Source organism: Quercus lobata, chromosome 7 (assembly GCF_001633185.2).
Source record: "Quercus lobata isolate SW786 chromosome 7, ValleyOak3.0 Primary Assembly, whole genome shotgun sequence".
Taxonomy (NCBI): domain Eukaryota; kingdom Viridiplantae; phylum Streptophyta; class Magnoliopsida; order Fagales; family Fagaceae; genus Quercus; species Quercus lobata.
Window position 1 is genome coordinate 2,270,071 of NC_044910.1, and position 72,089 is coordinate 2,342,159.

Consider the following 72,089-nt stretch of genomic DNA (forward strand, 5'->3'; position numbering starts at 1 on the left):
CATATACAACTTCACAGATTGATTCTGTCTCTCTCATTCTCTCCTTCTTTCAAATTCCTAAATCTTCATTGTTGAAAGCTCGAGCTTTTGTCAATCTCAACACCTCATACGATCCATGGGCGATTAATCAAAAGTCTACAGTCATAACTTGCTCAAATTAAAGAATTTGCACAAGTGCCTCTGTTGTTCTAACTTGTTAATAAGGATTTGTTCATTATTTCAAGACAAATTAGTTAAGAAGTTCCTATTTCGCTCAGTACTAAAATCAAAAATAAACTAAAAGAATAAAATAAAAGAAAATTAAATATCTACATATATAATTGTAGGGATAAAGGCCCAGAATGACACGTTAGGCCTTGGGCCTTTGTCCGGAACAGTTGAATTGTCCGGGGAGAAGCAAGTCGTTATCAAGATTTCCCACTAAGAGACATATAAGTGAGGGGCGAACGGAATGAAATCCGAGGAGAGGCTCCTCCTCGGATATGAAAAAGGCCACTCGAGCAAATACTCCAGCTACTAAGGCCATCCTCCAAGAAGCTCCTGCAATAAGAACGTGTTTCGTGAACGTGTAAGAAGAAGGTAAACTCAAAAATATCTAAGGGAAAGTTACCACCACCACATTAAATGTATTACAGCTGCTTTTATGGTCGCGTTTATGTGGAGAAGACCTCTGAACAGTGTTACCTCAGCGAACGCAACTCACAGAAAGCCAAAAATGGTGTCTGATGGGACAGGTACTTAAGTGAGGGCTCAGGTAAACGACAAGTGTAGGATCAAGATGGTCCAGAAGGGCTATATAACGTGAAAGACCCGCCAAGAAAAGGGGGAGGGAAAAATTGTAAACAAATATGTATTAGAGCTTTAAAACAGAAAGTATTCAAGAATCAACGTCCTCGACCCAATCCAAGAGCATTATTCCTTAACAAACTTCTGTTATCTTTCCCATTTTAGCACTAAAATCTGTTCTTCTGTTACCTGATTCTCGCTAGCCCAGTTTCCCTACCCGTTATCTACAAATTTATTATTTTGGGCTGTTTTGGGCTTAAGTTCATACATCCGTTGGACTAGAACCCAAAAGTTGGTCCTTACAGTAACTATGCCCACATTTAATTTAATTTATAAATATGATTATTATATTTATGGGAATGTGAATTATGTTTTATTTATTCATAAAAATCTTAATGAGTTACTATTTATTCTTTCCAAAATATTATTATGTTTATAAACACAATGTCAATCATATTACCCATCGACTCAACCTTTTAGGCTTGAAGGCCTAGATTATTGCAAATTGTATTAGTCACCACCTTTATACAATTTCCTACAAATTAGAATCACAATTGTAGGGGTGAAAGGCCAGGGAGCCCATATCTATGTATATGATGGGCCAGAGGCCCGGTCCGAGGACGTTAAACACTTCCAGAGGGGTCTGTGCAAATAAGGGAATAAATGGAATCCAATCAGGGCCACCCCGGGGAAAAATGAGGAAGAATCCCTCCTCGGCTGGGCAAGGCCGAGGAGGGAGGGCATAGTCTGCCATCAAAAGCAACATTTCGAACAATTTCAAGGAAGAGGATAAGTATTAAGAAGGAACAGGACAAAAGAGAGCTATAAAATATCTAAGATAAGGCTGCTACCATGGCATTGAATGCTCTACAACTGGTCAAACCATACTTTTTAGCCTTATAGTTACTCCCAAAGACTTTAGAGAGAGGGGCTGATGGGACAAGTATTAGAGTTATCAATCTAAATCTACACGTGGAAGGTGGAAATAAGAGGAGGAGGATAGTATAAAATAAGGGGGAGACCTTGATAGAAAAGATCCAAAAAAAGGGAAAAAGGAAGGACGACAGCAAGAAAGATCGAACTAATAGCCTAATCCGAAAGACATACAAGAATTGATCTCCTCGAACCGTGCCAAGGGCAACTTTCTTTAAGTATAACCTGTCTGTTCTTATTTTATTGTCATTTCAATCTACCATAACAACCATCCAACTCATTAGAACCTAGATTCCCAACCCACTCTCTACAAATTTATTGTTTTCGGGCTTTTTGGGTTCAGGTCCAGATATCTTTTGGGTGGGGGAACCAAATTGTGTCCTTACAATAATAATTATAAAGTCTTAATGCAATGAAGTTTCAACTTATCTACTGATCATCAGCTTCTCTCCTCGTGTTCATGCTACTTAAATCGGAATAAAAATCTTCAGTCCCACTCATATTTTGCTCCACCAATGATCATTAAAAATGGGAAAGGGCATTTTTATTCTATCCTGCAATGTCAAAATTGAACTGTACCAAAATGAATCCATGCCCCATATGCTATGTTAGAAGTATGTGATTAAATAATTAAATTTACCATATTCCAAGAGTTTAAACTTTTGGGACAATCGGTAATTTAACATGGTATCAGAGCATGAGATCATGAGTTCAATTTTTGTCTTCTCCACTTTACCTCCCATTTAAATTTCCACATATTGGGTCTTACCTATTAAAAGGTAATTTTGCTATTAAAAGGTAGTTTTAGCCTACAGGTGAGGGGGAATATTTAAAGCATGTAGTTAAATGATTAAATTTACCGTATCTCAGAAACTTAAACTTTTGTGACAATCTATTTAATATGTACAACTTTGATATCATAAGATTACTACTTACATAAACTTTTTTTGAAGATAAAAAGTAATTAAAGAAAATTAATGGAAACTGCCCCAATCAACTTCTCCTTGTAATTTTTCATCATGTTTTGGTTTTGTCCGTGGGAAATTGTCCTAGAGCCTCGTGTGCAGGCATGCACATAAGGAAAAGAACTAGCACCACCGTGACTTTGAGAAGAATAATAGTTAGAAGAGCCATCTTTTCTTCTGTAAGTAGAGAGAGTTTAAAATCTATGACTATGCCTAGGGCTAACATCATTCTCCAATGGTTAAATAAAGGAAATAAGGGAATAGAAAAAGGAAACACGGACCGTGCAAAATGGGTGTGGACATTTCAGAGATACTGAGCAACTTCGTCACTGAATCATCATGGAAATTGTTTTGATACAGCGCTGTAAGTGCCATGAAATTTGAAATCAATTTCCAGAGATATTGTACATAGGGAGGGATTGGCATGAACAAGAGTTGAAATCTCTTGCAACACAGTCAATACTTTGAGGGAAAAAATATACATACCGACATAATGCCGTGCAAGGTGCGAAGATGGTGACAAGGTTAAAGGTGCTAACTGGTGCAAAAGAGTTTACCCCGCGTGGTCAGAAATTTTAGTTTGGCCTCTATTTTTTTATGAACTGGCCGAGACGTATGGTGCAAGTTTCTTTGTCGACAAGTATTAATTATATTTCAAATTTTAAATGTATCAGTGAACATTGTTATAGTATCTTCCTGGCAATAGAAAATACGAAATTACATGGTAAGGTTGCTCTCCATATTACCAATAACATTTTATTTCTTTAATTTAAGAATCTAAATATGGTATGTTTTACATTATTTAAAATATTGAATAATATAATACAAATATATTTTTAATTTGTAATTATTTAATATAAACGATGAAATGGATATATTTAAAAGGGACCAGAGCTTTTTATGATAATTTGTGATATAGTCACCAAGCTTTGGCTTCTTAACAAACATATTCAAATGAAATTTTGAATAAGAGCAATGCTAGAGCCATAAACAATTTTACAAACAAGCAATCACCAAAGATGCATAGAGAGACAAGAGGGTGAAGGGAAGGAAGGGAGATAGTTGATTTGATTTGATTTTTTAATAAGAATTGTAATGAAATTTTGTAAAAAGTTTGTAAAATTGTTTGTAGCTCTTGTATTACTCCCACTAATATATAATTAAATAAATATAAAAACTGACATCAATGAAATTTCCACTAATATACTCTGCATTTCCACTAATATACTCTGCAGTTTCTCTCCCCACATAGCCTTATGAATTTGTATATAAATGAATTTGTGTCATAGATATAATAAGGAATGAAAGAAAATTAATGAAAACTTTATCAAGGACTATATATAATACTGTATCGATCGTTTTATTCATTTATTTTTCTTTTGATGAATAAATTGGTATCATTATTTGAACTATATATTACCATGAAAGGTCCATTTGCTTAATCAAAAATCAATTAGCTTTTACAAAATCAAAACCTACTAATATGGTCTATCAATGACGCTAGTAAACCCTTTCTTTCCTTTTTTTTTTTTTAATATTTATTTTTTGCCTTGGTGTGTGGCCAGATCAAAAACTAATCAGCTGAATGGTAGGACAAAGCTTTTGTATTATTTTAATCTGTTTTGGAGGGAAAAAAAAATTATCTTTGTCCGTTTTGTTAATTAAAAGGGCCAAAATGCAAAAGACATAAATGCCTAGATGCAATGCAATTTCGACATTTCCCTAAAGAAATAAATTATATTCCAAAATGCTTATTAAAAAGGTCCATATTTTTTTCCCAGTGCCCGGTCTATGTGTCTAATGCAGAGTGCATGCAATTTTTTTTTTTTTTTTAGAATGCCTAATTAATTATATTTATGTGCATGTAGAGAAAATGTGACTCGTAAATTCAAAAACCTAGGAACGATACCACCTAGCTGAAATCTTTTTCTTTTATTTATTTATTTATATAAATTAAGGACACATGGCTGTTGATATGGCAGCTCTCAATTGAAAAAATTAATTAATTAATTAATATCACTATTAGCTACGTCAACATTTATTTTAACACTAGCAAAATATTAGGAACTAAATTGACATATTTGAAACGTAAGAGACTAAAAATGTAATTAAATATAATTATTTTTAGTTTTTTATTAAAAAATATTTTTTAATAATAATAGAGTTATGGACAAAGGAGTAACAACAATAGTACGTAAGTGCAAGCTTATTGGACCAAAGTGACAAAAAATGAAAATGAAAGGATCAAATTAATGAAAATTTACCAAAATGAAATGGAGTAATTTTTATTTTTTCCAATTTTTATTTTTATTTTCACTAAGTTCAATTAGAATGCTTTTTTTAACATGAAAATATAACAAACATAAACATATATTTATGTTTACTAAAATAGTTGTAATTTTATGTTGTTTTATTCAGTAATAATAATAATAATAATATGGTCACTGATGTTCTTTTTAGAAGGAATGGGGACATGGATGAAACCTCCTGATCTACATTAGTAACCTCTATTGGTACTTTGTGTATCATTTCTTTTCCCACTTCTACTTGGTTATCTGATCTTAAGGCTACCTATGAAAGTGATTAAGGTATTTAGGCCATTCATTCAGGGGATGATGTTCCAAAAGCGTTTCCCTTCTACAATGGTATGTTATTCTACAAGGGCGGAATATATATGGGTGATTCTAGTGGTGACTTGTAGGGAATTGTGTTGCAACAAGTTCATAATGGTCCCTTGGGGGGTCATAGGTTATTTGAAAACTCTCCATAGACTTCAAAGGGATTTTCATTGGTCTGGTATAAAAGAAGACTTGAAACGGAATGTTAAGCAGTTTGATGTATGTTGGAGGCTTAAGATTGAAACTTGTTATCTTGTTGAGTTGTTACAATCACTAACCATTTAAGAAAAACTTTTGTGCATTGTCAGTATGGACTTTACTGAAGAGGGTTGCCATAGTATGAACTTTATGAAAGGATTACCCAGGTATCCACTTTAATTTTTTATCTCATCTTTATAATAAAGCTACTAAGATTTCTAACCTTGACATGCAATTTGTTTTTAAGCTATATGGCATACCTTCTACCATTGCAAGTGATAGACCCTATCTTCACCTCACATTTTTGGGAAGAGTTAATATCACCATTAGCCACGTCAACCAAATATATATATATATATATATTGATATAATAGCAAAATGTTAGGAACTAAACTAACACATTTGAAACGTCAAAAACCAAATTAACACACAATGTAAAGGTTAGTGATCAAATATGTAATTAACCCAAATTATTTTTAGTTGTTTTTAGTATTGAAAAAATGACAAAACATGAAATTTTATAGAACCAAAATGACAAAACATGAAATTTTAAAAAACCAAATTAATGAAATTTTACCAAAGTAATTTGTGTTTTTGCCAAATTTTACTTTTATTTTCACTAAGTTCAATTAGAATGGTTTTTTTAGTAATTAAGAAAATACAACAAACATAAACATAAATGTATGCTTACTAAAATTATTGCTATTTGTGTTGTTTTTAATAATAATAATAATAATTTGTTGGTTAATTAATTTAGGGGTATTTTTTACAAGAAAAAAAGAAATAACTAACTTTCTGAATCCTCTTAATATATAATAATAATAATAATAATAATTGTAAGGACACGATTTTGTAACGACCCAAAATGATATTGGGTTCGCACGTAAACAGACCCAAACAATATAATTTGTAGAGCGTGGGTATTAAGAACTAGATTAACTTTTGTGGAATGATAAGTTTCACCCTCTCGCATAGACAGAGTCAGCAAAGATCCCAAAGGCCGAGGAGTCCTACTACATGTAATAAAGCGAGCACCAAAACCCCGAGTCAGTGTTTTGAAAGATCCAATAGAATTGACCCTTAAGCCGTTGAACCACCTCATCGTCGTCGGACCCAAACTCGATGGAAAAACTTTGCACATCAAAGTCTCGTCCCTAGAGTAGATAGCCATCTTTTCGCTGAAATAGCTTACATGTTCTACCGGGTCTGACCGGCCATCATACAGAGAGAACGTAGACTAATGGAATTGCCGAGGATGAATCGCATCGTCTATGTTTCTCGTAAAGGGCGACTTGGAAATTTGACTCAAGGCTTTGTTCATGGCATTGTTTCCCAAGCCCCTGCTAGGTGGACTTCTACGCTTACGTCGATGGCGGTGCTCCTCTTCATAGGAGAAAGTCTCGCTTGGCGGAATTCTCGATCTCCGCCTATAACTAGCTCCATCCGACTCCTCAGATGATGGTTCGAAGCAAGGTGGGGAGCGCTCCCGTCGTGCATGGTGCAACTCTCTCTTCAACTCTGCAATCTCACGTTGCAGATTCCCATCACGCTCTGCGTGGGAGACGTGACTCTTCCCACGAGAGTGGCTTCTGGTGTTATGAGTTATACGTACACTTCCCTCATGGCCTTCTCTCCGTTCGGGACTCCTTCGGGGATCACCATGCTGGGAGCCCCTTGACTCTGCCTGGTGCAGTTTGGCATCCTCCTGATGCGGTCCCGCCGCGTGGTGATGTGGACCCACTTCCTCCATCAGAAACAGTGCACCAGAAGTCCTTTAAGTTAATACAAGCTCTTCCCACAGACAGCGCCAATTGTAAGGACACGATTTTGTAACGACCCAAAATGATATTGGGTTCGCACGCAAACAGGCCCAAACAATATAATTTGTAGAGCGTGGGTATTAAGAATTAGATTAACTTTTGTAGAATGATAAGTTTCACACTCTTGTATATTGAAGGCAGAGCTGGCATAACAATCGGCTCTCTTCTGATAATCGATACAGTTCTTTTACTTTTCAGGTTCTTCTTCTTAGTCTATGCTTCTTTCTTTCTCTTATGTTCCGATCCCCTTTTTGCATGTTCTTCTCTCAGTTTATATACCACCCTCTGTGTTCCATCCTCACCACACACATGTAGGTTGGGTTCGGAGGATTTCTTTCTGTCCCATCTAGCACCTCCTGGAACTTCCTATGGGCAGTTGTAAGGCTGCCTCCTTACTGTTCAGGTATCACTTCCACATTAATGCGGTCAGAGAGTTGGTTGAGAGGTAATTAATGCAGAGGCAGCTGTAGTTATAGATATTTGTTGCCTTTTCTTTCTTACCCTTGGTCTGTTATCCCATCTTCAGTGGTGACATAATTTCGAGGTCCGGTTGTAACAAGACTGCGTCATGATCGTCCTCGGACACATACTGCCGAGGAGTATGGCGTCCTCGGACGAATACGGAACTCAACTTTCATGATATTGACTATCACCCCCCCTCGGTAATTACTCTTATGACCTGACTTGGCCTCCTCGGACGGATATGCATCCTCGGATGGGCCACAGGCCCAATGATCCTGACCTTAATGGGCCTGTTGATTGACTGGCCCTCACAATAATAATAAACAACCCACTAAAGGAAAACTCCACAAATAACCCATTAATATTACTCTTACAAGTTAAATACTAAAAAATCAAATGATAAAAAATAAATAAATAAACACAAAAAAAACAAAATTTATCATCCTGCCAATCTAGGATGTACAAACTAAAATTCAACAACAATAGCCACCTATGGGCCATGTTTTTTGTTAATAAATGAAACAAAGAAAAAATAAGTTTGTTAATGACAAATAGAAAATGCGAAATAGTCACGACTGGCTGGTTTGGGCACTTCAATCATAAATATACAACTTGGTAAATTTGGCAATGCATGATTTAGAATTCCCAATATCTAGTGAGTTTATAAATTAACTAATTTAAGTAACTATTCAAAAAACCCTGTAAAATTATGCCAAGTTCAATTAGCCTATAATTGACATAAACAAACAGAAATCGAAGGTGGATTCATCAAAGAGTGTGTGGTTGCTGTCTAAGGTGACTATCGAAAATCTATGTATTATCCATTGGTTGCCAATGGGCAATTAGATACTTTTAAATATGAGCCCAATTTGACAAAAAAAAATCTCTTAAAATGTTTGAATCTAACAAAATTTATTAACATTTTGGGCAATTTACCAATCACCTATTAATTAGGGGGAATATTACTTGATTTTAAATTATAGGAGGGAGATTGTTGTGAACCGAATAATAATTAAAGAGAAAATGTTCAATCAACCCAAATATTTATTATGTTTATTCCCACCAATTTCCAGTATAAATGGGCTTTTTGACAAGAAAATTTATATTAAAAAAACATAAACAAGTTTATTTTAACCAAAATTATCGTTGTTGGTATTTTTATTGTTATTATTATTGATATTGGTATTAGTATTGGTATTGGCCTTATTATCTATACTATTATTACGAGGATACTACTATTTGGTGTCCACTTTTTAGATGTACAAAAATAGCCTTACTTACAAATTAAGAAAATTTTAAAAATGTAAATAATAAGTTTTGAAAAGTAAAATAATCAATTCTAAAAAAACGTTTTAGAAGACTTAGTGACCAATTTATTGAAAAATTGAAAAACCCATAGAGATTAGAATACAAACATATTTCACATTTATCCATTATTCAAACACAAACCCACTATTAAGAGCACTCACAATAGGGTTGTTAAAATGAATAAATAGTCATTTTAGCAACCAAAACACTAAAAACACAAACTACATCAAAAAAGGTAAAGTCAAAAAATTTTGAGTGATGGCTACAGTTGGCTGCTATATCTAGCAGATCATTATAGCGAGATGGTGTAACAAAAAATATTTTTTTATTCAGTTCTTTCCCATCTTTTATTATTTTATATTTTATCTCTCTCTTTTCTCTTTCTTTAGATGAATCTCTCTCTCTCTCTCTCTCTCTCTCTCTCTCTTTGCTTTATTGCTTTGGCCGAACCACCCTCCTCCTCCCTTCTCTTCAATCTTTTTGTTATTCTTTTGGCAAGGCTATTCAATCTACAACTGAAGAAATCAACACAGTTCAAGCTTCCTCATTTTTGTTTTCCTCAAGCTTCCTCATCTTTGTCTTCCTTTGATCTTCTCTCTTTGAGATTAAACTTTGGTGGTGGTTGATTTTGAGTGTGGGTCTTGTGGATTGGTGGTTCTAGTGGTGGTGGTGGTGGTTGATTTTGGGTGTGGGTCTTGTAGATTAGTGGTTCTAGTGGTGGTGGTGGTTGATTTTGAGTGTGGGTCTTGTGGATTGGTGATTGTAGTGGTTGTGGTGGTTGATTTTAGGTGTGGGTCTTGTGGATTGGTGGTTGTAGTGGTGATTTGTTAGGAACCTAGTGGTTCCTAATGGGGTTGGATAGGAATTATAGGGGAATTGATGGGAATTGTAGGGAAATTAACTTTATTAGAGGTAGTCACCATTCATAGAGAAAGAAATAGATTAAGAGAGAGAGAGAGGGAGATGCACTAATGCATTAAGAAATTGGTTTATTCTTCACTGATGGAAATAAGATTACAAGTAGGTATTTATAGAACTATGAAACTATTCTATTGGCTCACATGACCTTATTCTAATAGTCCTATTATTCCCCATGTGCACTAACCAACCAACTAACTAACTAAATACATTCTATACCCAAATGTGGGTTCCTTTTGGGTGTGGGTTTGGTGGTGGTTGATTCGGCTATAAGTTTGGCTGTGGCCGTGGGTTGTGGTTGTTATGGTGGCTGATGGGTGTGGTTTGCTGGTTGTGACTATTGTTTATTGTTTTATTTATATTATTTTAATGTGTTGTATGTTAAAATAGAAGTTTTAATGTTGGGTGTATTTAAAAGTAAATTGTTAAAAACTATATTTTTTGACATCTTTGCTGTGAATCTCTAATTGGTTGTTTTTCCTAATTTAATTCAAGTGTAGTTTAGCCACTTGGAGTCAAGGTAGAGCCAGGGGTTAATTGCCCCTCCCTAACTCCTCATAAAAATTCTTATACCTACCAATATTAGGAACTCCTCTAAAATATTCATCAAAAAAAAAAAAAAAAAAAAAAAAAAAAAACGGAACTCCTCTAAAATGACTCTATCCTTAACAAAGAAAAAGCACAAAGAGGCAATCCCAATTTAGAGGAAAAATGAACTGACACAAAAATAAAGGAAAAAAGATTTCCCTGAGGCAAAGCAGCACACCTGTAAGACCGTTTTGTCTTGTCTAGCTTGTAGTTTTTCACTATTCATGAAATCACACTAGCAACGGAAGATGTTAAAACATACCTATTTTGTTGGGGTACATTACACAAAGTAATAATGGCAGAACAATGTTAACACAAAAGACAACTAAAAAATAGATAACTTAGAGGCACAATATAGTTTTCTTTAGATAATATTTGCCCCCACACTATTGTTACTAAGGGGTTATCGAAAATTTGTCCCCAGGATATAATTAAGATGTTGGGTTCTATAAATAGCAATTTTGGAGAATGACCACAGGATTTCTTGTATTTCTCTCTAACTTACATAAGCCTCTATCTATATTTCATCAAAAGACACGTATAGAAAGTTAAAATGTTTAATAAAACCGTTCACAAGGCTAGAAACTTCTTCGACCTTTCTGAACAGTCACTAGAAAATTCTATAGAAAATCCTATTTCACGACTTTCGATTGATTGAATGTTCTTTTCGATCAATCGAACAGGAATTGAATAGCAATCGAATCATCTAGAGACTCCAGGATTATTTTCTTACCATTTCGAATGATCAAGCAAAAGCTTCAACCGATCAAAAATGCTGAATTTCAAATTTTCACTTAGAAAATTTCAAAACTTGAATTTTCACTTTATGAAACAATATTCTCTAAATTCAAGCATCATTATTACAACCTATCCATGTATATACCTATATATACAAGATATTTTACATTCTCAAACACTACTTTATTTATTTTATCATCCTATTTTACAACTCACTTAACATCTCAATTTCTATTTTTACATACAACTCATTAAAATAATATAAAATATATCAACAAATAATATAAAAAATAATACATCTCTTCCATCTCTCTACCTTTTTGTCTTTCTCTCTCTCTCTACCAAACCCACACACTACTTAAAATAATAATATTTAAGTTTACAACCTAGCTACAGTACGTTGCAAATATGCCAACTTATTGTAGCAAGGTGGCATAAATTTTTATGACTACATACACCAATGGAGTGAGTTTTCAATGAATTTGGTTGTAAAATAGCAACTTAGGGGGTTTTACACCCCCCAATACTAATGCTTTAGCAAGCTTATTTATCTTTTTATTTAATTTTTGTTTCCTTGGCATTTCAATTGGTGGGCCTATATTCTAAACCAAATAATTATTTTCTTCAACAAAAAAAAAAAAAAAAAAAAACATAAATGTTCTTGTAATATAACCTTAAAATTTCCCCTATCTTTTTTCCTTCTTCTTCGTCTCTGGACTTTTTAATTTTAAACTTTTTCCCCTATTAATCCAAATATTAAATAATTTAAAAAATAGAGAAAGAAATATTGAATTATACCTATTTTTCAAAAGTAATTAAGGCAGTCTTATGTATACAACTTTGCCAAAATATTTCTATATTCTTAATACATTAAAATTGATTTAAATTCTCAATTTATTTTGAGGAATCAAATTAGATATTTAATTATAGTTTATGTTACAATTTTTTACAATTATTTATTTATTTTATTATCAATATCGAGTAATATTTGGTTTCCAAAAAAAACAAAGTGTCGATCAATATTTTTAGATTATTATTATTTTTTTTTAATCTTGGCCCTAAACCGCAGGACCGCAACAATATGGAGTTAGTTCTTTCAAAAAAAAAAAAAAAAAAAACACCAGCACATTAGAAAAAGCACCATCACTGCTGTGACTTTGTGAAGCATATTTAGACGTCTAATAATTATCTGTAAGTAGAAAGAGTTTTAAGATAGATGCCTTCAGGGATTAATCGTACACAGGATGTCTAATAAGGGAGATAAGGGATTATAGAACCGAAACGCGGACCATGTGAGAGAGGTGTAGAGGTTAGATACTGAGAAACCTCGTCACTGAATCATCATGGAAATTGATTTGTAATAACGCTGTGGGTGCCATGAAATTTGAAATCAATTTCCAGGGATGTTGTCTGTATATAGGGAGGGATTGGCACGAACAAGATCTTGCAACTTGCAAATTGCAACACGTACAGAGTCAATATTTGCGGGAAAAACATACACCAACGTAATGCGGTGCAAGCTGCGAAGGTGGTAGCAATGTTAAGGTGCAAGCTGGTGTAAAAATGGTTACCCCTCGTGGACGTTCGGAAATTTCAGCTGCGAAGACAATCATGCATGCATACCTGCATTTTTTTTTAAATTATGAAAGCATCCTGCATTTTTTTTATGTGTGTAATGACTTAGTGCAAGTTTCTTTGTCCCCAAGTCTTCAATTGTAATATTTCAAACATATATTAAAATTGTAAGTTTATGATTAAAATTTTTATTTTTTAGGTTCAATAAAGTAAAATATATTATATTATTTAGAATTTTAAATAATATAGCATAGATAAACTTTTAAATTACCGTGCAAGGTACATTATTTTTAATCAAAGATCAAATAATAAAAAGGACGGAGCGACAAAGCAGTGCATAATTTTTTAGCAATATATATAATTAAATAAAAAAAAATATTATGTCATTCATCCCATAAGCACTTATATTTATTGGCCAAGCTTAGCCTCCTTTGACACTAATTAAGTTTAAATATGCAAAGTATATATATAAATGTTGAACTTCTCTCACATGATAGTTAGTCCCACATCCTATATGTATTGGGCAAGTTTGACCTCCTTTGATTCCAAGAGTAATTATATAATACTTTAGACTTGCAATAAACGTACTTACTCCTATCTCCCTCTCACTTAACTTAATAATAGGTCACGTTGATTAAAATTTAAGATGAGATATACTATTTATGTGAGAAAAAAAGTGTACAACAATATTGTATTCTTTGAATATTGTATAATTTATTTTCTGACATTAAGATATGTGACACAAGTTTAATGCATCATCCTAAAATAGTTGCAAACTTGCAATAAATAATAACTACAAATTAAGCTTTTGTTATTGAGTATGGGTTCTTTTTCGCTATTATTCATGGAAAGTTGTTCAACTTAATTAATCATTATTCTACTAAAATTGTAACATTGTTTGAGTAGAAAATATAAAAAATATTACATATTTTATTATATAACATTTACAAATTAACTAACGTAACAACTTTCTCAAAAAAAAAATAAATAAATAAAATGAATATAAATGGTGGATTTAAACAACATAATAAATTAATTAAATAATTTATTGTGATTGTTGATATATTAATTTGTAAAAACTTATGTTAATTATGAAATTTGTAGCATTTTTATGCAGCAATTATAACCAAAAGAGAAAAATGCGCGAGATAATGAATCTGTTGCTGTGCTATAATCGCACTATGTCGCCATTTATGGTTTAAGATTTTTCCCCCTAATCGCTAGTGTTAATGTTAAAAGGCTTTTGTTTGTTTGATCACCTACGTACCATGGCAGTTGTTTGAAGTTTTAGCCAAAAGGTTTTAATAAAAAATGAGTCATGCTAACGAGTGTCTTTAAGACAATGATTAACAATTCTATTGAAGGCCAAAATTTCACAAGAAAGCCCATTCCATGAAAAGTAAAGAAGACTCAATTCAAGCAGTAAGAAGAATCAACATTAAGGCCCTATTTATGTTCAGATTTCCAGCAAAAAGGCCATTAAAAAATCCAGCAAAATCCAGTGAAAGAACTGGGCCGGGATACCCAGAGGCTGCCAGAGGCTTGGGATCCTCAGGTAATGCAGCATAGCTAATGTGGGATTGAGACAGCTCAAGAGAGGTACCACAAAATACAAAAAATAAAGAACAAAGATGTCCTTCTCAAGTACCCAGTAGTGCAGCAAGAATCAGAAAGTATAAAGCAAACATTCATGAACAAAGGAGCTGTACCACAAGGAACCAAGAATGAGAAAATCATAAGTAGAAGCGACTGGAAGGGAACTTTCAACCCAGGAGTAAAAGATTCCAACTATTTGGGAATAATGACAGCAAGAAAATACAACCGACAGCTGAGTCTGAAAAGTGAGAAACCTTGAAAGAAGAGTGATTGAAGGCTAGTTGCTAAGGACGCCCCGGAATGGAAAGTCAGCAAGTGACTTTTAGAGAAACAGCACTAAAAGATGAAAATTATGAGAAAAAAGGGAAGAGACCAGCCTTTGGGCAACTGTCACAGCACGAGCTCTGAGGGGCAAAAAAGAGAAATCACTAGTACCTTGGAACCCTAGAAAACACACTATAAAAGGAAGAGAAAACCCATATTGAAGGGGGGGATTTTCAGTAGAAAGAATATCATAACAGAACCATTAGAACTCTGTAAAATTTAAGAAAAACAGAGGAACGTTTCTCGGTATCCCAGAAACAGCCACTATAGCATATACTTGGATTCAAAAGGATTCAAACTTTGCAAGTCTTAGAGGCTTGGATAGCCATCGAAGTCTGTAATTTTTGAGCTTATTTGAACCTTGTATCACGTCTTAGTGAGCACATTTGTAATCCACAATTAAGAAAAATAATGAAATATCTCATATTGTTTTGAGGATTTCTAACAATTACTTTGCATATTTCTTTATTATATTATCTTCCTTTACTACTTCTTGCTGCTCAATACATATATTCTTGCTTGTAAAGCTGAATCCTTTGCCCAAGCAAAACCACTCAGACTTGAGTTCCAAATCCCACAAGTCTTGTGCAAAAGCACTAAGTCTGTGAGAATTGGGGCCAAGATCCTCGTGGCTGAATCATTCTCATGAAATTCATTTACATATATGTATATGTATTAATATATATATATATATATATATATATACTAATCTAAGAAACTAACAATTATTTGAAGATATATGCATTGTATAGTTGTTCTTGTGTAGGACTTATACAGGTAAAAGGAAAGGACAACACTCCATTGCATAACAAGCATGGAGAAAGATTGTATAGTGCAGAGAACCAGAGATTCTGGGTTCTTACAGGCCTAATACGCCCCGGGATCCCACGGCAGTATACCTCGGGATCCCACGACAGTACGCCCGGGGTACTAAGTGAAGGAATTCTTTAAAATGTTTATACGATAAAAGATAAGTTTTAAATATTCTATTTCAATCTCTTTCTCATTGTGAATATTATGAACATCTATTTTACTTATTTTGTAAGAGTAAATGGTCATTTTATGATACTAAAACACTTATAATAGTATTTTATTGCTTAGGAGGAATCGCATTTTTGCCTTGAGGAGATTTATGTGACTTGCGCACAACTTGGTTCGTAATCAGCCCTCATTTAGCTGCGGTGAACCAAACCCAGTCCACCAAACTACAACTATTTGACCCAGGATCTTTGGGCCTATGTGCTAAAGAAAAAAAGCACTCTCACAAATTCATTTTAAGAAAATTTTAACATCACTTTTATGGAAAATTGAAAAAACTGTTAAAATATTAATTAATTTTTTTTTCTTTTCTAATATAAACTTTTTTAAAATGAATTATTAACGATTGTCTTAAAAGCATCCGTTAACATTTTCCATTAAAAACACGAAAATAAACTCTTTATCCAATTATTGCCTAGCAAGATTGTCTTGCCTCCTTTAGTGCCTAGTTTTTTGAGATAGTCACATATAACACGAGACTGGGAAGTAGGGTTTCAACTACGAAGCTCCTAGTATTAAACATAAATTACTCTCAAATAACAAAATAAAATAATCATAATATTAAAAAGATTCATGGATCCAATTAAAAAGGCTTGAAAATTATCATCAACACTTAATTAAGTTAGATAAATCATGAACTATCAACGGGAAAGCAATTGCATGCATGTACATTGAATTTCACTTAATAATTAAGGTATACTTATACATCAAAGTGGGCTGCATCAATCCAAATTTCTCTACCTTTGTAAACCCTAGACTACAATCCACCTTGATCACCATTTTAACTTTCCTCTTCTTTTTATTCTTTAATTACAAATTTTCTTCTAAAGGAAAATTTAAAAAATAAAAAATAAAAAAAAAATAAAAGAAATGAAGAATATTGGTTAGATGCATATAGGATATGGTCGCAACTTCCAAATGATTCATAATCTAGCATAAGCAGCTTGCACCCACTTTCAATTCGAGTCATTTGCTATAACTTAAGGGGTGCTTCCCTTGGGCATAGAGGGAGAGGGAGGACTCTTCTTCTTTGAAGGAGGAATATCCCAGGAGGGCGGATTAGGCCTAGATGGAGTGACAGGACCCTTTCCCAGCAGTTGGCGTATCAATGGAGATACAACGATATTGTGATCAGTGACAAAAGGCTTTTTGTTCATCATTGAGGGGATAATATCGCCGGTTTTTGTTGGATTGGGAACATATGGAGGGGCTTTACCTTGGTCAACTGTCCCAAACAACTTGTTTTCGTTTTGTGTATCTGGAAATCTCCTAGCCTCATGTACTGGCAAGCACATAATAAGAATAAGCACAGGCACTACTATGACTATGACAAGCATATTTAAAATCTTCATTGTTTTCTGCATGGAGAGATTACACAAGGAAGTACAGATGAAGAATGTCTTGAGGCTCAAGCTAAAAATTAGGTAGCTATTTATATACAAAACGAGAACGTTAAGTTGAAAATGGAAATGGCAGAGGAACTTTCGCCATGGAAAATTGGAAATTACTGTGAAACAACGCTAGTCTAGCTTTGGGTGCCCATATCCAAATTGAAATCAAGGGTGGCATGTCTGCAGAGCCAAAAACTGTGGGCAAAACCATACCAACAAAATGCCGTGAGCCAAGGTGGTGGACGGAAATTCTCTTTGAGGTCCCCGGGATGTATAGATCGACCAAGTTTTCTTTGCCGTCAAGTCTTGCTTTTCAAATTTTAGATATACGTAAATATTAAGGGCATGCATATCACCGACTTTTTTTTTTTTTTTTGTCTTTTATTACTTTTTTTAATATATTTTTGGATTTTGGAAGTTGGAAGTGATATTTCTAGTTTTCTTAACCATGTAAACTATTTGATGCTTGGTAGAAATTGCATGGGGATATTTACATCCAGAAGGGAACTATACGCGGTTACAACGAATATGATAAGATTAAAATACATCTAGCCGCCTCTATTGACCTGCCCATAATAAGACACCATTCGTGTTCTTGCCATAATTTCTTTTCTTTGTCCTTAAGAAGAGAAAAAAAAAAAAAAAAAAAAAGAAGAGAGGATGCAATTCACATACAAAAAAGTCCGGAGAAAAATAGAGTTTGCATGGAGTTTTTGAATCGAGCGTGTCGAGGAGGAATTGGAAGGATAGGACTTTATTTCTGCTGAAATAGTTATATCAATTATTCCAAATAATTAACAAAAAATGTGAGGTGGACAAATATTTTTATAATAGCATGCCACTTATAGCCGTCCAATAAATATCTTGAATTTTAAATTTTAATTGTACTAAATTGGCAAGCCTTGAAACATTTTTCCCCTCAATTCAAACTCTTTTTTATTTTAATGGGAAAACATAATTATATTAGGCCCTTTTTTTATCCAACAAGTAAATAATAGGAAAATAAAAAGTGGGATTCGAATCATATATTTAAGTATCAAAAAAATTATTTTTATAAAAAAAAAGTATAAAAAAAAATGTCATTGGACTATTACTTGAACTCATGTTATAACCTCTATTGTTTAGAACATTCACAATAAAATTGGTAAAATGACTTAAAAGCAACCCAAACACTAAAAACATACACTACCGCTCTGTTTGTTTCACTGGAAAACCTTCTGTAAAGATAGTTTTCCACATTTTTCAGTGTTTGGTAGCACAAAAAAAACCTGGTCAATGGAAAACTCTAATAAAAATAAGACTTATTTTCTATAGGTTGTTTTCCAAAAAATTTTTTTGGAAAACAATCTCTCTCTCACGTGTTGCATTTCCTATAAATATTATCTTCATTTCTAGCCATAGGAAATATAATTTTTTGGCGCCTTCTCTCTCTCATGGTAAGTTTTCTCACTTTTTCTCTCTTCCCTTTTCTTTTTCTCTCCTCACATCCTCACTGTCACTAACTTTGGTCTCTCCTCTTCCCATAAATCTCTCTCTTTAACTGTCTCTCTTCTCTCTTTTCTCCACGTTTCTCTTCCCCTCTATAACACAATTCTCTTATTAGATTTTTTTTTTTCATTCACTGATCGGTCAATAGTTTCGACTTACAAAGGAGAACAAATTTGCAGTGGTAATTATTTCATTCCTCTCTACCAAAATCCCAATTCTTTGCTTTGAATTTCAAGCTCGATTGTCTTTTTTCTCTAAGAAATTTTCGGTTTGATGGATTCCAGGCAGAATTTACTTCTTTTTCAAACATAGAGTGCAAAAAAATAAAATAAAAAAAGAAGAAGAAGAAAGAATGAATGAAGTAAAATATGAAAATTTTAAACATAGTACCTATATTGCTCTAAATTGCTTTTACATGGGACAATTTTTACCGTGGACTAATAATATTGTTATATAATGAATGATAATTGTTTAGGAGAATTGCATTTGTTGGCAAATACTTTTTTTGTTGGCAAATACTATGCAGTGATGATATATTATGCAGTACATTATGTAAATACATAATTTAGAGTAATATTGAAGACTTGTGGTTGACCATAGTAGACAAATGGTTGATATGTGTGTGTGTGTGTGTACATACGTTACTATCTATATATATGAGTAAGATGAGTGGTAAAGATCATGAAAATTTGGCAACTAATTAATTTTGATTGTATCTATTGTCAAAATTTTAGATTAATTAGTATGAAAACCAAATTCATTCTTGGTTTTTTATTTATAATGATTACATTAGTTAGTTTACATAATATACATGTTTTAAATTATACAAGAAATATTTTAAAAAAATTGCATACCAAACACCATAAAACATTCTCAAGTTCATTTTCAAGGTCGTTACCAAACACTAGAAAATAAGAAAGTTTTCTAGAAAATGCTCTTTGGAAAATAAACCATTTTTCAGAAAACGTTAATGCTGAAACAAACAGAGCGTACAACAAAGTTGATAGAATTAAATTATTTTGACTCATTGCTAAAGTGGGTTGCTATCTCTAACAGTTCACTGTAGCTAAAAATCATTTACTAAAAATTATATTTTATTTACATACGCTCAGACCCTCACACATGACAATTATTTCTACCCTATCTCACTATTTCTCTCTCAAGCAGACGCAGATAGGGACAAGTTTACTGCTCTGCCTCTCCATAGAGTCCTCTCTCTGCCTAGGATTCTCTTCAACTAGCCTTCCCCACCCAGCCTAGCCCTCCCTCCACCTAGCCCCCAATCCCCTTTCGCCCAGCCCCCTCTCTTCTCTCCCTTTTGCCCAAACCGAACACCCCTTCGCCACTATCATCTCTTATTTTTGCTCTTTATGTATCTTAAATCATCACTCTTTCTCTCAAACAAAACAAAAAAGGAATCCATAAACATTCAGCTTGTAAGCTTCTTCTTTGGTGTTAATTCGAGGGTTAATCCAACTTGTCGCTGCTCATCTCGACAAAGGTGTGGCGTGGGTTTGTGATTTCTAATGTGGGTTTGTGATTTGTGGTAGTTATGGGTTCGATTGGTGGTTGTGATGTGGGTTTGGTGAGTTTGTGATTTGGTTTTTGGGTGGTGGGGGTTCCGATTTGTAAAGGTTTTGGGGGCCAATGATGTAAGCTATGACTGTGTTGTGGTGGTTTGTGTTGGTTGTTGGCTATGATTGTGCTGTAGCAGTGATGGTTTGTATTGGTTGTAGTTTTTTATTATATTGAATATATTATTTTAATTTGTTGAATATTAAAATAAAATATTTGATGTTAAGTATATTATAAAATGAGTTGTTAAAATAGATAAAGTGACTTTTTAAATTACTAAAAACTGTATTTTTTAGACGAGGATCCGACAAGATTTTCCATATATAACATAAGTCTCTAATAATTAATAAGTATTAGGTTTCGGTCCACGTGTTTTCAACTTTTCATTCATATTTGCCTAGTGGAGTGATTCTTGGAATATGTGGGAACAAAGGGATTGATCCAAGTGGAAAATTATTAAGGCCCTGTTTGGTTGTGTGGTTCTAATACACTTTTTCATATTTTAAACAACTTTACACACATTTTAATATACTTTTTTACTCACACATATATCAAAAATACCCAAACAACATTACTCAAACTCATTTACCAAATGAGCCCTTATTTCTGGAGTATCATTAATGTGTATTTTCTTTTCTCACATGAATGGTGGGTCTTACTATAAATTTAATTAAGGAGACTCACCATTTACGTGAGAGGAGGGAGTACGCATTTATGATACTCCAGGAGTACACAATAATTTTCCGATCTAAGTGATGAGAAAATTTTAAAATGAAACTACCTTAATTGTTGGGACTCCAAATAAACTTTTTAGGTTAAAGGTGCAGAAGTTTATACAGAAGTAAACTTTGGTAGGGATGGAATTCAAATTATCTTCCCAAATATTATTGCGAAGACTTAATTAATTAACATGGTAACAAACACCTTTTCAGCACCAATATATGGTTTAGTTTTCCAAATTTCTTCCAAAGCCATGAGCTTTGTTTGAATCTTGAGGCTTTGATATTTTCAATTTTTTTTTTTTTTTTTTTCCATATGAGGATTTGAGGAGGATTTTTCTCTTTTCTATTTAGGTCAAAGGATGAAAAAGTGAGAGAAGAAAAAATATGTGTGTTTTCATCATGTGTGTGTTGTAGAGAGGATGAAAAAGTGGAAATGATTTATGCCCAAATTATTGAGAAGAAAAATTTTAGGTGATTTTATACTTTTCTTCTCTATACAATTTTCTCTCATCTTTTCCCCCTAATTTAGAGAGAGAGAAAATAGTGGCCCAGGTAGAAAACTCTATCAATCCCACTTTGTTTCCTCTCCCTTTTCAATCAAGCCAAATAAAGGAAATTAACATTTTCCCCTCCCATTTTTCACCTTCTCCATTTTTCACCCCCAATCAAATATAGGTTTAGTATCTAGACCCAAAATTTTTCTTGATTTGAGGCTATAGAATATCTTAATTTTTCCTATAGTACTCCATTTAAGTTAATTAAATATAATGATTTTCGTTTAAGAAAATATGAACTTAAGATTCACCCAAATTGTACTGTTCAAAAAATATTTATAATTTCTAAGTACTAAATTGACAATTTATATGTTAATAAATTATGAATAACAATTTACTATCTTATGAAAAAATTTATATAATCTAATCTTATGTTTATATACTTACAAGGGCAGAGCCAAGTTTGTTGCTTTGAGGGGCTAAATTTTAATATCAAATACACACTCAAGTATGTGTGTGTGTGTATACACACACACGTGTTTGTAATGCTTTCTGAGGAATGAGTAAACTGATAAATATGAAGATTATTCAACTTCTTAATTTTCACATTCTTTTTTTAATTAAATAACTTTGTAACAATTTTTTTTTATTAGATATCAGTCTTTCGCAAAAAATTGTATAAAACTCAATACTCAATAGTCGAAGTTGAGAATTAATTGTAATTAGAACTTAATGGTATAGTAAATATAATGAATGAAAATTAAACAATTTTTGTCTTGATGATATAGTTGTATTCTCTTTTATGAGATGATTTTTACTTTCTTAAATGTTGGAACCTCTTGAAAATATAACTTAACAATTTTTTTTTTTTTTTTTCCTTTTGAAAAAAAATGATCTCATAAAATTTTGGTGGAGACAGAGCTAGCGTGTGTGTGTGCGTGAGGGCAGGTAATCCGAGCACTTTTTTGGTTATTAGCCATGCCCGAGGACGATTAGACACCCGAGGATGGTTGTGTTGGGGTTTATGATCTAAAATCTAATTTATTGGCATGTCATAAATAATTAAATTATTTAATTATATGAGACTATTTATAAATAAACTAATGGGCTATTATCATAGTTCTTGAGATGCATTGTATGTGATTTATATGATTTAGTCACAGAATATATAAATCACAAGTTTCTTGTAAACTCAAAACGTAGTTCGTAGTCGGTGATGAAATTGGGGGTTTCATCTGTGAAGACTATAATACATCTACTAAGATGATTTGTCTTGATCATAGAAGTGGAGACTTCTAATTTATGTGTTGATGTGTCTTAAGAGTTAAGACATATTGAATTGGACCACTATGAGATTAATTATTCAATCAACAATTGTCACTTGAATAATTAATCACATGACTTCTAATTTCATAGAATCTCAATCCTAAGAGGATAGTGAACCCGATTATGAAATGTAGGTTACTTTAATATATCAGGAGTGAGATCTAATATTCACAGTTAAAACGTCAGTATGTTAGGTAATCACACGTAATGTTAAAGGAACACATATTCTCAAAATGGAATCCATAATCTCTTATATAGAGACACGAAATACCCCCTTGAGATAAGTTTAATGGGAATTGGTTATTCAGGCGCCCACTTTAGTAAGGAGTTACTAAAGCTTATATTTATTGAAATTGGATTTCAATAAATGTGAATAACTAAATATTAAACTGGGTACTCAATGATAAAATAGTTATTTACAAAGTGATGGTTCTTTATGACTTTGTTCACTATGGATATTTCATGGAGGGGTAAAATGATATCATTAGAGTCTTGGAATATAATTTATTAATAAGGTCTAGAGTGCAATTATATTTATATAGTGGTATTAAATATAATTTATGGTAATTTTGAACTCGTCAAGAGTTAACAGATAAATCCAAGACTCATTGGAGCTAGAGTCTTATTTGTTCCCTTTGGTGTCATCTCAAGCCACAAACTAAAACCCAATTGGGCAAGCCCAAAAGGCAAACTCAATTAGATAATCAGTTCTTATTTAATAAGAGTTATTAAATAAAGTAGCTATCAAGGTAATTAGAATGTACGTATGATGAAAAGAAAAGAAAACAGTCTTTCTCTACAAGGAGAAGAAGGAAGGACTTTTTTTGAGAATCAACATACATAAAGACCAATTGAGAGACCAATTTTCTTGAGCACCATGTGGAATTGGGATGTTGATTAGAGGTATTCTCAAATCTAGACTTTGAATTTTACTGGATCAAGGTACGCTTTCTATTCTTTGTTCTAAAATTCAAAGTTACATATTATCTCTCATGAATGAAGTAGATCCATGTTTATTGCTTCCGCTATGTGTTTTGCATGAGATGCAAAACTAGATTTTCCAACAATTGGTATCAGAGCCAGATTTTCAATATCATGCTTGTATAACATGTGATTGGGTTTTAGAATCAAAGAAAATAGTTTTCATGGTGATTTAATTTTCTGCAGCAACGTTTCTGCATAATTTTGTTTTAGATTTATTGTGCAATAAATCCTGCTTGAATTGATTAATATATGCATGTTTTTGTATATGAAATATACATATTGGTTCGTATTATCAATGACCCATTATTATGCATCGAGTTATGGTGCCGTGTCATGATTATGCATCAAGTTATGGTGTTGTATTCATGGAGTTCGTATGCATCAAGGATTCTATTGAATCCGTATATATATATAATAATAATAATAATAACTAATAGCCGAAACGTTTGACTTTTTATTGACCGTGTCTCATTACGCCACATGACTACACAAATTAATGGCATGTTTACATTTTAAAACACCAAAACATTGTTCCTTTTCGTTTAGTGGTTTACGTGAAACACTTTACTCTTAAATAGTAGTTACAGAAATTTAAAAAAAAAAAAAAAAAAAAAAAAAAAAAAAAAAACACTTCTTTAAATTGTGACAAATTAACAAATAAACTTTTTTTTTTTTTTGAAAACCAACCAACAAATAACCCAAATCAAATATTTTATATTTTTAGCCTCACCCTCACACACATTGACCAAAATTTTACTCCCTAAAAAAAAAAAAAAAAAACAAAACAAAACAAAAAAACAAACACATACACTCCGTTTCAGTGGGTAAGTTCTTTAACTATCTCTTTATATATTCTCAATTTCGCTTCAATTTTTCATTTGCCCATTTTTCCTCTGCGAGAAGAAACTCTGTGAATAGAGATAGGATATGGGATTGTCTCCACCAGCCTGCCGCCATCACACAGCGGAACCGCTGCCGGTGAAATTGTCTTCTTTTGTTTTTCCCTTTCAGTCCGCCGTTAAGCGTAGAACCTCTACCCGTTACCCCTCTCTCAAACACAGAACCAAGTTATTTCACAAAAAGCTTGCGAGGGCATGACTATGGGTATCAGACCGTTCTCTCTCGGTTTTCCTTTATTGGTGTTTTTTTTTTTTTTTTTTTTTTTTTTGTATGCAATTTTGTTAATCAAATGGTTTGATAAAAGCGTATGTCTTCATAGTGGATTTGTGTAATTGTGTCTGAAATTGTAATTTTAAGATGGATTTGCTTGAATTTATTTGTTAAAAAAGAATTTTCCACAATGATACTTTTTGGGGTTAGTTTTATTACTTCTATTTAAACTAAGTGATATTTGAATTCTGGTAGAATTTCATAGCGAGGAATATAGAGATTGTGGCTCATGTTGATCCTAGAGAGACGTCTTTGGTTGATTCTATTTTAAACAAGCAAAGGTAATAATTCCTTAATGATTTTCCTCTGCATAATTTGCCACATTGATTGGTTATACTGAAATTTTTCTAAGAAAATTGATTTCCATCTAGACTACAAGTTGTCTCTGTTACTCTTTGTTTATTATTGTGAACCCTATGTATTTTTCCTGCTATTCATTTTTTAATAATATTTTCTTTCTTACCTATCAAAAAAAAGAAAAAAAGTGGCCTCTATTAACCCCAAACTGAAAGCCTAATACAGACCCACGATACACAGGAAAATCTTGCAATTCAATTGCTTCCTTCTCTACCAGATCGCTTGCTATTAGGTACATTTCTTCTCCTCCTCCTCTTTTATCTGAATTTTATTTATTTATTTAGTTTTGTTTTACCACTGATTCAAGATCAGGTATTAAGTTTAAGGATCTCTTGCTTCTATTTTTTCCCTTTTTGATTGATTTCACATAGCCCCAAAAAACTTCCCACAAAATCCCCTAAGCAGAAGCCAAGGGCTGTCTTTTTCAAGTGGGTATGTGTTTCTTATTCAAATATCAATTGTGGGAATTATTGTTGGTTGAAGATTGGTCATAAGTATTGGTTTCTAGGATCATTTATGAGAAACCCAAATAAAATTTTTGTTGTGTTTTGTTTGATTCTTTGTTATGTTTGATTTGTGTCAAGGAATTGTTTTAGTTTCCCTATTAATGCTTTGGGATATCATATAAACTTCAATTTCTTTTTTTTCTTTTTATTTTTTGGCTTATGAATATTGATACAGGAAAAAACTGCCAATTAATGAGGAAAAACAAGGCAAAGGTGATGTAGTAAATAAATGTGGTTGTAAGAAAATGTTTGCTCTACTCTCTGCCCTCTTCTACTACTCTCCAATATATAACCCAAGTATAGGTTTTTTGTTATCTTTTTTATTACCTGATTTGGTTTTAAAAAAAATTTCGGAAGTAGTTTAGGTAGTCTAATGTCGGTTCCTTAAATTTTACTTGATGTATCAATATGTTTTTGAATTGTGAATTCCATTATTCTAAATATGTCTTAGATACTGGAATGGTTCCCTCAATTTTCAACACCTGTAGATTAACCAAGTTCTCTTTCTCGGTTATATCTGCTAGGAGTTCAACAAAATGCCTCTAAGAGCACCTGGTATTACTTGGCATTTTTGCATCTACGTAAGTTAAAAGCGTGTACATGTGTTGGGATAATAGTATAGATGAACTATTATAAACTATCTGATGATTACCCACTAAGTTCTATATTTATGTTTAATATCTTAAACGTTGTTACATTCTGCTTTATGCAGATTGGGGATGTGCTGACTTGGGTTTGAATACTGGAAATTTAATTGTTTGGACTATTTGATGTGCTTATTCCCACTCCTTTTGATTTATGTTAGGATTGTGCATTTTTGGGTTTATGCTATTTTTTAATGTTGAAGTTTTCTTTATAAATAGATATAAATCATGTCAGATGTCAAAACTCATGTGCACATTAGTCCTCAAACCTTAGTTGGTTGCAGCTTAACTGTAATGAGGAGGTGGCAAGTCAGTTGGTTTACATGGTTTTTTTGCAATTGATAAATCATGACCCAGTTTGCATATAGGCATGCAACAATGGACTTAGGATTTCACCTGAGGCAGTTCGGTTTATTAATATAGCACTTCATTGCAACATATTTGTATTTAGAAAAACGCAAGGGGTGTTTAGTGGCAAAGTATTATAAGAGGAGGCTATGCTGTATTTGTTCAATTGTAACATGTTTAGTTTGTCATGGGCATAATTTTTGGGTGGATTCATGTTATAGTCTTTTTAATACTATTTTATCAAAAAGTTTCTCTCTTTCCAAGTTTCTGTTTTCTTTTCATATTAAGTCATGTTTTCTCTTTGTAATGTTAGGTATAAAGAAAAAGGCAAGTTAAATTCTATCACATTCACAAGTCTCTAATATGCCAATAGACCTTCTCATTGCTATGCTTTTTGTTGTTGCTCTTTGGAATCATTGTTTAACTTTGCCTTGACGTAAAAAATTACATTACATCATACAAAAATACAATTCATCTGTAAATCAGTTTGTGTAATATATATTTTAGGTTATTTATGATGGATAAGATTTAAAACTGTAGCGGTTATTGATTTGGGCATAGAACAGAGCCTTGAAGTTGAGTAGTTATTATATATCTTCAATTAGGTTTTCTATCAATTTATGGATTTCAATTCCTAACCCTTTTTCCTCCCTAATTTTTTTTTTTTTTTTGGTTGAAGTCAAGGAAATGCTCATAGAAATCCAATTCTAGAGGTTTTGTAAGAAAATATTGAGGATATGGATGAGTTTCGTTGTGGAGATAGTATCAATTTAATGGTTTTTTTTTTTTTTTTGGGTGTGTTTTTGAAAGGCCTAAGAGTCGGCTTGGTGATTAATTTATTTGGCTGAAAAATAAATTTATATTGATGTAGATTTTGGTTTCAGAATTTTCAATGATATATATGGGCTGTTTGTTGCAAATAGTTTTGTTTATGAGGTTCAATAAAAATTTTAGGCACAGTTGACTTGATGCTAAATAGTTATTGGGTTTTGTTTTAGAAAATCTTTAGATTTTTTGTTGTTATTGTGATTGGCTTCTTTTTTTTTTTTTTTTTCTTTTTTTTTTTATAATCTTTTCTTTCAGGTGATGCTGATTACTATCTTGATTTAATTGATGAGGTCTTGAAACACACATATTTTTACTCAATGAGGTGTTATACTGGTAGCATATATTATTGATAAAGCACTGGAGCTTGCAGCACGATCTAGAGGTAGTAATGGTCAATGGGTTAATGTTGTGGTGTAACTGCCAAAACTCCCACTTGGACCTTTAAGGGAGCCTTTGAGTTGACTGCACTAAAACAGGCAGATGTTGCTATCATCGATAATGCAGATTTGGTATGCAACATGATTGACCTTTTTCAGTTTCCCTTTTTAATTTTGCTTCAATGGACATTGCTCATTTTGATCAGCATGTATTTAGCTACTTGAATTCTGTCAGATGCAAACTTACTTTTAAAACATAATTGGTATGCTGTTGAAATAATTAAGGCTGAAGTTTAATCTTGGGTTTGAGACACAGTCATATCTATGCAGATAATCTTTTACTCTAATTTTTCCCCCTAATAATAAAGCAGCATTTTTCCAGTTTTGCATGTGTAAATTTTAAGTTATTTATGATGGATAGGATTTAAAATTGTAGTGGTCATTGATCTGAGCATTTGTTTGATATGAGTAGGAGGTTTAAAATTTTAGAACTTTTACCCTGGTCTTTTCATAATTTTTCTTGGAGTCAAAGTGGTGTGCGGTTACTTTTGAGAATATTATTTCCTTAGGAATTTCTAGATATTGATATGAAAGCCATTTTAGTAGTTGTGTCTCTATTTAATGCTACTTTTATTTGCTTATATCCCACTTTGAACACCATTTTTAAAAAAAATTATTAGTTTATTACATACCTTGTGTTGGTTTTAAAACTAACGCTTGACGGTTAGTTTTATGTCATTAGCGTGTTACCTGAGCTTTTGATGATAGATGTGTCTTTTTCTACTAACAGTTTCTAATGGATAACAGAGTATACTTGGATTAGCAGCCTATATACTTCTCTTCATATTGTTGTGATTGGTGACATTAAGTAACAACCACATCTTAACATCAATTATATACTACTTTGTTCTACCAAATAAAATTACTGATTTGAGTTGTCTTTCTTTGTCATAGAGCTTAGTTAATATATTGATTGGCTTTCATTATGTCACTATTGATACCAAACTAAAGGTCAAATATTCTTCTTGGTATTTTTTTTTTTTTAATTTAAAATTTTGTGCATCAAATATTGTTAAATATAGTATATATTTTCTTTAACAAATATGATCTAGGTTTGGGTACTTTCTTGGGATAGATTATGATTTAGGCATTTGGATTAGATAAAGTTATAAAGGTTAGGTTTGGTTATGTTTTAGATATTTATCTGTGTAAGATTTTGTTTGGTTCACTAAACCATGTGACTTGCTTCAAAATTGTACATTCCGTGTGTAATGCAATTGAGAAGGATACATATTAAGTCAACTTTACATACATACTAAACAAATAGTAGGTATGGAAATAAACATTACCTTTATGAACTATAAGTGCAATAGAGATATTTACCATTGCAATAAACATTACCAATATTTGTGTTGCCTTTGATTCCATTTGGAATTCACTGATTTTTTATAGATAAGCTTTGGCTTTGCTGAAAAATTTTTCAACTAATAAAATGGTCCGACCTGATATGATCTTTTGTACTAATTTCTTAAATAAGTGATTGTGTCTAATGTTTCACCAAATTGTTTGATCCATGGAAGATTGGGGCTATATCAGATCTCTATGTTGGTGTTTCAGCTCTGCATGAAGCTGCAAGCAAGTTCATTTTATAGATATCATATCATATGCCAAGGCTTGGCATCTTTAAGGGATTTTTTTTTTTCCTGTTGGATCTAAATGCAAAAAATGTATTATTGCATAGTTATACTTCTTTTCCACTTGCTGTAGTGTGCATATATTGCACATTTTTATTTGAAATTGTTACTGCTTTCTAGGAAAAGATTTTTGTATGGTTTTGATTCAAGAAGTGGTACAAATTCAAAATATTGTTATCTTCCTTCAGCAATTTGCATACAATTATATTTTTACTTAATTTTATTCATTTTCAAATAAATGTACTTTGAAATAAAATAATTATATTTAATTTTTATTTACTAATCCTGTGCATAGCACAGGTTAGCGACTGGTAATAACTAATAGCCGAAACGTTTGACTTTTTGTTGACTGCATTTTATTGCGCCATTTGACTACACAAATTATTGCCACGTTTACATTTAAAAACACCAAAACATTGTATCTTTTCGTTTGGTAGAATAAGAGAAACATTTTAGTGACTGTGTTTTATTGCACCATGTGGCTACACAAATTATTGCCATGTTTACATTTAAAAACACTGAAACATTGTGTCTTTTTGTTTGGTAGAATAAGAGAAACATTTTAGTGAATTAATACACAATCACACAATGTTCTATTTCAAACAAACGCTTCTTTTTGGCTCTTGGGTAGTTACAAATTATGCACCTTTAACATTTGTTCCCACAAAAAAAAAAAAAATGAGTACACTTCTTTCTTATCTTTTTTTCTTCCCTATACACCTCTCTCTCTCTCTCCCCCTCTCTCTGATAATTTATTTTCTGCACAACATTGATACATTGCTCTATACAAGTTTTCCTCTATTTGCCAAATATATCATAACACTCTCCAATGGGGTCTACGACTATCTCTTCAAGGTACAGAATTGGAACACTGTAAATTGCATGTTTTACTTTTCTTTTTGGTGAAAAACAAGAAAAAAATATTAAATAAAGGTTTTTTTGTTTTTGTTTTGTTTCTGTCTTAATTTTTTTGATTCATTTGTAGAACCAAGTGCAGGAATGGTGGACATAACAAGCACGGCTGTGGCCATATCAAATAAGTTTATCAAGATCTGAATTTTTTCTAACCGCTGGTATTATTATTATTATTATTTTTTTTTTTTTGTTAATTTGGAATTCTGTTCTTTAATTTCTTGAATTTGAGTCCTAATTGATTCACATAACTTCACGTATAGGATCATTGTCTCCTCAAAATATCAAAGACTGCCACTCCTGTAAGAGTCTCTCCTCTATTTGTCTTTCTCTCTAATTTCTTCTTCTTTTTTTTAATTGAATTTGATCAGTCTGATTTACATTGTTATTTTAGATTTTTCAGTGATATATATGGGCCCTGAAGCCACAGAGCAGATAAGGATACAGCAGTCAAGTTATTAGAATAATTGTAGCAGTTTATCCCTATCAAGTGACAATAGTTTTCTCTATCATAAAAAACAAAAAAGTAGCAGTAGTTTTTTGTGTTTGTTGTTGATAGGGTCAAGTAGCAGTAGTTGGATTTGAAATAAACTCATTCTATTTTGTAGAGTAGATAAGGTGATTACGTTGGTTGTCATTACTCATTAGGATGTTATTATATCATTAGCCAATTGTTTCGGCTATTTTATACAGAAAAGTGATGAAATAAAGATCATTAGAAAATTTAAACCAACACTCTTTGATGTTAGGGTGTGCTGTCAATTAGGGGTTTCATTGTACATTTTTTCCTTTTTTTGCAAACTGATTATTAATGTACCTTCAAGCAAATTAAATATATATATATATATATATGTATATGATTATTATTGAATTATCCTGTGTATCACACGGGTTAGCAACTAATATATATATATATATATATATATATGGGGGTCTGCACGATTCATAAAGGCAATGGTTGTTTCTGTCATCAAGTGCGGAGTATTTGTAGTCCAAGTATTGGAATTGCACGTCCCCGACATATATTGCTAGGTTTATTGATATCTGATATAAGGATTACATTTACGTGCAACGTAGTAATAATTCCCTTTGATATCATGTGAGTAGTATTGTGATTGAATGATACGGCCCACTTTAATTTAATTTCTTTGAATGTTTGCATTCTTGGAATCTATATATATATATATATATATATATATATATATATATATATTAATTTTGGCCGTGGGCATATTGTTCCTCTGGGAAAGGTATCTATGTAAACTTCAAAGGTCTTTCTTTTTCAATTTACTGATATACATGCTATCATGTTAATGCTAGGATTATGAAATTTATTCCTAATGAGATTAGGATTATGTTTTCAAGGGTTTCTAGCATTATTAGGATTCTTGATAATGATCTTGAAAACCTTAATGATTGATCTGTGAATTTTCATTCATAAATTCAAAAGGTGTTTTTGATGAAAATAGCAAAAAATTGTCAAAAACGGTTGCTGGAAAATTCTGAAAAAATCAGTTATCCAAGTTTCGATCGATTGGGAATTCCTTTCGATCGATCAAATGTACTTTTCGATTAATCGAAGAAGAATCGAGAATCGATTGAGTCAAGCAGAAACTCTATGATGAAATTCTTCATTGTCTCAATCGATTGAGAATTCTTTTCAATCAATCGAATGTTAATTTTGATCGATTGAACAAGAATCGAGAATCCATCTAACGAGGCAGAAGCTTTGTGACAAATTTCTTCATTTTTCAATCGATTGAACAAGAATTGAGAATCAATCGAACGAGACAGAAGCTTTGTGATGAATTTCTTCATTTTTCGATCGATCGAGTAATAGTTTCAACCGATCAAAGGCACTGAATTTTGAATTTTCACTTGCTTTTTGATTAAGTGTTAAAACTTTGATAAAAAGCAAAGCTTTGTGATTAATTTTATAGTCCTTAAAAGTTAAGGACATACATTAATCATTATCTAACTAAAAGACCTAATAAGATCAAAGATGTTAGTTAAGTAGAACCCTTAGTCCTAAATTGTTGTATGATTAAAAGTCCTTAATTTATTTTAATTAGAGGTTTTTAATGAGATTAAAATTCAAATTAAAGTTATATAGTTTCTAATGAGATTAGAATACTTTATCTAGTAAATTAAGGATAGAGTTCTTTATAACTAATTTTGATCCATTAGGGTTTAAGGAATCCTAAATGGTTTAGGACTTCCATTTTAGTTAGTGATTCTAATGAGATTAGAGTCTTCAAAAAGTGAAAAGTTATTAGTTGTGATGGGATCACAATTATTTAAAGAAAAACCCAAATAATGAGTGGGAATGCTGAAATAACCCTTTTATTAAGTTTATTATAATGTGAATAGATACCGTGTCTTGGTCTCAAGCCTTGCATTCCATGCGGAGGGTATTTACTTCATGGATTACATGATTAAATTTCTTTGTGATTATGTGAATGTTCGTTATACTATTGTGACGTGACTTAGTAAGATCACATCGAATTTAAACAATTAAACACATTTGATGTGTAGGGTTAAAGTTGTGATGAGATCGCAACATTTTCAAGACATTCTACTTGTTTTAAAATTTCTAGTGGGAGAGAGATTCAAGGGTTGAGTCTCACAGCCTCCATTGCTGGTTTATAATAGAGTGATTAGGCACCTCGCCTTGGCATATATGCCTTGCTCCCTATGGAGGGTGTTTAATTCATGGTACTACAGGTTAAACTTCTTAATGATAGATGAAGTGTGTTTTTACATTAAAAACAACCACGCTACCGTGGAGTTACTGGGTGACTCACATAGAGTATAGGCAATGGTGTACACTAAATTAAGTGTAATGTTAATCTCCCTACGGAGCTCTGTCATTATTACTTAGAGGCAAATTACTTAGGGGCAAACGGAAGAACGGCAAATTATTTTTGTTTGGTAAGAGTTACCATGATAGCATTAATAATGAGAATAGTTCTCACCTAATCATAGTGATTGGTATGACCTCGCTACCGAGGAATATTAATTGCGAGATTGGGTTGTCGTTGCACCTAATATAATATGGTTTTAGGGTTTCATATTATATGGTTGTGGGTGCAAAATTATAATGTCCTTGTATTTATGTTCATAGTCTCAAAATAAAGTTGTCATAAATTTTTGTTCTCTAACTACTATTTTAATTGAATCACATTAATTAAGAAATAATTTTGGACATGGTGCTTAAAGGAGCTAAAGTATATAAATATGTTTCAATTCAGGATTGTCATAATTTCCTATACATGATGCATTTATGGAAGATAGTGTATGATGTGATCATAGTCTCCATTGAAATGCTAAAATCTTACATTGGCTTCTATCTTAATTGTGCTACAGCATAAGATGCAAGAGGTAGTACTAGACTTAGACTTTATATTAAGTCTAAATGAGATGTTTTGTATGAATCATATTGAGAACTAAGAAAGGCTTAAGAAGTTCAAATTCTATATCATTTTAAGAAAATATTTTATTTTTTAAAATGAATTGGAATTCTTCGATGTAGAGATTAAATGTTAATCTCATATGGATATGATCCAAAAGTTCTTGTTAGAATAATTTGATCAATTTAGATTGTTTTGAAAATAAATTATTTTTATATTATTTGAGTTGATAAGTGAGTTCTACGCAACGGAAGACATCCTAAAAGCTAAGGCTAGAATCAATATGATTTAATTCAAATTCTTAACCTAAATCGAAAGGTAAGGGTGGTAAGAAGAAGAATTATAATACTAAACAGTTGGACAAGCTAGTTGCCCTAGTAGTTGTCAAAAAGGAAATTAGACTTAAAAGTATAACCAAAAGGAAAGTGTTTCCGTTTTGGTAAAGCTAAGCATTGTCCATGACTATTTTCTAGATGAAAATTTACATGTTTTACCTTTTAAAGAGAAAGTTTTCATCATTTGGTATTGTATATTTTGGCACTTATGTCTAGATCTTATTAATCTAAATGATATTCAAGATTGGTGAAAGATGGGCTTTTAGAACCATTATTTTGTTATATTCCCAGTCTATAAATTTTATTTAGAGGATAATATGATCTAGGGCTTCTTTTCGTAAAGGAATAAAGTTCCAATGACTTCTTTAAGTCAGTGCATACATAAAGGAGGAATAGGGCTCTTTTAAAGGTAGAATATTCTAGAAGAAAAATGTCAAAATTTGTTGTAAGACAACTATAAAATACATTTAGTAATGAGATGATTGTATTAGATACACCACAAGACATTATTCTGTAGATAACTATTACACCAGTACAATATCGTAGTGGGAGGATTATCAATTACCAAATAAATTCATACTTTGAGATAAACTTTTGAAGTCATTCCACAAGAATATGAATTTGATCCTCAGTACTATGTAAAAGCAATAGATGATATGAATACGTATTACTGGATCAAGGTTATGTGAATAGAATTAAATTCTATTTAAAGTCTAGAACTTGTAGAGGCGCCTAATGGCATTAAGCCTATTTTTTTCAAATAGGTCTACAAGAAAATGAGATTGATAGATTAGAAGGTGTAAACTTTCAAAGTCAAGACTAGTGGCAAAAAGATTTATTCAGAAAGAAATGGTTCGACTATGAAAAGATTTTTTCAATAATAGTCAAGTTTGGCTCTATCTAGATTCTCTTATTCATTATATTTCATTTGGATGAAATATGGTAATGGATATCAAGAAAGCTTCTTTTAGTAGCAATCTTGTGGAAGACATCTATATGATGTAACTAGACTTGTTCATAACAAAGAACCAGTAGTGTTTAGTATGCAAGTTGTTTAAAGTACAATTATGGACTAAAGCAAGCATCTGAATCATAAAATATCATCTTTGGTCAAGTAATCAAGTTGTTGATTTTGATCAAGTATTAAAATGCCTTATGTGTGTAAAATCTATATAGAATAATAAATTTCTTAATGTATGTTGATGACATTCTATTCATTTGGAATGATGTAGAGTTATTGTCATCAATGGAGTTTTTTGTTGTCTAGTCCAATTTGATATAAAGTATTTGGGAAAGACTAGTCACATCCTAAGAATTAAACTTTGTTAAAAATTCAGAAATTAGTATGTTAAGTCTATCTCAAACTACTTAAATAGATTAGATTCTAGCCAAGTATAGCATGTAATACTTCAAGAAATGATTCTTTCCTTTTAAGTTTGAAGTTCCTTTATATAGGACTATAGTCCTAAGACATATAAAAGGAAGAGCATATTAAGACGATTCCTTATACCACATCAATAGGAAGTCTTTATGCTATGCTATATACTAGGCTAAATATCTATTTTGTGGTGGGCATGGTAAGCAAATATCAATTGAATCTAAGATCACTTAATTTAGTGGGAGTAAAGCATATACTCAAATATCTTAGGAGAATGAGGGATTATATGCTTGTCCACCAAAGTGAGGATTTGATGGTTACTGTTTATACAAATACTAACTTGTAATTTGATTGTGATTCATGAAGTTGGACTTCAAGATATGTGTTCATCCTAGGTGGTGAAGATACACATTAAGCGTAAGTATTATCTCATTAGAGAGATATGAGTACGTGAGATATAGTTGTAGAAAAGATAATTTATACAATAAATTTGGCTGAAACTTGTTTCCGAACCTTGCCTTAGAGTGATTATGAATTACTCTAAATGGAAATTAGAGTCAGATATATGGTAAATTGTCTTTGAGGGCAAGTGAGAGATTGTTGGGGTTTATGCCCTAAAATCCAATTTATTGGCATGTCATAAATAATTAAATTGTTTAATTATATGAGACTATTTATAAATGAACTAATGGGACATTATCATAGTTCTTAAGATGCATTGTATGTGATTTATATGATTTAGTCACAGAAGATATAAATCACAAGTTTATTGTAAACTCAAAACGTAGTTTGTAGTCGATGATGAAACTGGGTGTTTCATTTGTGAAGACTATAACAAATCAACTAAGATGATTTGTCTTGATCATGGAAGTGGAGGCTTTTAGTTGATATGTTGATATGTCTTAAGAGTTAAGACATATTGAACTGAACCACTATAAGATTAATTATTCAATCAACAACTGTCACCTGAATAATTAATCACACGACTTCTATTTTCATAAACTCTCAACCCTGAAAGGATAGTGAACCAGATCATGAAATGTAGGTTACTTTGATATATTAGAAGTGAGATGTAACATTCACGGTCAAAACCTCAGTATGTTGGGTAACCACACATAGTGTTGAGGGAACACATATTCTCAAGATGGAATCCATAATCTCTTATATAGAGACATGAAATATCCCCTTGAGATAAGTTTAATGGAAACTAGTTATTCAGGGCGCCCACTTTAGTAAGGAGTTACTAAAGCTTATGTTTATTGAAATTGGATTTCAATAAATGTGAATAACTAAAGATTAAACCAAGTACTCAAGGATAAAATAGTGGTTTACAAAGTGATAGTTCTTTATGACTTTGTTCACTATGAATATTTCATGGAGGGGTCAAATGATATCATTAGAGTCTTGGGATATAATTTATTAATAAGGCCTAGAGTGCAATTATATTTATATAGTGGTATTAAATATAATTTATGGTTACTTTGAACTTGTCAAGGGTTGACAGATAAACCCAAGGCCTATTGGAGCTAGAGTCTTATTTATTCCCTTTGGTCCCATCTCAAGCCACAAACTAAAACCCAATTGGACAGGCCCAAAAGGCTAATCCAATTAAATAATCAGTTTTTATTTTATAAGAGTTATTAAATAAAGTAATTACCAAGATAGTTAGAATGTACGTATGATGAAAAGAAAAGAAAATAGTTTTTCTCTACAAGGAGAAGAAGGACTTTCTTTGAAAATCAACATACATAAAGACTGATTGAGATACCACTCTTTTTGGGCACCATGTGGAATTGGAATGTTGATTAGAGGTATTCTCAAGTTTGGGTTTTGAATTTTACTACATCAAGGTACGCTTTCTATTCTTTGTTCTAAAATTCAAAGTTACATGTTATATCTCATGAATGAAGTAGATCCATGTTTGTTGCTTTCGCTGTGTGTTTTGTATAAGATGTAAAACCAAATTTTCGAATAGGTTGAAAGGTCCATGCATACCTAGGTCAAAAGGTCGAGGAGAAAAGAGCAAATTGACGTAGCAACCGAGGTTCTAGAGGAGCAAAGGAACCTCGGGAGTGCTTTAGGAAGTCAACCATTTTGGAAAAATAAGCTTCAAGGGAAGTAGCAGAGCCTTATCAACAACAGAAAGAAGAAATATTTGGGAAAGAGACTGCCACCACCACATTAAATGCACTGCACCAATTGAATTGGCCGCATTTATGGAGAAATGACACCTGAACAGTGTCATCCCAACTCACAACCCTTCTTATTGCCTCCAAGAGGGCCTTAATGGGCCAAGCATCCAAGGGATTTCCTAGAAAGTGAACAGGTGAAAGACTGAGATGTATGGAGAAGGGATTATAAAAGAGAATGACCATCATAAAAAATGGGCATGAAATCTAACGCAGAGAGAAAGAAAAGAGGGAAGAACACTTTGTATACAGAAAAACCTGATTAATAATATAAGAACATTTCATCCTCGGACTGGACCAAGGAGTGATATTTTCGTCCATTTGTGTGATTAATCCTATTGTCTTCAACCCAATCTATTTGAGGCCCGCACTTATTTAGTTTAGTAGTTTGCTTGTAAGATCTTTGTTTTGGGCTTACTGGACTAGCTTCCATTATTCTTGACGGGCTTAGGTTCCAAATTTAGTCCTTACAACATATATATATATATATATATATATATATATATATATATATATATATATTCTTCTCAAAGGACTAATGCTCGTTTCAGATTTTGTGTACATGGTCCCTACCTCACAACGTAGAGATCTATGCATAAATATATTCATATAAATATTAATATTATACATAGTCGAATTGAGTATCATATTTATAAGTTTATTGATGAATCCGTGTAATTTGAATTTTGAATTTTTATTTATTTATTTATTTTTTTTGAGAATCATTTGAATTTTTAATTTGTCCCATAGTCAAGCTTCAACCAAGACTTGAGTTTGGTTTATTTACAAAATAAATGAATATAATAAGTTTTGCCCAAATTGAACTAAAACTTGTTCATTTGGCTAAAAAAAATTTTTAACTTTTTGTTTTTTGTCTCAATTTTGAAAAAATAAAATAAAACTAGTTTTTAAAAGAATAATAATAATACTAATAAACTAACTTTTTATTTTTTTGTCACATGTTTAACATAAAAACCAAAAAAATAAATATATTTTAATAAACATTATGCAAATATCCCAAAAATCCTACTCCAAAATCCAAATCTGGGGATTTCAATTGGGGCTAATTTTTAATTTTAAAGAATACGGTTTTATCTGTCTCTTTCATGTACTTGGAAATTGGAAACCGACTCTTCTCGCACTTCTTTACCAACTCAGAAAAGAAGAACAAAAAGGAGGTAATAACACTCTTCCCTCTCTACTTTGATTCGAATTCTTCTTCAAATTTCTGGGTACATCTTAATTTCATTGGGTTCTTGTTTCATTTAACGGTATATGCATGTTTGTGTGTTGTGAAAAATGATCAAGGTCTTGATTGCAAGTAAATCTGCTTTTATTTTGATTATATATAGAGCCCAAGTTTCAAAGATTGGATCTTTAAGTGTTCTAAATGATAGCAGTTAGATCTTATATGTGGTTAGCTCCCTCTGTTCTTTCTTAACTTATCAGAAAAGAAACCAAAGAAGAAGAAAAAACATCTTGGAAATGAAAAGTGATTATAATTATGTACTATTATCAGTGCCAGCTCAACATACTAAGCAAGTGAGGCGATCGCCTAAGGCCCCCAAGCAAAAAAAGGCCCCAAATTTTAACCAATCAAAAATTTTTAAGTCCCAAAATATTAGATGATAAAATAATGTTAATGGTGACTCAAATAAAAACCAAAATTTGCTAACTCAATTGTTGTGAAAAATGTAATATATATCGTAACATTACTTCTACCTAATAGGATCTAATTCTTGAAAGTATTAATTAAGCCCAAATTTCTAACCAATAAATAAATAATAATTTTTTTCTCGAAGAAAAAACTAGAACAAATAAAATTTTTGTTACCTTTCACCTTCTCCATGGGTGTTTTTTAGTGTAGAATTCATTAACTCCCACATAGAGAAGCTAAAAAAACACACACTCTCTCTCTCAACCAAACAACTAAAATTTTAAGACAAAAATTATATACATATTCAATCTCAAACCTCAATTTTTCTTGTACAAATTGTTGGAAATTTTGCCCCACTCTCTATTTAAAGCATAGAAAAGAAATTGTTTTGAAGCTGTAGCTGCTGTGCTTCAGACCTTCTTCTCCTCATTTGAGTCTGATCCTTAGGTTTGTTACTTCTCTAGAACCTTTGCTTTTTTCCCGAACTTTCTCATAATTCAAGCTATCTTGTTTTACTTTCTCTTTATTTTATTCTTGGTAATTACTTTAAATTCTAACACAGCACATGGGTAAACTCATTTTCATTCGTTCATTCATTTAACATATTGGTTGGGACGTGGAGTAGCATAGGACCATAAATTTATTTTATTTTATTATTTTAGTAATCATGGAACTACGTCTATACTTATCTCTTAGGGTTTTAATTTTTTAAATAAATTTCACCTTCCATATTTTGTTGAGAATTTTGTTGATTCGTTATAAAAAATATTTACTTGTATACTCTTGTATGGGTCCACATTAACACTACTAGTTGTTATTCTGTTAACAAATAAAACTATTTTTGCGAGAAAAAAAAAATCAACCGATAAAAAATTTTAATATTTAAATTAAGAAAAAGGCCCCACTCAGCATTGTTGTTTTAGGCCCCAAAATACCTTAAGCCGGCCCTGACTATTATAGATTGATTATATAATAAATAGTAGTCAATTAGTATCAAAAGTGATCCATGCATTCCATAAATCATCATACTATATATTATCCATTTACAATAATGTCACTAGTCCACTATGAACTAGAGTATGTGTTAAACTTGAACTGTTGAAATTTTTTACTTATATTGAAGTGTAAGAGATGCCTTTTTTAGTATAAAGGAAAGAGATCCCACCAATAAAATTTAAGTCTATACTCTGTATCTATCCTTAGTCATTTCATTTCTCTTCCTTGCCTTTTTAATAGCCTAAAAAAGAATTGTATGTCCAGCCATAATCCTCGGCCCTGTGCAGTTTGGTTCGATTGTACTGAATGATTACTCCAAATTTGGCCTGGCAATGAACTTTGCTTCGAACTTTGCCAATGAGTTGTTAAGCTCTGTAATTATGTATAAAGGGACACCATTAGCTAACACTTCTACCTCTTCCAAAGTTGAAATCAGTTTCATTTTAGCTCTGCTTCTAATTTTTCGTATGGAAGATTTTGTTTTTATTTGTCTCATTTCTATATAGTTGATTTAGGTGGAAGGTGAGGTCGCGGGTTTGTGAATCAGTGGGTGCTTCCTATAAAAATTAAAAAAAATAAAAATAAAAATCCTCAAATTGCAATTACATTGAAATTCACTGATATTTATAAATAAACTGCCATAGGCAATTTTCAGTGCCATGACAAGCTCAGATGCTGAGAAATTTCTCAGCCTTTTTCAATCCAAAACCACAATCCCTTTATCTCCATTTCAACTTTGTACTTCTTTCATACTTTATACTTTTTCTTCTGAAGAAAGAAATTACATAATGTAGGTTCTATGCATAAAGGAATGTTTGAAGCTTTGATTTGGCTTGGTTTTTGAGCAGTTTTTCTGAGCATATAATAACGCTTGAGCTTAAGAGACTTCTGCAACCAATGAACTGTTTTGCTGAATCTACTTTGATCAATATTCTGAAGAAAAATTTTAGATTCACTCCAAAAGTTCAGCTAACAAAGAACATTTAACATACTAAAAGTGGAAACAGAAACCACAATGGCATTTTCTTGACCTAAGTTTCTGATTAAAATACACTAAATGAGCTCTTGAGACACAATATTGTCTAACATGATTGTGTAACAATATTGTGTGGCCTTGATTTTCATTTTTTGGTACCTGGTCTATAGTCATATGTCATTCGCTAGATCTTATTCATTGCTTGGAAAAATTCATCTGCTATTGCTTATTCATGTAATCTGTAACCCCTTTAGCTGATTGTTGAAGCGGGGCTATGGAGGGATTATAAGCCCTCTGCAGTCAGCGTAGCAAAGCAGATGAATTGTGATCGACAAAGGCCTGCTGTGTTGCATGTATTGTACAACACAACAGTTATTTGAAGGAAACCATATGAATTATATTAAATGCACCATGGCCTATATGTCAACAAGAAAAGAATCAAATTATGATCTTCAGCTTGATAACAAAGGCTGTTGGGATGTTTATACTTCTTTTGACAAGCATATGGTTGTGGAAGATTATGAAGGTGATTGTTTAAGAGAGAGTTCGACCATTGAATGTATTTTATCAATCTTCTGTAAAAATTTAAATTTGAATAAGATTTACTTCAAAGGGTCAGAGAAAGAAGAGCATTTGATATACTAATAGTGTTATAAAAGCAGCAACTACAATGGCATTTGCTTTGACCCAAGTTTCCAATTAAAATACTCTAAATGAGCTCTTGAGAGACTATATTTTCTTACAACATTGTGTTGCCTCCATCTTCCTTTGATACTTGGTCTATAGTAATATGTCATCTGCTACTGCTTATTCCTTGCTAGGACAAATTTATTTGCTTCTGCTTATTATTGTCGTTCGCGAAACCCTTTTAGCTGATTGTTGAAGCAGGGCTCCTGGCTAGGGTATAGAAGTGCGCCCATTGGGCATTGGGGGGAGGCAGAGGACTCTTCTGCTGTGAGCCTAGCAAAGGTGGAACAGCGTTGTGGCTCACAAAGATCCTTTGACTAATTCTTGGCACAGGGACATAGGTGGCTGGATTTGGTGCAGATGGAGGGACTTGGCATAGCAAAGGAGAGAAATTGTGACTGGCTAATGTCTTTTGTCTGATTGATGACGGAGGAAGTTGTCCTTTCAGTAACTCCATCAAATGCTTTTTATTCATCATATTTTGTTCTTCTCTATGGAAGAATCTGCTAGCGTCATGTGCAGGCATGCTCATGAGATAAAGCATTGCTGTAACTATGAGAAGCATATTTAGAAGCCTGAACTTGTTCTACAAGTATAGAGAGTTGAGAACAGTTTGATGGAGAAGGTCTTCTGCTCTTGGCTTTATAAGGAGGAAATTTCACCATGGAGGCAATAGATGAATCTGGAAAGAAGCTAAGGTTTTACTACAAAGGAAACTGTGATAGACACAAAGGTAAACTTGCAACTTCAATTTGCCTACTTGAATGGAAATTTTTTTTCTTATTTTAAGTGAAATGAAAAGACTCTATTTCAGGATTAAGATTTTATTTCTTGGATTGGATTTGATAGTGCATAGAAGATTATGTCATCAAAATGTTCAATTACATGACACTAAAAATGCCTTTTAAAATTTTAATATTTAACCTAGCCTATGCAATAACCCTCTCATTCAGCCCAAATCGCCAAACCTGCTCTGGTCCACACCGCCCTACATTGATATGATATTATTTCCAAGAGGGTTGGGCGGGTTCAGCTATTAAAGTGGCAGGTTGGGTTGGGTGGCGAATTGAGTTTTTTAAAGTGCATAGACCTGACCCACCCTGACTATATATATATATATATTAGGTTTAAGTTATACCTAGTGTAACTTTGAGTAATATTAAACTATTCAATATTTTTTAATTAGATGTGAATTTTGATAAATCCACTATTGAATTACATTATTTTTGTTTATTCTCCATACTTGCAAAATCTTAAGGTGCTCAAAGATCAATGAGTATGTTATCAATCAATTGTTTAAATTCAAATTTTTGTAGTGCAAAATAATGCATAAAAGATAATTTTATGGATCGAATGGTAAATAACATTAAATTTTTATGAAAATTGGCATGCATGTTAAGAACATATAAAATATGTGTTCTAACGGTGAGATTTTCAAAATATGAATTCAAAAACAAGTTCTTGGGTAGTGTACTGAAAATTTCAATCTTTTTGTAGGTTGGTGGGTCGACAGTGGTTGAGATTTTTCCAACACGCCAAATGCTTAATCAGCCCTCTATATTTCATTGGAATCCATTTTAGTTCTCTAGTTTTTCTTTTTTTATTTCAATCCTCTAATTTTTAAATTTATTCAATTTATCCCTCGCCAAGCTCTAAATTTCTATAGTTAAACACAATCTCGTAACACATTTTCTAACAAGAGCAACCAAACATTTATGAATGGTAAATTGTGGAAATGTACAACAATAGAAATGAAATAACATCATCAAAAAAAAAAATATATATATATATATATATATATATATGCGGACCAAGCGTAGGAGGAAGAAACCTAGAGAAGATCGTCTTCCAAAAAAAAAAGAAAATTAGACAAACAAGGGTATCCAAACATTTTTTAAATATTTGATTATTCTCTCGGGTGTATGCAGTCCTCATATCTCACACACATCAAATTATTACAAGGAGGAATTTCATGGAAGTGTCCCTAAGATATTCAATGTATAAAAAATAGTAATTCAATGTGTTACAATTAAATAAAAATGAACATTAAAATTGTCTTGTCATGAATATTTTAAAAAGTAATGAGAAATTGGTGAGATTTCATTGTTTTCTAGAGAACAAAGCTCATACCAATTACCATATAATGACATTAAAGAAAGACGACGCCACTGATGATAGCATTGTCGTAATAGGCAAAATATGAAATAAAAAATAGAGTATGAACTATTCTAATTAATAAGAGTCGGCCGAATGACAAGGTCATCGAACCCTCATATAGATTTACTTTTGTCACAAGGGAAAAGGTGGCTTGTCATCAATTTGGGAAAAGACCCCAATATAACTGAATGCCAAATCAAGATCCTCGGCCTTATAAATTTTAGGTTGAACATGGATAAGAATCAGATGACGAAAACAAGAGTGGAATGTTGAGTAGATTGAACCTAAAAAGACCAGAAATGAAACCCTGGGCCATAAACAAGATAACATTTAAAAAAAAAATAAAAAAAAAAACTAGGTACGGAACATGAGGTAAGGTAAGTGAAAATGACTTTGTAGTGCTTTGACTTGAATCTGATTGACATATGATGAATTCAATATGTTAGGTTATGTGTAGGTCACTATCCAGCAAAAAACAAAAAGGTTATGTGTAGGTCACAGGGCCAACTTTGTTTTGTTTCTTTTTGGTGAAAATACACTTTTTGTTTTTACATTTTGCGCCAATTTTCATTTTGGTCCCTAAATTGATTTTATTACTAATGTAATCCCCATAAAAAAAAAAAAAATCAATTTTATTTTGGTCCCTATCATCAACCTACTAACAAAAAAGTCTTACGTGGCTAATGGAGTGCCTTGTTTGCACAATAAATGTTGACGTGGTTAATAAAATAATAATAAAAATTTTATTTGATATTTTTTAAATGCCACGTCAGTGTTTTAATTTTTTTTTTAATTTTAATTTAAATTGAAAATTTAATTTCTCAATTCTCCTATTTTCATGCATTTTATTTTTTCTTAACCAAACACAAAAATACAAAAGATTTGGTTTTAAGCTTGAGCTTCCCAAATCTCAAATCAGATCAATTTCTCTCTCTCTCTCTCTCTCTCTCTCTCTCTGAGCTATTCCACGGCTACCAAAAGCCACCACCGACAGTGGTTTTTCTCCAAACCTCTATCCTCACGATCTCACTCTCTTTAATCCTTTGATACTCACAAATCAGCAAGGCCTCTATGGTTGAACCTTAAGGAGGTGTTTGGTTCATCAATTTTCATAACTTATATTTCTGTTTCCATAACTCATAACTCAAAAATTGTGGGACCCATAGCTAGAAGTCCATTTGGCACCACTATTACTCTGTTTCCATCACTCAATTCTTTGATTTTTGAGTTATGAGTTATGGAAACTGAAAACAGCTAAAATGTATTTTCAATTTCCATAACTCATAACTCGATGGCATTTCCTTAAATAACACTATATGGAGGAATCCACTGTCAGACTTTAGCTGCAACTTTTGACCATCTCTTTTTTTTCTTTTTCTTTTTTCTTCACTGGGTTCGGTGCGTGCATTTCTTCATCTTCTTTTTTTTTTTCTTTTTCCTTTCACACTAGGTGGCTTCTTCTTCTTCCTTCTGATCTGGGTTTTTTTTTTTTTTTTTTTTTTCACTGGGTTCGGTGATGACAAGTGAGTGATGGTACCAAATGGGTAGGGTATTTTGAGTGATGAGTAATGAGTGATGAGCGATAAGTGATGAGTGACAAAAATTGAGTGATGAAAAAAGGGATCCAAACACTGCCTAAGCTTCTCATCGTATCGAATCAGTTTCTCCAACTCTCTTTCAATGTCCTTCGCTCCACCGCTCCACTCTCCAAAGGTCCGATCCTGTCGCCCGAGATCAGCATCACCACGCATAGAGCTCTGTCGCCAGGTTGGGGCATCAAGGTCATAGATCGATTGGTGTTGGTCACAATCTCTCTATAGATGCCCTGGGTTTGTTTTTACATGTGGGTGTTAGTTTGTTTAAATTTCTGGGTTTTTTTTTTTTTTTAATTTTTATTTGGGTTTGATGATTTTTCTAGGTTTATGGGTTTCGGTGGAGGATGGCATTTGGATATGGAAAATGAGAACATCGCCAATGTTGGCCGTAGCATGTAGCAAGAAGAGTTAGCATGTAGCAAGAAGAGAATCAGTTGCCCATGAGTGGGTATCTAGGTTTGTTTGAGACTTGCATGACTGAGTTTTTTTCAGATCTGGGTATTCTTGCTCTTGTTCTAGGTTTGTTTGTGTTTTTGTTTTTTGGAGAGAATGTGGAGTTGTTTGTTTTGTTCAGATTTGGGTATCCTTGTCCTGTTCTGGGTTTTTTGTATGTTTGTTTACCAAGAAAAATTCTTGGTTTATAGGTTTGTTGGAGATTGAGTTGGTTACTAGTTTATGGGTTTATTTCTTTAGTTTATTTCTGGTTTCGTTTGGTTGGGTTTCTTGGATTTATTTCTTGTTTTTTCTGGATTTGATGGAGAATATATTTGGTTGCTAGATTTGGATTTGGGGTTTTCTAGAGATTGGTTTATTTATTGGATTCAAGAAGAATACGAAGAACAAGTTCAGTTTAGAGCATCTACAGTAGTGGAGCTAAAAATTTAGCTATTTGGCACCACAAAAAATTACTTTATCTATTTTACCTACTCACATGCTGCAACAGTGGATCTATTTTAGCTTTCAACATAATAAAATAATATAAACTTCACAATAAAATAATATATCTACTACAATAAAATAATATATCAACTATAATAAACAACAATCACAACCATCTGCAACCGCTATCGCTGCCACTATTGCTGCCGCCACCGACTCTTCCATCGCCACCGCAATCGCTACCGCTACCACTACCACCGCCACCATCGCCGCTACCACTGACTCTTCCACCGCCAATGTCGCCACCGACTCTTCCACCACCGCCACAGATTCAAAAATCAACCATGCAATTGAACAACTCTTTAGAGAAATAACACCAACTAATTCTTTTTTCTTTTCTAATCATTTCATTTTCTTGCAAATTGCTCTATGTAGACCAACACTAATAATAATTAACAATAATAAAAATGAAATCTTTGTAATATTAAAGAAACTTTCTTCACAACCATTACACAATAAATATCAAATACCTAAACTAAACAAAAATACATGTACCTATTACTGTATCAAACAAAAAAAATACCCAAAGGAACTAGAATCATTAAACAAAAAAATCAACATCAAGCATTTAGAATCATTAAACAAAAATACCCAAAGGAACTAGAATCATTAAACAAAAATTAACAAAAAAAAAAAAAAACCCATTACACGAAGGGTCGTCGGTTGGGGTAGGAGGTGAAGGGTCACTGATTAGGGTGGGAGGCAAAAGGTCGCCAGTTGGGTGCGAAGGGAGTGAAGGGAGGCGAATGATCAGCAAAGGGAGGTAAGTTGAGGCGGCGGCGGCGAGCTCGATCGACGGTGACGACGAGCTGGGGTGGGGCGATTGTGAGGTAGAGAGTTTGAGAGAGTGAGCTTAAGAGAGTTTTGAGAGAAGGTGAGACAGAGGTGAAAGCTTGAGAGAGTGAGTTGAGAGTGACACTGAAAGAGGCACGGTGAGAATAAAAGAATATAAAATAAATAAATAAACATTGTTGAGGGCCATTTGTGAAAGTCCAGGTAGAAAGAAGAAAAGCCCAATAACAAGGGCAACAAAGAATTGGCAAGCAGATAGCAAAACCATTAGGCCTAAGCAGTAGGAATAATGGATCACAGGCTCATGAAATAAACAAATGGGTCTTAAAGAAGCAAGTGGGCTTAAAGAAGCCCGGAAAGAGAGAAATAGTATCTCATGGGCAGTGTATGATGTAGAAAAGTGAGAAAGGGTCGCTGCAGGTCCAAAGTAATGCAAACTAAGAAAGTAAGGGGTTTATGGCAGGCCCATGAACCCCAAGGATGAGAATAAGGTAATTGGGTCGGGAAAGCCCAATGAAGTTAGTAAAAGCCCATGTGAATGCAGAATTAGCAAAAGGGTCAAGGAAGCCCAAAGAAAGCAAATGGGCCAAGGATGCCCAAGCGAAAGACAAAAGGGACACAGGAGCTTATAAGTAAGAAAAAACAGTGGCCATACCAAGCCACTGGGGGGAAGAGTAAATGGTTGGCCTAAAGAGGCCTAGCAGGATTGAGTCATTACAGCAGGAATAACAGAACAATATGGCAGGAAATAAGGGAAATCAAGAAGTGGGCCAAAGAAATATAAGGTCCATCATCAAGTAAGGCCTAATTCCTGAAATCAAAAAGCAGCCCACATAAAAGGTCAAAGAAAACAGACGACAAACTTTGCAGGCAAGCCTCCAGACCACGGCAGACGAAGGGGTAGCAGACAGATTTTGGACACATATGGAAGGAAGGCATGTGCAAAACCCAAGCACCACTAGCCTGTACCCAGCCAATACAGAGCATGGTGAGGTCAGGGGTTAGAGATTCAAAGGGCATGGTTTGGTGGTGGGAAGAGGGAAAAAATCTAGTTTTGAGGTTCCGGCTCAGGCTCTTTTGGGGAGATGTCCTGCTGGGATGACTTACTACCCAAAAGAGACAAGCTGAGTTGGAACCACTAGGTGCATGCCATGAGGGATAGGGAGAGAGAAAGAACCCAGACCGTAATAGGAAAAGGTGCCACGATAGACAAGCAAACAAAATACTCTTCTTTGTCTAGTGATGGGGGGTGGCACACAGATGGAACAGTGATGGTCGGCTAGTACACCGAAACCAGACAAAAAAGGTTAAGGGCTAAAACAATAAAATCCGGTCACAGCAGGCACTATAAAAAGAGGGTCTTGCCGTGAACAGAAAAACAGAGTGATAACGTGAACCTTGACTAAGAAATAGGAATTTGAAAAGAGAAACTAAGAAATAGAAAAAGAAACGATTGGAAAAGAAAGAAAGAAAATAATCCGAAAGAAAACAAAGAGAGAATTAGAACGGCAGGCATGCACCGGTAGATTGATTTCCTCTCTCCTTCATGAAGTCCTGCTCTCTATGAAAACCACAAGGAGTCTCTGTGCACAACCACTCAAGTCTGTTTCCCTCAGGGTAGTTAATCTCCATGGCAGGATTTTTCTTGAGAGATTAATTGCGTTGAGAAGGAACGTTTTTTCCTCTCTGGCTTTGCTCCTGTGGACCGAACTTTAGTTGATTGCCTAACATTTTGATTAACCCATACATATTAATACTTGTTCACTTTTGTTTTGCTCTTTCCCTTTTGTAAAATGATTATTATTGCTGCTGTAATTGTGTACGAAGGTTGTTTGGTCATTTCCCACTGAGTGGCCAAATATTTTAGTTATTTTATTATTATTATGTCTGTCTGCCACAACTTGTCTAAAACAGTTATGTCTGCTGTAAGCACGTTCTTGGCAAACCTGGCCTAGTTTGCGCATAAGCCGGACCAACTTGAGTTGCAGCTGGACCAGTCCCGACTCCCTTATCCAGAAAACTTGGGCCTAGTGCCGCAGGAAACTCAGGAAGCAGTCCAGCACTACTAGCACAGCCCACCACTTTACAAACATATATCATTTTAATTTGGTTGAGAATAATTTTTTTTTTTTTAGCTTTCAGTTACAGTGCACAGCCATATATAGCTGTGCATTGTAGCAATGAAGGTAAAAATTTTACCTTTAGCTCCACTGTTGCAACCCTCTTTTTTGTGTTTTGGTGAAGCTAAAATAGCTATATAGCTATTTAGTTACACTGCTGCAAGTGCTCTTATCACCATAGACTTACGTTCTTACGAAAAAATATTGAAAGTAAAATAACAATAACAATAATAATAATAATAATAAAATTAGATTTAAGGTTTGTTTTTTATTTTATTTATTTTTTGGTTTAAATTTTCTGACATGGATATTTAAAAGAAATAAGAATGCTAATATGGCATTTAAGAAATGCCAAATAAATTTTTATTATTATTATTATTTTATTAGCCACGTCAGCATTTGCTGTGAAAACATGACACTCCGTTTGTCATGTAGGACTAGTCTGTTAGTAGGTTGACAACTGAGATCAAAATAAAATTGATTTTCTTTTTTTAGGGACTTCATTAGCAGCAAAATTAATTTAGGAACCAATGATAATCGACCCAAAATGTAGAAACAGAACATTTTCATCTTTCTTTTTTGGGAAAAAAGCTGGAGTAGCTTTTGACAAGAGGGAGCCACGGTTTGAAAGTGAAGGTTCTTTATTTTATTTTTTGGTCTAGATCATGTTTTGATTATTCATATGGGTGTACATGTCTCTTTAATCATGTTGTCTAATTTAATTTAGTTATGTAATTTCCCTTTCACGACTTCATAGAACCATTTATTGAACGTGATTTAGTAATATAAGTGGAGGTAGATCCATTGGATCATGTAGGTCTTGGTGCCTTCCAAACTTGTACCTTAACTTCAAATTGAGGGTTTAGTTAAGTTGGACCTCTATTTATCGGTCAAAGTGGTTTTTTAGGCCTAAAGCAAATGGTGAATCCAAGTGGTTCATTGGATTCATGTTTAGCATGGACTTATAGTACAAAGCAAACCCCAAAAGAGTCATTCAAATGCCAAAAATGGTAACACTCAAAGTTCATGCTCGGGGGAGCTCATAGCGGTGACTTTACTAAGGATGGATGTTAGACTTCGACATATTGATTGCCATTACCAAACAAGTTTCTCTTTATGGGAGCCAAACTACAAGCATATGCACACATAATAGACATAAACTATCAATCCACAACCTGTGCCCTAACCAATAATAGGCTTTGCATTTTAGTTAGCCTAACGACTAAAATAGATATGGTCATTATTGCAAAAAAGAAAAAAGAAAATAAAATCTACTCGATCAATGTTGGTATAACATAGTGGGCACCCTAGCTTGTGGGTAATCTTTTGAAAGAGCAATAAAGACTCGTATGGATGTGTGATTCTTAAACTCAAACCATTCAAAGGACTGGAAAAGAGGAAATTATTGTGTACTTCCAGAATACCATAAATGCATGCTCCCTCCTCTCACATAAATGGTGGGCTCCATCATGAATTTAATTAGTAGGATCCACCATTTATGTGAGAGGAAGGAGTACACATTTATGATACTCCGAGATATCTAATAATTTTCCGGAAAAGAGAGAGGTTCATCTATAATTAGAATTTATTATTAAACAGCGCTTGATCTTATCCACTGGGGCCGTGCCCTCCAACAAGAATTATCTTTATATATATATAAAACCGAAACCTCTGCTGGCACCACAATTTTCCACGTCAGTACAATATTTAAAAAATAAAAAATAGAAATAAAAACATTATAACACCTCAAAACCCTAGCAACCTTACCCCTCTCTCAAGTTAAGAAATATAAAGCCACAGTTTCTGTAAACACTCTCTCTCCAAATGTAAATATCAACCCCTTTAATTTCTCTTTATATTTTTGAGGCTTCTATAGAGTTATAGTGAGTTATGCTGATTTTGTTTTTTGTGTGTGTATGTATAGATGGTCATAATACTCCGGTATTCCAAGAGAAGTTTGTGTTTTCGTTAATTGAAGGCCTTAGAGAGATAAGTGTTGCAGTTTGGAACAGCAATACAAAAGAAGATTTCATTGGCAGCGGAAAGTAATTACTTTGTCTCATATTTTTGTTTTTTGAATTGATTTTGTGTGCTTTTTAGACCCTTTTGGATCAATTTTGTTAATTGGGTGTTTTTTTTTTTTTTTTTTGGATAAGGTCCAATTGGGGAAGGTTCTTTCAAAGGGTTACGATGACTGTACTTGGTGTCTATATACTAATAGTGGGGGGGTAAGGGCTATAAATTACTAACCATTTTAAGTGTATAATCTATTTCTAAAATTATCTATAATATTTTTTCCTCCGAAAATTTTGTCTCTTTAATTTTAGTATATTGTGTTTCTTAAACTATAGATAGATTTTCTTTGTTTCTTATTTTCAATAATAAATCATTTTATTGCAATATCGGTAATTGTTTAAGAAATCCAATATGTTCATATCTCTATAGAATAGAGAATAGTAGAAGCCAATTTTATTACAACTGCTTAAATTGAGTTAACTTAATTCCGTACAATTACAAATTACATCATGAAAGATAATGGAATTAATTGTTGTAATTTTTATTTTCTTTCCATGTTTTGAATTTTCATGTTTTTATTGTTGATGAGAAATTAAGGCTCAGTTGCACAATATGTGTAAATTCTTCAGAATGCTACTTTAAATAGTAAGTCAATGTATCTCTTACATTTAGGTATTAATTAGAATTATTTTCAAATGATTGTACCAATAAAAGTAAATGTGTATAAATTTTGTTTAACTATCCCGTGCATCACACGGGTTAGCGACTAGTTATTATTATTATTATTGAACTAGTTGTATTTTTATCAAAAAAAGACATTATTATGTTGAAGCTACTCCTTTTGACTTTAAACCCAACTTGGGTATTCCAATTGGGGCTAAAGAACTTCAGGACCAGCCTCAAACTTCCTAAATTTTTAAAGAAAACCAGATTACCTATTTCTCTTTCTTCAGTTTCAGCTTTGGATATTTGAACCCGCTTCCAGTGAACTAAGGTGATAACTCTCTTTCCTTTCTACTTTGATTTGAAATCTTCTTCAATTTAATGGGTAGAGATTTATTTCATTGGATTGTTGTTCATTTCGCGATAGTTCTATGCGTGTTGTTGTGGAAAATTATCAAATTCTTGGTGCATGTAAATCAGCAGCTTTTGGTGTAATTTTGTGAAATTGATTTTGATGGGTTTTTTTTTTTTTTTTTTTTTTTTTTTTTTTTTTTTTTAAATTCTATATAGAACCCATGTTTCAAAGATTAGATTTTTATGGTTGATTAAGTGTTCTAAACAATAGCTCAAGTCTATTCCCCGTTGTTGTTTGCGGTTTTGAGGAAGCAATTAGATAACTTAGATAGTTAGAACTTAGAAGTAATTAGCTCCCTCTGTTCTATCTTTAAGTATTCAGGGGAAAAAAAAAAAAAGCATTTAGGAAAGAAAAAGTGATTGTAATTAAAACTGATCCATGCTTTCCCGAAGTCATAATGCTAAACATCATCCATTTATAACAGTATTAAATGTGATCTCACCTGGGATGCATGGATGCGGCTCTAGAGCCATCACACCCGCGTCCGACGCGGCGGGACACGATGACGTGGGAGGGACACCGTTGACCATGCGTCGGTGCTGCGTCGGGCCGCGTTCTGCCACGTGGATTTCCCGACTCGCACTGACGCGGCTCAAATCGGGTCGTATCAGCCGAAACCGGTGAAACCGCCGAAATGGCCGGTTCAAGCCAAAACGGCCAAGACAGGCAAAAATTCAAAAAAAAAAAAAAAGTTGCAAAACGCACTGTTTGAACTTAACCTAAAACCCTAGGACTCTCTCACACATTCTCACTTCGTCCAAACACTCTCTCTCACTCTGTCCCTCATCTCTCTTCTCTATGCTCTCTGTGAGTCTGTGGTGTGCTCGGCTTCAAGTGTGCTCTCTCTTCTCTGTGTTCTAGAAACTAAATCTAAATCCTTGCTTATTTAACTTTATTCTGTATATTTTTCTTGAATTTTTACTTTATGAATATCATGTTTTAGTTATTATCTACTATTACTCTTAAATTTGGTATATGTTTATATAATGTAAAAAAGTATGCTTAGCAATATATTAAAAATATTTTGTAAAAATATTTTTAATAATTTTTTAATCGCCGAGTCTCGCCGCACCCGCACCCACCTTTTTCAAAAATTGCCGAGTCCTGCATCTGCACCCGAGTCCCGAAACGCACCCATGCTTCATATCTCACCAATCCATTTTTGAACTGGAGCATGTGTTGAACTTGAACCATAGATATTTTTTAATTACATCAAAATGAAAGAGATGTCTTGCATTATAAACAATTTAAGATTCAACCGATTAATAATGGTGGCGCCACGTGAAGCTTAGGGTGTTCCTGGGAACACCTGACCTGAAAAAAAAAATTATAATTAAAATTTTTTATATTTGATCTGTATTAGGAACACCCTTAAATAAATAAATAATTGTAACAAAACCAAGCCCACAGCAAGCCCAACAGATTACAAAGGTACCAACCCACAAATTCTCGAAAAAAAAAAAGAAAAAAAAAAAAAAAACCCAATACAAAGAAAATCCCTAAATCAAAAATCACTTCAAATCAGAAATCACTAAAGGACTAAAGCAAACCTAAAGAGTAAAGACAGAGCAATGTGCCAACGCCTCAGAAGAATCAGAGCAACGCCTCAACTCGCTTGTCATCAGAGATCAATCCAGTCCAGAGCACATCATCGTCATCAGAGATCGCTCGCTCGTCGCTCGCCCCTCATCAGAGATCGCTCGTCACTGCCTCAACGGCCTCAGCCTTCAGTCCTCCCTGCTCAGCTACTCCGGTGCTCAATGCTCCTTCCCTCAAGGTATTTTTCTCTCTCTCTCTCTCTCTCTCTCTCTCTCTCTCTCTCTCTGAATCCACAAACAAAAACTATGAAATGAAATTAATGAATGAGAGTCTCTCTCTCTTTATCCTTTAAGAGTCTAACTCTCTCTCTTTTGAATTGTGAGTCTGTGATTGGCTGGAGCCTGGTCGAATCTTTAATCTTTAGCTTTTTTAATATTTTGATTTCTGCTTGTTTTTTTGTCTTTTTGATTTTGGCTTTATCTTATCCGTTGGTGTTGGTGTTAGTGTTGTGTAACTTGTGTTGGTGAGATATTAATTATCTTTTAGTGTAATGTATATTGTGATTTGTGATTGTGAAATTTTCTAATTGGCAACTAGCTCTTGTGATTGGGGGCATCAAGCATGAGGCATTGAGGCTTATGCTTGTCTGTTGAGTGGGGTGGGGGTAGATGGTCACATAGGGCCGGGCAACACAATAATTAAAGTAGTATAATGTGCTGCACATTACACTGCTTTAATTATTGTGCTACACTTTGAATGTGTGGCTGGCTCTTTGTATAATGTGCACATGGCGGGGCTAAACAATATAACAATTTTTTTTTTTTTTTGAGAAACAATAATATAACAAATTAAAGCAGTATAATTAATGACAAACAAATTAAAGCAATATAGTTTATTGTTAGGCTAAACAACAATAATTAAAGCAGTATAATTAACCAATACATTATAAAAGACCAATAAATTAAATTATGTTAGGCTAAACAACAATTAATAATTTTATAATTAATGAAACATTAATATAACAAATTATAGTTTATAAAAGACAAACAAATTAATGAAACAACTAAACAACAATACATTTGGGAAAAATTCTTAGAGCTGCCTTTGGAAAAAATTATGCTTTTTAAGGAACATTTTAGAAAAAATTCTTTGAGCCGCCACTGCGGATCAAGATTTACTCTAAAAGACAGAGAAAGAAGAGCATTAAAGAAGAGAATTTAATTTATTAATTTCAGATTAAATACTGTAAATGAGCTCTTGAGGCGCTATATTGTCTAACAAGATTGTGTGGCCTCCATTTTTCTTTGGTATATGATCTATAGTCATATGTCATCTCCTAGTGCTTATTCATTTCGTGGACAAACTCATTCGCTATTGCCTATTCTTGTAATTCGTGAAGCCCCTTTAGCTATGTTGAACTTGAAGTGAGGCAATTGGCGAGGAGATGGAAGCTCCCCCATTGCGCACCAGGGGAGAAAGAATTGTATGCTCAGCCATGATTACTCCAAAACTTCTTATCAAAAAAAGAAAAAAAAAAAATTCTTATAAATATTTTTTATAAAAATAATAAAAAAAATTCTTATAAATATTTTTTATAAAAATAATAGAAATTTATTAGAGTAATGTTAGCAACACAACTATTAGCAACAATAATTTCATAACATTTTTAAATTAGTATGCTAAGTCACACATGTGCCCACCACAATCTTCAATTTTAATTTTTTTTAATGATGTGATATGTTAAGTTTGAAAATGTTATAAAATTATTATAGTTTTTTTTTTTTTTTTAATCCATATCATTACTAATTACTTATTTATTACCTTATCTTTCAAAGAGAAAAAAGACAGTTAGAAGCACTCACAATGATGATGCTAAAAAACCAAATTGCTAATTTTATCTACCTGCTCCACAAGAAGAGAGCTACATAAATGGAGCTATTTCTAAATTTTTTACGAACTGAGCTATAGTTAGTGAACTGTCATCTATGGCAGCTCAGTAGCTCACAAGTTAAGACAAATAACACTTGTTTATTCTATTACCAAATAAATTAATATTTATCTCTCTTACATTTCATTTTTTTCTCTCTTTTTTTTCACCTCTTTTTTCTTTCTTCACCATACCTCTCTTCTCTCTTTTCTTTTCTCTTTGTTCACCGGTTCTTTTTCTTTTTTTCTTTTTCTTTTTTTTTCCTTCTTTCTCTCTCTTCTCTCTCCCCTTTTCTCTATCTCTCCATCTATGTGGGTTTGGTGGTGTTGGTTGATTTTGGGTGTGGTTTGGTGGATTTTTTTGACTCTGATGGTGGCGGTGATTGATTTTGGTTGTGATTGTGAGTTTCGTGAGTTTGGCTGTAGGTTTGGCGGTGATTGATTTTGGGTGATAGTTTCTTAGATCTTGTACTCTATTATGGTGGTGGTGGTGAAGGTTAATTTTGGTGATGGTGGGTTGTTGTGGCTGGTGGTGGCAATGGTTGGTGGTGATGGTTTTTTTTTTTTTTTTTTTTTTCTGCGGCAGGTTGTGGTCGCAAATGGTTGTGGCTGGTGGGGGAGATCGCTGTGGCTATTTTTTTTATTATTATTTAATGATCTGTTTGGATTGAGGAGGAGTAAAGTAACGTAAAGTAGATTTGACCCAAAATTAATATATTTTTAGCCAACTCTACTTTACTCTTCTCCACTCCTTCTCCTTCCCCCTCCCCTCAATCCAAACGAGCCCTAAATGTGATGTTTACATTATTTTAATTGAAATGCTAAAAAAATAGTAAGGTATAACTTTGATTACATCAGATCATATAGCACAAGTGGAATTTCTCCTAGAAAAGTTATTTTGGATTCATTCATGATTGCACCACACCTACATTTTAGGACTTGCTCCACTCAATTGTAAGGAAAGTGTGCAAAATAAGGAGGCCTTTACATATTTATTTTTGTATTTTGTTGTACTATTCCATACAAACAAAGAAAGTGACGAAATATTAAATCAAATATTCCATAAGAGTCGGTTGATACTGAGGATAAGGCTATATTTATTATTTTGGCAGTGAAAAGAGAGCTGTTAGATCATCTCAAATGAAAAAGATTCTATTATATTAATAGGTTTTACTGATGTTTGTTCTTGGAGCATATATTAGTAAATTATTTTAAAAAAAAAATTTATGAGAATCGAAAATGAAAAAGTGACTTTTGGACAGTTTTTTTTTTTAAATTTTTAATAATTTTTTTTAAAAAAAATAGATGATTAATGTTTGCCATAGGGCATACATTAAAGGATCCATAAATATATAATTGAATGTCAAATCATGATCCTCGGATTTGAGCAGTTTTAGGTCATATTTTAGGTTTTACAAAGATGGATAGGATGACCAAAAGAAGAGTGGAACGTTGAGCATATTGACATTTGAGACCACAGCCAAAATAAGGAAAAGAACACGATGTCACTTTGACTTGAATCTTACTGACAATTCAAGTTGAAAAAGGTTTAGAACACTATGTTGGGTTATGTGGAGGTGACGAGGCCATCTCTTTTCAAATAGCTTATCATGATTTCTTATTTACTTTACATCCAACGCCACACTCTTTTACACTAAATGTTAAGTGTGGATAGGGTGCTAAGTGTAAAGAGTGCAAACATTTTTTTTTTAGGTGAAATTTTGAGAGCAAGTCATTTTTTATTGTGATGGTTCTACCAACCATATACTATTTTATTCTGTATGACTTGAACCCAAAAACTAAGGTGAACCCAAATACTAAGGCGAGGCAAACAAAGTATTTAACCACTAGACTTTACTTAAATATCACAAAAGAATGTCAATATTGATATATGTGATGTAATAATTATCTTCTTCTTTTTTTGTAGTTAAAAAAAAAATATAAAATAAAATAAAATAAAAAACCTAGTCATGAAAAACAAAATAAATTTCAATATATTTATGTACACTATTTTTAAGTTTTAACACTTGTTGACACTACCTATTGTGATTAGTATAGCAATGATAGAGTTAGGAATTTTCTTGTAGGACTGAATGAAAAATAAGATGATTAATTCTTTTTCTATATATATACATACATATATATATATATATACACACACTAGTACAATAATTTAAAATGGTATTATAAACACAATTTAGTATACGAGTTAAAAGTACTTTATAACTCAATGTGTTGTCTGCAATGTATATTTATCATTCTTAAATAATCATGAGACAACATTGACCGAAATTTGATATCTTTTAACTTATATTTAATCAACAATCATCTAGGAACTAGATATGTTTGAAATCAAACAATAATATAAAAAGTTATACATCTTTAATCAAAATTGTATCCTACACTCTTCAAGAGAACTAAAGTCATTAATCTCATATAATTCTTGGCAATTTCCTTTTCAATACAGACAACCAAATTATCCCACAATAAACTTATTTTTCATTTTGTTGCACAGACCTGTTTTAAAACTTTCATAATTGAAAATGCATGTTCAATAATTGTCGTGGACCCTAGAAGAGTCAAAATAAGATGAATTAATCTATCAATAAAATGGTGTATTTGTGACTTTATCTCGATAAATTTTGAAACTCTAGATGATTACAAATATCATTTTCAAAATGCTTAAATTGAAATCTCAAATTAATTTGTCCTACTCAATATCAAGAAGATATCATCAACCAAGCTAAAAAAGAAAAAGAAAAAGAAGTAACCCCACTTACGTACCGTAATGTACGTAAGTGGACATTACCAATTCGCTATTGACATTGTGAAGCAGGTGCCCTATCCCACAATTTTGATCCTCCCTTGGACCTTTTTTGCATTCTGTGGGATGTTACGCAAAGGGCATTATGAATTGTATATAAATTTTAGACTCCTTTAACTTATTTATTATAGGTTCTCATTTCACTGAATAAAAACTTTGTTTGTTACGTACGTCTTTCTTATTGCCCCATATACATAACTTTTAGAATAAAAAATACAGAAAAACACTACAAGAAAAAAGTCTACTAGCGAGGGTAAAATGCCCTCGCAAAAATTCAGATATTGAAAAGGCCATTAACGAGGGCATGTGACCCTCAAAGGCCATCGTATTTGCTCTTGTTGCTAACAGAGATTTTGCGACCATGCCTTCGCAAATAGATAATTTACGAGGGCAATTTATTGTTGTTACTAAACAAATCCGCCTTCGCAAATATATTACCAAACGACAAGAAAAGTCGACCACTTATTTTTAACGAGGGGGAGTAGTCGTCGTTAATAACTATTTGTGAGGAAATTTATACCCTCGCAATTAGTTATCTATGAATTTCAAATTAACGACATACTTTTTAGAGACAAATAATGCTGCTGCTAAAATTTATTTGTGAGAGCTTTTAACCCCTTGCAATTAGTTAGGAATAATAGTGTCGTCATTAAGCTGTTGCTTAAAATGTTTTTGCAAGGGGTTAAGTGGCATCGTTATTCTACAAATTTCGAGGGACTTTGTCATCACTATAAAATTATTTATGACCAAATTTTTATGTCATTGGTGATAACATTTTATATAATTTTTGAAATATTTTATTATTTATTTATAATTATTTTATATGATATTTTTAATAATCATGTTACAATAGTACAATAATTACTAAAAATTGATCGATTGAAAGATAAAAATTCATATAAGTTCAAACTTTAAAATATAGAATATACAAAGAAATCATGAAATTAAACCTTGTTTTAAACTTAAACAACTAGAATTATGACAAGATCTATACTAGTCTTCCTTTGAGTTACCCTCCAAGCTGTTTTCAATCTCCCTCATGTTATTGATTGAGTTGTCCCCTTCATCTCTACTAGTACCATCCTTAAAAAAAACAAAACAAAACAAAATAAAACAAAACATTAAACATAATTCATACACTAGAATATTAGCTTTTATAAAAATAATAAAAAATAATGGTTAAAGAGAGTGCAAGAGAGATAGAGAGAATTCATGACATGTATTTCATTTATACTCACCCCCTAATCTCCATCCATCCATTTATCTACCATCTTTTTCAAAAAGAGTGTAGGAACGAAGGAAGGACCATTCTTATAAGGATCTTCTTTCTCTATGTACTTCTTAAAAATAGGATTTTTAATGTGAAACATCCAATCAGAATAACAACATTTCACCAATTCTACAAATTTTTTCTTCACTTCCTCATCTGGTTGCTTATGCTTAAAATGTTGAGCTCTATAACAAGCATATAGAGTTTCGAGCTCAGATCTTGGGTATTCACTAAAAGTCGTCCAAGCTCCATTCAGTTTTTGGTAAAAATAGAATAGTAATCTCTCGAATAGCTTTTGGTGTGATGATTCTGCCTTTACTTTTACCTTCCCTTGCCATGTCTGCCTTTTTTTCTTTTTATAGGCCCTTGCCATGTCTACCTACCATTAGTTAGAATTAATATGATGAAAGTATATAATGTAAATATGTGTTTCCAATATGATTGTGCTAAAGACATGACCCACTAGTAAAAGATGATACTCTTGTATAAGATGATACTAGACCTCATCCTCGATCCAACAATACTTATTGCTACAATCAACACACAAATAATTGATTTTCATATCTTTATTCATTGAATGTTTAAATGTATACCCAAGAAAATTTTCAACCCCATTAATATATCTAGTAGAATGATGCATCCAAAATTTATCAACTGACATTTTATCTACTCCCTATAAAGCATCATATTATATAACTAACAACAATAATGGTTGCTAACACATGTATAATTATGAACTCTTAAAAATAACTAGCACAGTTAACATTGGGTGTTGTAAAATAGAAATATCAAGGATTCGCATATCTGGCCACAAAATAGAAATATCAACACAACCTAAAGCAAATCTCAAACAAACAATTGAGATTGGACAAATATGTTGTCAACATCGTCATCCTAATTAACTTTTTCAAGTAATCTATAGATTTTCAGCTCACTACAAGCCTTACACATTTAAAACTCACATTAGAGAACTCTACAAAATTTTTGCATTTAACATTCTTTATAGTGTTCCGAAAATTACCACAATATATATATTTTCAATAAGATACAAAAGTTTGTATTTGCCTGTATACGAGATAATAATTAAAAAAAAAAGCTAATTATAAAAACATATATAAATAAATTGCTTCAATCAATATTAGTATAGAGATATATATATATATATATATATATTTATATGTATATATATAACTAATTATTTTATGGGTTTATTCTAAAATACAAAATAAAAAATTAAAAAGTACCCATTTGTCATTTGGTTCAAAATTAAATTTATACAATGGAAAAATTATTCATAGCCTCCAAAATCCAAATTGCTGGAATTGGAAATGATAGTTGATGAAGACAACAAAACAAATACACGTGATGTGCATTTACAAAAATCAAGCATGTCGTATAAGAAAAAATGATTGGAACTCACATTGCAATGTCTACCAAGGTGGGACCTGAGATAGGGAAGTAACTTCTTCAATTCCTTAACCGTCCTACCGTTTGCACCTAATCCTTCTGTGGCAACACCAAAGTAGGGGAGAGAATATTTTTCTTTACTTAAAAAATTGTAAAAAGTGAACCAAAAAAGTAGAATATGTATGTGTGTGAGAGAGATACCTCATCAATAAGCAGTAAGTGTAAGAGATTTTAGGGTTGAACAAAGAGTGATAACTGAAAAAATATATATACTCACTCTAGCTAGCCAAAATGATCAAAACCTCACACAAGAATATTAAATGAAAATACAAAATATGATAATGAGAGAAAGGAAAATACCTCATAAACTGACGGTAAGTGTGAGAAATTTTAGAATTTAGCAGAGAGTGGTAAGCTAAACGTGTAGAAGATAATGTAGAAAAAAAGGGGATTATGCCTTTGGTACGTGAATTTAATTTTTTGAGGAAATGGAGAAGAATTGAGACCCAAAAAAACAAAAAAGTTAGGGAGAGTGACTCTATGAATTAACTCAAAAAATAAGATCCTACTATGTAATTTAAATTCAAGTGTTTGCCCACTTACTATTCAGAAAAGAAAGCAACTTAAAATTCTCAAGAGAATATTCTTGCTAAATACTAAGCAATAGCACACAAATTTCAACCAAAACAAATGACAATAATTTCTCAAAAAAATGCAAAATTTCACACACTGAAACATGTTTTTTTTTTCATGACCATACTTATCCGTTTAGGAACCAATGCCACTTTGAATCATGACATGAGATACTGGAATTTGCCAAACATAGAGCCCATTGAGAATGACTTGTCCATCTAATTAATAAGCAAGCAAACGTAAGCAAGTCGAAAGCAAAAGGATGCAACTAGTACAATGACATAAAAGAATGCAATCTACTAAGATGCTAAATCTAGTGTCCTAGAGATTGTAAAAACTACCAAACTGTCAGATTGTGACCACATTGTGCGTAACTCTTTGAAACTTTAAAATACTAGTCCACATGCCTTAGATAAGAAAGAATCTCGTGGAAATTAATGTATATTTGGAAACAAAACCTAAACCAAGAACAAAAGTTTTAACACTGAGGTTGTTCAGAATTTGAAAAATTTCCTGAACATTTGAGATGTTTCAAACTACAAAAGGAAACAGCAACAAAAAACAATGCAATGAAAGGATACTTAGAAATTTTAAACATTTTGAAAAGTAAATAACAAAAATTGGAAGCAATGCAGTCTTAAACATTTCTTGGAAGCTGAAGACATTTTGGACCACAAAACAAAACAAAGAAACAAGTGATTGAATGGAACCATATACAAAGTATTGGCAGTTACCTTAATGCCCTTATAGCAATGACCTAGCTACCCTCACTTGTTGGAATGAGACCAAGACAAACACGATCAGCAACACCCTACATGCAGAAAATCAAAAGGAATCAATCAGAGCAGTCCATCTTCTTGTACATTAATGCATGTTTTCATGATAAACTTTTCCTTTTGGACCAATGTAAAATATCACCCACTGCAAACTAGCTCATTGCATCAGTATTCTATATCAACAAAGGATGGTTTCACAATCTGTTGCGAACCAGCCATAAAAAGTTTCAACCATTGGCCATGTGCTTCTAAATTTAATTTGAAGCGTCAAAAGATAACACATTCAACTGACACCTCAAAAGATCTCCTCGGATTATTAGGTGGGTTGTGGTTGCCTACATCTTAAATTCAGTTTTTGACTTAAAAAAAAAAAAAAAAACGAAGAAGAAGAAGAAGAAGCATCTAAGTATAATAATTCGTCTTCCAAATTAGGTTCAAATCAAGCATTTAAAAATGTTCGTCAACCTATCCAAAAAAAATAAAAATAATGTTCATCAAACATTACGCAAGAAAGTTGACGGGACAACATCTATTAACCAGTCATGACCTTCAAATATACATTGTCAGTTAAAATTTCCTCTCTACATCACTAGGCAAGAAAATTTTCATTAACTTAAAATAACCTAATAGGAATTTAATCATGATATGCTAGTGCTACAGCTTGACTATTTAGAATTTATTAACTACAAAATAAATCAGTGTATGGACATACTTTAGGTGTGTAACCCGGTTATCTCCTTCAAGTACGATACAACGATCACTCACTGAATTGGCTTGTAGATTGTGTTGGAGTGCCTCAATGGCATTGGGATTCCATTCGCAAGCATAAACTAGTTTTGCATTGGCCCTAATCAAGGAAGTTTAGTAATAAGGTCACTATTAGTGTACAAATGATCAAGCAGTTGAAATGATTGTAAAAGAGTAGAAAACAAAATTTATCAAACACATTGCAAGTAACTCTTTGAAACTTTAAAATTCTATTAAAAAAAAAAAAAAAAAAAAAAACCCAAATTAGACACCCATTCACAAAAAACAAGAAAATACCCAATAAAAGTAAATAAGAAACACATATCCATATATAGCTACAATATACAAATTTATGCAAGTTCACAATCTAGACTCACTCAAGCACTTTATCAAACACATTATGAGTAATACTTTGAAACTTTAAAATTTAAGTAAAAAAAGCAATCAGATCCGAAACCCACCCACAAATAACATGTTATTACCCCATAAAATCACAATTAATAAGAAATTACCCAATAAAATCACAATTTTAAGAACAAAGTTATTTGATCCAACTCAAAAGAAACCTATGAAACAAAAAGAAAAACAGAGTTTACCTCTGCAAGAAAAACCCAGGTGTGAGAGACGATTGATTGTGAAGAAGTTGTGAGAGAGAGAGACAACGTGAAGTATGGAAGAAATCATGTGAGAGAGAGGCAGCGGAGTCTTCAAGGCTAAGAGAGTTGAGAGAAATTTGAGATTGATGAGAGAAATAACATGAATTTATTTTATATAATCGGTTTGTAATTTTGTTAATTTAGAAAGAGTAAATTTGGAATTCATTCAGTCAATAATTTATTTACTCTAGTCTCCCTCCAAATCTTTCCAATTCGGGGAATTAAAAATGAGGGGTTAGAGGTAGTTGAAACCCCTTCAAACCTCTCATTCCTTAAAAAACTTTCAAATAAGGTAATTAAATTACTCTCCCTCCCTTTACTTTACTCCCCTTCCTTTTTTAAACATCCAAACAGAGCATAAATAAGGACAGAGAGCGGGTTTATCAGGTAAAAAAGGACTACAAGATATCGGAAACTTCTGAACTTTACAGACACTATAGTTCCAAGGTTGAACCATGCTTACGTTAAACAAAGTAATATCCTGGGTTTGGGACTTTGGGGTTAGCAATTGACAAGGTAAAGTCTGATCCAAGTCTGAATAAATAATAATAATATTAAGAAAAATATATGAAGATAATGTAATCTAACAGTAGATTTTTCAAAATTCACATCAAATTAAGAAATATAGAGCTGTGTTCAAGTTACACCTAATGTAACTCTAAAAAATGTTACACCACCCAATAACTTATTATTGAATTCATATTTCGAAAATCCAACCGTTGGATCACATATTCTATATATTCTTAACATGCATGCCAATTTTCATGCCAATCGGATGTAATTTACAATTTGCTCTTTAAACTCGACTTTTATGTAATATTTTAAACTACAAAAACATGAACTGAGACAATTGATTGGTGATGTAACTATTAATCTTTGATTACCTTGAAATTTTGTAAGCATGAAAATATATGAAGCTAATGTAATCTAACGGTAAATTTGTCAAAATTCACATCGAATTAAGAAATATAGGATTAGGTTTAAGTTACACCTGATGTAACTTAAAAAAATGTTACACCACCCAATAACTTATTATTGAATTCATACTTTCAAACTCCAACCGTTGGATTACATTTTCTCTATGGTCTTAACATGCATGCCAATTTTTGTGCCAATTGGATGTAATTTACCATTTGATCTATAAAGTCATCTTTTATGCATTATTTTAAACTATTAAAACTTGAATTTAAACAAAAGATTGATGATATGACTATTAATCTTTGATCACCTTAAAATTTTGTAAGCATGAAAAATATATGAAGATAATGTAATCTAACGGCAGATTTGTCAAAATTCACACCGAATTAAGAAATATAGGGTTGGGTTCAAGTTACACTTGACGTAACTCAAAAAAATGTTACACCATCCAATAACTTATTATTGAATTCATATTTTGAAAAACCGTTGGACTACATGTTGTATATGGTCTTAACATGCATATAAATTTTCATGCCAATCGGATGTAATTTACCATTTGATCTATAAACTCATTTCTTTATGCATTATTTTAAAGTATTAAAACTTGAATCTAAACAATTGATTGATAATATGACTATTGATCTTTGATCACCTTGAAATTTTTTAAGCATGAAAAATATACGAAGATAATGTAATATAACGGTAGATTTGTCAAAATTCATATCAAATTAAGAAATATAAGGTTGGGTTTAAGTTACACATGACGTAATTCTAAAAATATTACACCACCCAATAACTTATTATTGAATTCATATTTTGAAAATCCAACCGTTGGATTACATGCTCTATATGTTCTTAACATGCATGCGAATTTTCATGCCAATCGGATGTAATTTACCATTTGATCTAAAAAATCATATTTTATACATTATTTTAAACTACTAAAACTTGAATCTAGACAATTGATTGATGACGTGGCTATTAATTTTTGATCACCTTAAAATTTTGTAAGCATGAAAAATATATGAAGATAATGTAATCTAATGGTAGAATTGTCAAAATTTACATCGAATTAAGAAATATAGGGCTGGGTTCGAGTTACACCTGATGTAAATCAAAAAAATGTTACACCACTCAATAACTTATTACTGAATTCATATTTTGAAAATTCAACCGTTGGATTACATGTTCTAAATGGCCTTAAACTGCATGCCAATTTTAATGCTAATTGGATATAATTTACTATCTGATCTATAAACTCATCTTTTATACATTATTTTAAACTACTAAAACTTGAATCTAGACAATTGATTGATGACATGACTATTGATCTTTGATCACCTTGAAATTTTGTAAACATGAAAAATATATGAAGATAATATAATCTAACGGTAGATTTGTCAAATTTCACATCGAATTAAGAAGTATAGGGTTGGATTCGAGTTACACTTGACGTAACTCAAAAAAATGTTACACTACCCAATAACTTATTATTGAATTCATATTTTGAAAATCTAACCGTTGGACTACATGTTATATATGGTCTAAACATGCATGCCAATTTTCATGCCAAACGGATGTGATTTACCATTTGATCTATAAACTCATCTCTTTATGCATTATTTTAAACTATTAAAACTTGAATCTAGACAATTGATTGATAACATGACTATTAATTTTTGATCGCCTTGAAATTTTTTAAGTATGAAAAATATACGAAGATAATGTAATATAATGGTAGATTTGTCAAAATTCATATCAAATTAAGAAATATAAGGTTGTGTTTAAGTTACACATGACGTAATTCTAAAAAATGTTACACCACCCAATAACTTATTATTGAATTCGTATTTTGAAAATCCAACCGTTTGATTACATGCTCTATATGTTCTTAACATGCATGCGAATTTTCATGCTAATCGGATGTAATTTACCATTTGAACTATAAAATCATATTTTATGCATTATTTTAAACTCCTAAAACTTAAATCTAGACAATTGATTGATAACATGACTATTAATCTTTGATCACCTTAAAATTTTGTGAGCATGAAAAATATATGAAAATAATGTAATCTAATGGTAGATTTGTCAAAATTCACATCGAATTAAGAAATATAAGGTTGGGTTTGAGTTACACCTGATGTAACTCAAAAAAATGTTACACCACCCAATAACTTTTTACCGAATTCATATTTTGAAAATTCAACCGTTGGATTACATGTTCTATATGGTCTTAACATGCATGTCAATTTTAATGCTAATCGGACGTAATTTATAATTTGATCTATAAACTCATCTTTTATGTATTATTTTAAATTACTAAAACTTGAATCTAGACAATTGATTGATGACATGACTATTAATCTTTAATTACCTTGAAATTTTGTAAGTATGAAAAATATATGAAGATAATGTAATATAACGGTAGATTTGTCAAAATTCACATCGAATTAAGAAATATAGGGTTGGGTTCAAGTTACATCTGACGTAATTTTAAAAAATGTTACACCACCCAATAACTTATTAATGAATTCATATTTTGAAAATCCAACCATTTGATTACATGCTCTATATGTTCTTAACATGCATGCAAATTTTTATGTCAATCGGATGTAATTTACCATTTGATCAATAAAGTCATTTTTTATGCATTATTTTAAACTACAAAAATTTGAATTTAAACAATTGATTGATAACATGACAATTAATATTTGATCAGCTTTAAATTTTTTAAGCATGAAAAATATGTGTAGATAATATAATTTAATGATAGATTTGTCAAAATTTACATTGAATTAAGAAATATAGAGTTGGATTCAAGTTACACGTGTTGTAACGCTAAAAAATGTTACATCACCCAATAACTTATTATTGAATTCATATTTTGAAAATCCAACCATTGGATTACATGTTCTATGTGTTCTTAACATGCATGCCAATTTTCATGCCAATCAGATGTAATTTATCATTTGATCTATGAACTTATCTGTTATGCATTATTTTAACGGGAAGAAATTTTTATTCACTTTTGAGAGAGAGAGAGAGAGAGAGAGAGAGAACAAAAGGTTGAAGTTTTTGAATTTTAGGCTACCATTTTAAAGTTGAAAGTGCTATCATTTTTTTATGGGTACAATTGTTTAGAAAATAAGGACAAGCCTTTCTTATATAGGATGTATATAAAATGTTTTTTTTTAGACTATAAACGAAAGGTTCATCTAAAGAATACAAAGTGCTATATGTTTATGCATTTCTTTTTATTTTTATTTTAGACTGTAAACAAAAGGTTCATCTAAAAACTTCATAGTATAATTCAATACGCAATGGTTTATACAATATATAGGCTAAACTAATTTATAGTTTTTTTTTTCCTTAAAAAAACCACTAATTTATAGTTATTGGTCACGTGATTAGTTGGAAAAATTGTTTGTCAATTCCGTCTCATGGCCTTATGCCCATTGGCCCATTGGCTCATTGGTGGATTCTTGATACGGAATTTCTCTTGGGGTTAGTGTTGTTTCGGTATGCTGGGCCTGGGCTAGCCCACTCAATGCTGCTTTATACATATTTCCAAAATTCAGCTTATTTGTACCATAGTTGCAAGTGATACCATATAGCTGTATTAATTTTAATATTCATTTAAGAATTTCAATATATATATATATATATATATATCTGGGTTCAAGTTACACCTTATATAATTTTAAGTAATGTTACATCATTTAATATTTTTTTAATTGAATGTGAATTTTAACAAATCTATTATTAGATTATATTATCTTCGTATATTCTTCATACTTATATAATTTCAAGGTGATCAAAGATTAATAATTATGTCATCAATTAATTGTTTAAATTCAAGTTCTTGTAATTTAAAATAATGCATAAAAGATGAGTTTATGGATCAAGTGGTAAATAACATCTAATTTACGAGAAAATTGGCATATATAAATATTAAGAACTATTCAATAGAAGGATTTTCAAAAGCCGAATTCTATAACAAGTTATTAGGTGATGTAGCATTATTTAGAATTACATCAAATATAACTTAAACCTAACACACACACACACACACACACACACATATATATATATATATATAAAAGCTCTTTATCCAATTATTGCCTAGCGAGATTGTCTTGCCTCCTTTTGTGCTTTGTTTTTTGAAATAGACAGATATAATATTAAGTCAAATAAATAATTTTTTATTCTGTGTAGATAAATCATGAACTATCATGAGAAAGCAATTGCAGCATGTATATTGAAATTCACTTAATAATTAAGGTATACTTATACATCAAAGTGGGCTGCATCTATCATAATTTCTCTAACTTTGTAAACCCTAGACCACAATCCACCTTGACTTCCATTTTAATTTTCCTCCTTTTTATTCTTTAATTACAAATTTTTTTCTAAAGGAAAATTATTAAAAAAAAAAAAATGAAGAATATAGGTTAGATGCATATAGGATATGGTTGCAACTTCCAAATGATTCATAATAGCGTAAGCAGTTTGCACTCACTTTCAATTCGAGTCATTTGCTTTAAGAGGTGCTTCCCTTGGGCATAAAGGAAAGGGTGGACTCTTCTGCTTTGAAGGAGGAATCCAGGAAAGCGAATTAGACATATATAGAGGGACATTATCCTTGCCCTCCAATTGGCATAGCGAACGAGATACATCAATATTGTGATTAGTGACTGTCCAAGGTGTTATCTTCCCAACAACAATGACAAAGGGCTTTTGGCTCATCTTGTTTTGGTTTTCTACATGGAAAGTTCTCCTAGCTTCATGTGCTAGTATGCTCGTAAGCAAAGGAGTTACATCGATATTGTGATGATTAGTGGCAAAGGGCTTTTGGCTCATCATTGCAGCAATAATATCCCCAGTTTTTGTTTGTTAGGGTACTATTTTATTGTAATTGGCTAATCTTTTTACAAAATGCACTTTACTTGTGATTGAGTAGATCTAAGATGGGTTTAGTACTTCAAAAAACATGTTATTCAAGTCAAGTATTAAAAACATAAAAATTGGTCCAAAAAACAAGTGAAGAAGAGCTGTTCATTATAGCTCGATAGATGCCTACTATCGAGACTTAATGTGAATCTCAATAGATAGCTCGACAACAGCTTGATCTATCGAGAACTACGATTTCAAAATTTCCAGATCTGAAATTCGGCTTAGTCTTGTGTATTTGTGTAGGGTTTCTTTTCTCACAACCCTAAATATATATAAGACTTATTTTTAAAGACCGTCAAACATGGATACAAAGACCAAGAGACTTATTTTCTCTGCGTGAAGTTACTGCATTTGTACGCTATAGGATTTTGTAACCGAGTGCTTCCAAATCTTCATTATTGATGAAGTGAAGAATTTTGCAGCCAATAACATCTGTTCAAGTTACTAGAGTTAGTCACGTACTTAGGATTCGTGCAAAGGGTTAGTCACAAATTGGAGGATTGTGCATCAAAGGGAAAGAAGACTACTATAAGATCAAGTCCAATTGGGTATTGGAGTAAAAGTTCAACTGTAAGTTGGTATTTTGGGATAGGCCAGGGTAGTTGGTAAGATTCTTTATACTTGTAACCACTTGATTGTTTTGCTTAGTAGATTCTTAGGAGTTGTGACTTTAAAATCAGCCGGTAAATTTTTTGCTTTATGAGGTTTTCTCTATTTGTTAACAAATCACCGTGTCTAATTTATTTTCTACTGCACTTAGTATTTTTGGTGATTTGTTGGTGTCTTTACATTTTGCATGCAATTAATCTTAATTAATCAACTTGGACAATTGAATAATTAACCGGAGTCAAGCTATCTTAACTCAACATTGTTGGATTGGGAACATATGGAGGGGCTTGACCATGCTCAGCTGCCCCAAACAACTTGTTTTCGTTTCGTCCAGGTGGGATTCTCCTAGCCTTGTGTACCGGCAAGCACATAAATAAGAATAAGCACAGGCACCACTATGACTATGACAAGCATATTTAAAACCTTCATTGTTTTCGGCAGGTAGAGATTACAAAAGAAAGTACTGATGAGGAATGTCTTGAGATTCTAGCTAAAATTAGCTAGCTGTTTATATACAAAACGAGGAACACGTACGTAAAGTTGGGATGGAAATGGCACAGGAACTTTCGACATGGAAAATAGTAAATTACTGTGAAACAACGCTAGCCTAGCTTTTGGTGCTCATATACCAATTGAAATCAAGGGCAGCATGTATACAGAGCCAAAAACTGTGGGCAAAACCACACCAACAAAATGCCGTGAGAGCCAACATGCATGGGCAGAAATTTTCTTTTGAGGTGCGCATGCAGGACTACGTATAGAGCAAGTTTTCTTTGGTTTTCAAATTTTAAATATATACGTAAACATTTATGGTATCTTC

At 32.3% G+C, this 72,089-nt stretch overlaps 1 long non-coding RNA gene across 1 annotated transcript; it reads left to right on the plus strand.

The window, feature by feature from the left end:
• The first annotated feature begins 24,749 nt into the window (after positions 1 to 24,749).
• LOC115952686 lies at positions 24,750 to 31,375 on the plus strand. Its single transcript, XR_004083514.1, has 7 exons — positions 24,750 to 24,951; positions 25,213 to 25,298; positions 25,555 to 25,606; positions 27,956 to 28,209; positions 30,757 to 30,844; positions 30,947 to 30,985; positions 31,078 to 31,375. It is a non-coding gene; the product is annotated as an uncharacterized LOC115952686 (long non-coding RNA).
• Positions 31,376 to 72,089: the final 40,714 nt, after the last annotated feature.